Here is a 72,089-nt window from a genome sequence, read left to right as displayed (position 1 = left end):
ACGTCAAAGTTTGTTTTATCAAGGAAATTTTGGGCTGTTTTTTTTGTCTATATTTAATTGCGGAGCTGGATATTAAAAAAACAAAATAGATCTAATCATTAAGGATAGTTGAAGTCTTTTGATTAACGGCCAGATGTTTCTGATTAACGTGAGAATTTCTAATATTTATCTTTTTTCTAGCACTTCTGGTGAGGATTAATGTGGAGTCTCCGTTGGGGCCTCTAATTAGTAATAGTAAATCCATTTAGCCAATTCGGTAATAATTGTAAATTATGTAACGTGATTAGGTATACATGCACTAAGTAACTTGATAAGCCTTAAATTCAAAGATTAAATTGAAACCATCCACTAATATATAATATAAATAGTTCAAAAGCCATACAAATAGTTCAAATATAGGCATAGAAGAGTACTAGAGACTTATAATGTGACTGTTTTATTCGACGCTTTCGAAGGGACCTGAATGTCTTGAATATATCATCTTCATCTACTTCAAAGAAATATCCTCCTCAATAAAAGTGACTAGATGTATTAGTAGCCGCCGCCACCTTCTTTGCTGCAAGTTTCTAAAATAGAGATGCAATATCTAAGTTTCTCTTCATAATTGCACAAATATTAAAAAAACATATTACCAAATAATTAAACAGTTCATTATTTGTGATGTTCGCAAATAACTATGAAAGTAGACAATAATTTTTTTAAAAAGACAAAGGGCGAAGATTAAATTTTACCCAAGCAACATAGCGTAAGACGATAAGCCCTAACAGGCGTGACCGTATATACTGCAGAAGAGACATGCGAAATAGACGGCGATCCTCCAACTCAAAGCAGGGCGGAGGGCGGGCAGGGCGGCACAGACTCACTGGTCAGGTGGCGACGCGGCGTGTTCCTCCGTGGCTCCCTACTGCCCCGATCGGGTTTAGATTAGGAAACTGAAACCAGAGCGCATGTACTAACGTATGGAGTTCACTTGTCGCGTGGGCTGTGCCTCCCGTCATCACGTTATGGCGTCCAGGTATGTTTTTTCGCAAACTCTATTGCGCGCGGGGTCACGCTCCTGGCGAGCGAACGACCCTCGGGCACGCGGCCTGGCCTTGCACGTGCGGCCTAGCCCACGGGAGCGAGCGATCATCTGCGGCCTGGCCACGCCGTGGCTTTTTTCATTTTTGTGTTTGTGCGGCAATTTAATTTTTTTTCTTTTTTTAGTATTCTTTGCATTTTTTATGTTTTTTCTTTGTCAATTTTAGTTTCAAGTTTCATTTTTTTCATTGTGCACTTTTTTCAGTTTCACTATTTCATTTTTTTCATTGTGTCTTTGAGTTTCAGTTGAATGAGATTTTTTATCAATATTTTTTATTTTCAAGTTTCAGTTAATTTTTTAGTTTTTTTTGTTTCAGTTTTCAGCCGTGTTTTTAATGTTTTTAGTTTCAGTTTTCAGTTACCATTTTATGTTCGAATGTATTCCCAAATTCTACATATTAGTTGTATAATAATTTACCCTCTAAGTTGGCACCACATGTCCACATGCAATGCTTCTTCTAATAATTTGCCTCTCGGGGTGCCGCTTGTTTTATTATGGGTTGCTACTTTTGTTTTCTAATAAATGTCTCTTCAATTTTTCAGCTAGTCATGTTTCTCAGTTCATATAGTAGGTTTTATAATAACTTGCCCATCTAGTTGGCCGTTTATGCAATGCTTGTTCTAATAATTTAGCCCTAGGTTGTAGCTTGTCTTGTTTTATATCGCTACCCTCATTTTTTTTAATAAATGCCCCGGTTGGCAGCAAGTCATGTTTCCTGACTTTTCGTAATTTGTTGTATAATAACTTGCCCCTCCTAATTGGCAGCTTATGCGATCTTTGTTCTAATAACTTACCTTTCCAGGTTGCAGGTCCATTACTCTCTTTAGGGGTTAGTACCATATAATAAATTTATTATATTCTCATGGTAACAATCGATGTGCATACCATATAAAAACGTTAGTATATTTTTAGAGTAGCAAGTTTAGTATTATAAGGTAGCAACTTCTTTCATAAATCTCCTAACACATTTTTATACATAAATTGCTACTAAAATAATTTTTTTTGAAATATAAGCAAGTGAGGTCTAATTTTGTTCGTCTTGTCACGTAGAACATACCGGTACAAACGGAATTAAAAACGGATACCTCGTTCAAAAGTTATATCAATTTAAATAAAATGTTTTGCTTTTCTTTAATTGGGTCAGCTTGCATGTATCTATCGGACGTCCATATCTATCAACAATGGAAAGAGAGTGGGAGGTGGGGTCCGATCCAGCATTGATGTCGGGCGCACAGATGATAATCGCGTGGGCGGTTGGGGTCGCGCGATAACCTAGTCCATGTTTTTTTTTCTTTTATCTTTCTTACGACTACGGTTTATTTATATAATCTTATATAGTATATATACTTTTTGCCGCCGGTTTTGCGTGGTATGCTGGTGCATGTCCGGAGTACCCGTGGCTCGGCCACTGATTAGCTGGATTAGAAGCAAAGCATGACCCAAATAATACATGCTGCTACCTCACGCGCCAACCAGGCTGCGCAGGAACGGACCTCACAGCTGCTTCAGGATCAACATATATATAGCACATATAAGAACACAATGCTGGATATATGTACGGTGAAGCTACATATAGTATCAATGCTGGCCCATCCACTGGTTGGACGTCAGTGTCACCCACGGTGCATGTCGATGATGAAATGCTCCGGCTCCGATAAATTTACAGCAGAAGAAGATGATGGACGACGGGTCTCTGGCCCGAGACTAACGGGGACCCGGCCTTCGAGCATATCCACCACATTTTGCATGCTTGGCCTCATGTCCCGCTCGTGCTGGATGCAGCAGAGCGCCACCTTCACCACCGTCTTCACTGCCTCCTCATCGTCAACGGCCACCGCCATGGCTGCGTCCACCAACTCCATGTGCTCGCCTTGCGCCATCTTCTCCCGCACGTTCCGCGCCAGGTTCGGGTCTGGCGTCGCCGATGACGAGGAGTCTTCTACATCCGCCATGTTTATATAGTCTCGCTACACTATATATGCAGGCTGGGAGTGAAGAAAAAGAGTGTCGCAGAGATGATAATCCGGGCTGGCACGGTAGAAGAGCTTTACAGGCGCACCGCAGTGGGGCGTGCTCTTCTTCTTCGAATGGGTTGAGAAGAGAAGAAAGGCGCGTGAACTACAAGATATGAAGGTTCCAAAACGAGTGGGACCCGGCCGGCCAAAACATGGTGCACGTTGGGCCGACCATGTACAAGCAATTCTTTGTCCAATGTGTGTACAAACTTCACGGTAGATACAGATACTACCCAAGTATATCCACGACTCTATCGCCCAACCAATTTAATCATGTCCACTCAATCCCTTCGATTTTCATTGCCACGTACATATATCTTCTTTATTCAATAGATGTAATCTCCGATGTATAATATATAGAGTGAGACTACCTGCGATATTATAACAAACATATAGTGATAAATTAATCCTATCAAAATCCACTAATAAAACAGAAATATCGAATTTAGTATATTGGAAATCTATCGGTGATTATACAAACATCTGAAGGCAGGAAGAGGCAGGTGTGGCCTGAGGCTCTGAGTAAATTCGGAAAAGAATGACTTCATTTGATTATACAAATATATGGTTTCAAATTCCGAATAGGAAATCCTGTGTTCAATTGTGCACATAACTACATAAAATGGTAAAATACTTGGAGAATAACATCTGAAGTACGTGGAGAGACCCAATCCATTGGCGTCACCCACCGTGCATGTCGATGACGGCGTGCTCCGAAATCGAATCTGGCTCGGATAAATTTACAACAGAAGATGATGGACGATGGGCCTCCGGCGAGAAATTAACGGCGACCCGGCCTTCGAGCATATCCACCACATTTTGCATGCTTGGCCTCATGTCCCGCTCGTGCTGGATGCAGCAGAGTGCCACCTTCACCACCGTCTTCACCGCCTCCTCATCGTCCACAGCCACCGCCATGGCTGCGTCCACCAACTCCATGTGCTCGCCTTGCGCCATCCTCTCCCGCAAGTTCCGCGCGATGTTCGGGTCAGGCGCTGCCGACGACGAGGGATCGAAGTTCCGGTGTCCGCGGATGAGCTCGAGAAGTGTCATGCCGTAGCTGAAGACATCGGACCTGTCCGACACCGCATTGATGAGCATCTCCGGCGGCATGTAGCCGAAGGTGCCCCTCCCGCGCGTGTTGATGACGCTGGTCAGGTCCCGGGTGATGGAGAGGGAGATGCCGAAGTCGGAGACGTGCGCGCGGAGGTCGCCGTCGAGCAGGATGTTGCCCGGCTTGATGTCGAGGTGCAGGATCCGCCGGTGGCAGTCTTTATGGAGGTACGCGAGCGCCCGGGCCACGTCGACGGCGATGCAAAACCTCTTTGGCCACGTCAAGTGGCGCTTTTGCTCGTCTCTGCGGTTGAAGATCCACCTGTCCAAGGACCCGTTCTCGAAGAATGGGTAGACAAGGTAGAGTCCGCCCCCGCCATGCTGGAGGCAGTAGCCGAGGAGGCGCACCAGGCTGCGGTGGTGCACGTTGGCGATGATGGAGACCTCTCTTCTGAATTCTTCTTCGCCGGCCTCGGTGCGCCCACTGTGCATATGTATGCGCTTGACGGCCACGGCCGTGCCGTCGTCGAGGTTCCCTCGGAAGACCTGGGCGGAGCCGCCTTGCCCTATCTTGTTTCCGAAGTCTTGCGTCATGGCTTGGATTTCATCGCTTGAGAATTCCTTCGGCATGTCTCTTATGCGAAATGGGGTCTGTTGGACTTGGAGCTGAAGCACCGCCGCTTCTTGTTCCCGTGCCGGTTCACGTGGCTCTGTCTCCGTGTGGGCATTAAGAGCATCGAGCCATCGTCGGATCCAGTTCCAGATGCAGTACGAGGATATAGCGACGATGTTGGCCCCGAAAATGAAATCGGTGCGACGTTTGGTGTTGGCAAACGAGGAGAGTAGGGAGACAAACAGAACGAGGACAAGAAGTCCAGCGGAGATAACTTTCTCCTTCCGACCAGAGGAGTTGCAAATGTATAGGAAACCAACGGCGTTGTAGGCTACTAACTGAATGAGTAGCCATACTTTCATACTGTTGTATAGAGCCATTGGGTACGGAGGATTACATACTTTCATAATTAAGTATTGGCCCGTTGGGCCGTAATATCGATAATAATAATAGGCAAATATAATCGCAACCAATAGGATAGTTACAATTGCACCATGTAAGATGGTTCTCACAATAAGCTTTTTCAGCCTACACTTCCAGACGCAATACGAGAATATAGCTACCATATTGGCCCAGGAAGCGAGTTCAATGAGGTAGGTGCGGTCGTTGGTAGAAATAATTCCAAAAGGAGAGATGAGGAACACAGACATAACAAGTACAAGATATCCAGCAGACATAAACTTGTCTTGCCGACAGGAGGAGTTGTAGATGTATAGGCAGCCAAGGGCAAGGTAGGCTATGATCTGAATCACCAGCGATGCACCGGCGTAGAGGTGAACGCAATAAAGATAAATGTAGGCAAACATGATCACGGAGAAAAGGGTAGTTACCATCACAACATGTAAGATGGTTGTCCATGCATTGCAGCATCGTTGAGAAGGATCGACAAGAGGGCTGGAGTCTTCTACGTCCGGCATGTTTATTGTACCTACTAGACTCTGCAGGCTGGAACTGGAAAGATGGAAGCGAAGAAAAAGCGCTGCGGAGATGAAAATCCGGGACGATAGAAGAGTCTACAAAGGGTTGAGAAGAAAAAGCCGCGTGAACTACAAACGACAAGGCATTGGAGCCAGGCAATTTATATATGAAGATCCCAAAACGAATGGGGCCCGGCCGGCCAACCAAAACATGGTGTACTTGTACCGTGCATACGTTGAACTGACATGGACGAAGAACTTCCCAGTCGTACATACTTGGTCTGTCTCCACGGGCTGTCTAGCCGCTCCTTGAAATCGATGTTTAGAGGTAGTTGATAATAACAGCTGTCTTTAGAAATGGGTTTCCAAATATGACTGCTGTTTCCAGCTGTCTCTACGACTCAATTTTCTTTTAGAGGCGGCTGTTGTTCCTAATTAACCATTTCTAGCCACCTCCAAAAATCTCTTTTTTGCCCATATTGAAAATTCTAAATTCTAAATACACATATAAAGTGTTATATATAATGTATATATAGGGATATTATTTCCTATTATTAGGGTGTAGTTATTCTCATGGGTACATCTCCAGATTCATGGTGAATATTACCCGATGAAATGTACGTAGATAGAGTATGTGATCATGTTAGACCATCTAGAGTAGTATGTATGTCAAGTATGCACTATAAATATACACGTATATATGTATATTCAGATGAGGAGAAAACATCACATGAATTGGCCATGTTTGCTTCTCTTATAATCCGTCTTTTTCAGCTTGTTTTTTCAGCTAGAACAGTATTTTTCTCTCACAACAAATCAGCTAGAACAGTATTTCGGTTTATTTTTTGAGCGAAGGCCCAAACCAACTTAGCCACACAACACCCAAAAAATAAGTGGTTGATAGATTCTTCTCTAGACCATGTAAGATTGTTGTCATTATTCTCAATGCTGCCTACGTACGGCAACAGCAAACGAGCAATGCAAATCTCATCATCAAAGAATCACGCGCGGGAAAAACTTGCCGTCGGGCGTCGGCCGTCGCTTTTTCAAGCTTGAAACGTTGGACCGCGGCGCGCGCGCGCGCGCGCGTCTTCTTCGACCTTCGTCATCGCGGCGGACTTGGAGCCCGCGCTCCGCTCGTGCGGGCGGCGGGATGGAGCCGGCGCTTACGGGCGGGCTACGGCACCAGAAATCACGAAGACGGTTTCTTTTCCACGGTGCTAGTCGTAGGCTAGTAGCAGCAGCTAGCTTGTACGGCGGAGGCACGCGACGGGGCGCCGTACCGGCCGGCGCGCACGCATCGGAGACGAAGACGAGCGGCCGACTTGCTGGATCTTTATCCTCGATACGGTGGCGTTCCTGTCCGAGTCCAGACCATGAACGCACCAGGTGCTGTTGTCGCCACGTGTCGGCCGTCGCTCACCTCATTCACCGGAGACGGAGGGCTTCGGTTTCGCAGAAGCAGCGACCTTATGTTTCTTATTGGCTAGCCAAAAACGAGCAACCGATTCAAAATCATGACCAATTCTTAAACCAAGGAGCTTAGAAATATAGTCCCAAACCAACTTAGCCACACAGCACTTAAAAAATAAGTGGTTGATAGATTCTTTCTCTAGACCATGTAAGATTGTTGCCATTATTCTCAATGCTGCCTTCTTGCAGCCTCCTCCAGAACCAGAAGGATCGGGAACAGGGCTGCAGTGACCATGTAACTTCGAGGAACATGGTAATCTGACCTGACCATGTACCTTCGAGGAACTTCCCAGTCGTAGATACTTCAGTTTGACTCAGCAGTGACCATATTTCACATGAATCGTCCACTAAGCAGTTTGACTAAGAGACTGGGACGCTCTGGCCAGGACGGTACTGAAATCAGAAATCGTAACTCCAGCCCTTCTGCCGCCGGTGCTTGCTCTCTGTGTCCACGTGTCGCGCCGTGGTTGGCTGTCCGCACAGCACCGCGTACGGACGGGTCGTGCACAATTTTTTCCCGGCAGGGCAACACCCAGCGGATGAAGCGGGCACGCAGCCACGCAAGGCAGCCGCGGCCGCGACACCTGTTGGCGTCGGTGACCGCAACCGCAAGCGGCAGGCGCTGAAGGCGTTGCGCGGTCCGGGGCCTTTTCCGCGGCCAGGGGACGCGTGAGGCGTGACTGCGTGAGCGGACGCAGTCCCTCACTGCCCGCGGGGCAGTGCCGGTGCCGCACTGCCCGGTAGAGTTGCGTGCGGCGGTGGACACGACGAAGCTGAGCAGCATGAAGGGACACCAGCCACGGTGTTGGTGGAGCGATACCGGATGGAGTAAGAGGCTAGGTCTGAATGAATAAGTGGACCGATGCCTCGGGCGAAGACTCGATCTGGTGGGACCAGTCCCAAGAGGCGCAGAACGTTGGTATATAGTATTAAAATCAAAACTTTCTCTTTACAATGGTTGACCTCATCTTCTTTTATAGGTAGGCGTGCATCAGGGAAGGCTGTATATGGCCGGGACATTTACAAGAGTAGTGCTGCACTGTTCTATCGGAAAGCTTCGAGGCTGGATGCCGTATGGGAGATATTCAGATATACTTCAGTTTGACTAAGCAGTGACCATCTTAGGATTACGATAGATGCTTCCGTTTCTATAACATCTTGAATCAATATTTTAGCTTTAAATTTTTAATTTAGGTACCGTTTAGTTCCACTTCGTTTTGCAAAATTTTCAAGATTCCCCGTCACATCGAATCTTTGGACGCATGCATGAAGCATTAAATATAAATAAAAAATAAAACTAATTACACAGTTAAGACGAAATTCACTTAACGAATCTTTTAAGCCTAATTAAACTATGATTTGACACTAATTGCCAAATCACAACGAAAGTGTTACAATACCATTTCGCCAAAAAATTTGCAAACTAAACAAGCCCATAGTTGTTGAAATTTTTTAACCACATGTTTAGCTAAACCTAAATGTATATTGGGCGTCTGCGGATCCTCTCGGGACTTCGGGCTCACGGTACTCGAGGTGCAGTACGCTGCCCACGCCTCTTCTTCCCAAGGGCGATAGGACGCCGGTGCCGCCGCTGGAGGACCCACGCTTTCCACCACCAACGACAAAAAAGGACAGGGGAATGCGCACAGCATCCTGAACAAGCCGTACTATCCTATCCAATCTATGGAGTAGCTCGATTGGTCTACGTAGCATCAGGGAAAGCGAGCCAGAGCGCAGCCATGTTCATGCGGCGGTTGCAGCGTCCGGCCTCGTGCGCCTTGCGCTTCTTCTCGTCGGTCTTGCTCTCGTACCCACAACGGCCTTTGCACGTCCCGAACGGCGGGCTCTGCACGTCTTCGTCGGCGTTGAGGTCGCCGGCGTCGGCCTCGGCGAACATCACGCCCTGAGCAGCATGCGCTGCTCCTGCTTCGAGCTTGTGGCCGCGTGCATCAGACAATCACAATGATAAAATGATGTGTTCCGACTACCATGGCCGCCTGGGACGTCATCGCGGCTGGCTGCGAGGGCGCGGCGGCCGGCAGGGAGAAGGACGCGGCCGGCCAGAAGGAGGTGGCAGCTGGCTGCAAGTTGGCGGCAGCGGTAGGCACGTCGCGGCCTCCGAAAGGGATTGTGACCCCATGAAAAGTCGCGCGAGACAAAAAAAAAAAAACCGAGCAAAAATTGACGTGGGACTCAAATTTGATTTTTTGGAAATCATTTATTGAAAACTCTTGGAGATGGCATTCTTTTTTCCTCCCAATACCTTTTGGGGAGTTGCAAAACTACGTGATTTTAGGAGGAAAAATGGTGTTGTATTTGGAAGAACAGCAGTCTTTCAATTTTTCCCAAGGCTTAAGAGTCAACACTCAAGAGGTGGCAGCCAGCCAAATGATCAAATAAAGTTGAAACATATCTCTAAGGTAAAAAAGAAGTAACCGAAGGACAATAGTTCCCACCTGAATATGATTCTACAGATACCGGCAATAATGTCGGGAATGGAACATTATAAAACGGGGCAAACTTGAGAGGTACATAATAGAGGTGAGATAAAAACTTAGTCAAGTAGGGCCACTAGCTATACGGTTGTTCCCTACGTCAAGGGGTTTGGGTCCGGCGTCGCCCATGACGAGGGATCGAAGTTCCGGCGCCCGCTGATGGGCTCGAGAAGGGTCATGCCGTACCTGAACACATCGGACCTGTCCGATACCGCATTGACGAGCATCTCTGGCGCCATGTAGCCGAAGGTGCCCCTCCCGCGGGTGTTGATGACGCTGGTCAGGTCCCGGGTTATGGACATGGAGATGCCAAAGTCGGAGACGTACGCATAGAGGTCACCGTCGAGGAGGATGTTGCCCGGCTTGATATCGAGGTGCAGGATCTGCCGGCGGCACTCGTACGCGAGCGCCCTGGCAACATCGACGGCGATGCAGCACCTCTTGGGCCACGTCAGGAGGCGCCTCTGCTCCTCGCTGCCGTGGAAGGGCCACCTTTCCAGCGAGCCGTTCTCGTAGAATGGGTAGACCAGGTAGAGGCCGCCCCGGCGCTGGAAGCAGTAGCCGAGGAGGCGCACAAGGCTGCGCTGGTGCACGTTGCCGATGATGGAGACCTCTCTTTTGAATTCTTCCTCACCGGCCACGGTGCGTCCACCGTGGATGTTGATCCTCTTGACGGCGACGGGCGTGCTGTCGACGAGGTTCCCTCGGAAGACCTGGGCGGAGCTGCCTCGCCCTATCATGCTTCCGAAGTCTTGCATCATGGCTTGGATTTCATCGCTTGAGAATTCCTTGGGGGGCATTCTATGCAATACAGGATCTGTTGGTGTTCAAGCACTGCTTCGTCTTGCGGTGCCGGTTGGCGGGGCGGTGCCATGGCAGCATCAGGAGCTTGAAGAAGGCGTCGTCGGAGCCAGGGATAAAGCTTCAAGAGACAGTACGAGGATATAGCCACCATACTAGCCCAGAAAATGAGGGAGGGCCGAAGATCGATGTTGTCAAATGAGGATAGGAGGAAGACAAGGAGAACAAGTATAAGAAATCCAGCGGAGATAGCCTTCTCCTTCGGACCAGAGGCTTTGCAAACGTGTAGGCAACCAACGGCGTTGTAGGATACTAATTGAACGACTAGCCATACTGCAATGTATTGGTAATCTCGAATAATAGGATTGCCACGATTGCACCATGTTAGATGGTTCTCACAATCTTTTTCAGCCAACAGTAGTGCAGCATAATGAAGTGTGATGAAACTTCCAGACGCAATAGGAGGATATTGCCACGATATTGGTCCCGGAAACAAAGTCAGCGCAAAGGCTGTTATCTGGAATTCCAATAGAGCAGACAAGGAAGACACACTGAACAAATACAAGAAATCCAGCGGAGATGATCTTCTCCTGCCAATCGGAGGAGTTGCAGATGTATAGGCAGCCAAGGGGAAGGTAGGCTATTACCTGAATGACGAGTGATGCAGCGGCGTAGACATTATAACGATAAAGATAAATGTAGGTAAACATGATCACAGAGAATAGCGTAGTAACCAATACAACATCTAAGATTGTTCTCAATGCCTTGCTGCATCGTCGTTGAGAAGGATCATCGTCGACGAGAGGGCTGCCGTCTTCTACCTCCGGCATCTCTACCGTACCTACGCTCTGCAGTTTGGAAGTGAAGAGAAAGCGCTGCGAAGATGAAAGTCCGCGACGATATATAGTAGAGTTTACAAAGGGTTGAGAAGAAGAAAAGACGCGTAAACTACAACGGCAACGGCAGTGGAACCTGCCAAGCATATATATGGTTCCCCGGCCAAAACATGCTGTACCGTGTACGGTCATCGATCTGGCCTGACCATGAATTGAACGAGGAACTTCCCAGTCGTAGAAACTTCCGTTTGACAAAACAGGCATCATTATGCACCATATATCTCTTATACTTCCCAGTCGTAGAAACTACCCAGATGACAACAATGAAAATTACTCCCTGCATCCCTTTCTAAGTGTCATCTTTATCTCCAAATAAGTTTATTATAAAAATATATTTAATGGTTAATCCAATGATAATCATTATGCACCATATCTCTTATAGTTTCTCCAGGTTGCTAAACGAAATCATTTTAGACAGCGGCACGGTCTTCAAATCATAACTTTGACTTCTTATTTTTATAAAAATATTTATTGAAAAGTGATATATGTATATTTTTATGAAATTACTTTTCAAGGCAAATCTATTCATATGGTTTTCATAATTTCAAACTCAACAACTTAAAAGCTATTCATGATTTATATTCTCAATGTTTGACCCAAGACTTGTCGAAAACGACCGGAATTACTAGTATATGGAGGGAGTATATATTCGGTAAAGTTGAGTTTGTTTAATTTCCAGATATAAATGAGAACGGCATTTGAAAAGGAACTACGGCTTTAATCTAAAGCGAACACCCCCACTACTCCAAGTCTCCGGTGTCTCGAGAAACTTCATAGTGGGCCCAGCAAAAAGGTAGAAGCTTAGTAATACAAGTATATCCACGACTCTATGGCCTATAACCAATCAAGGGGGGAAATTAATTTTCGACTACATACTGTTATACAACATTAAATGTAGTTCACAAATATATAGTCAAACTTGATCCCATAATAAGCAGGGAATTTAGTGTTTCTACCCTTATTCCATAGTCCAATGATGATTTTACCCCTCTTTTTTTAACTTTGTAATTTTACCCTCCTTACTTTCAAACGAAGCTCAACCCCTGCTTTGTAACACCGTTTAAAATGGTTGGATTAAATGGTAGAAAAAAGAAAAAAGAAAAGGCACCAACACGAAAAGACCATGGTACCCCTCACTCCCTTTCTCCTTGGTCATGGTCGCTTGAATCGTTCCACCGAAGGGAGTCGTGACTCGCCGCTCGCACTCGCGTTAGGGTTTCGCTACCCGGCGGCGGCACAGCAAGCTGCGGCACCGCTCCTCCTCTCTCCAGCCCGCTTCCCCCTCGGCTTGTCTCCTCCCTCCGGCCCGCTTCCCCCCCCCCCCCCCCGCCCCCGGCCCAAGTCGTCCTCCCCCGGCGACGCGGCTACCTACTAGGGGTGCCGCGCGGCCTCCGGCGGGATTCGCCCAGCCCACTACCCCCCGGCTCGAGCCCACAGCAGCAGCATCTCGACCGACAACTTCAGTCAGCCACGATGGAAGAGCCGGACACCATGGAAGAGCCTACACTACTGGAATCTCTCTTTTTTCTGTGTGTGCGAAAACCCATAGAAAAATTCGAATACCGTCAGAAAATAACCCACAGAAATAGAATGACAGAAAAATCGACTTTTTCTGTGGGTTCACCATCAGAAATAATTTTTCTGTGTGTTAATTCACACAGAAAAAAGAAATAAATGCACAGAAAAACACATGTTTTTTTTCTGTTGGTCTAGTGAACTCACAGAAAAAATCATTTCGCCCAGATTAAAAATAATATTTCTGTGTAGCCAGCCTCATAGAAAAAAAGAGTTAAACACACAAAAAATTTTATTTTAAAACAGTAACAACAACATATTAAAATATATATTGTCCATACAGTAATGAAGTCTACAAGCACGGCTCATAACTAATGACTATCATCATATTTCATCATACATGAATAGTATCATTTAGCCATGCACCAACATGTTACATTCAGCAATCTCGATACATATAATCAGCATGAAAGTTGTTACATATCATTGTTGTTCATAACAATGGACTCAATGTTTCAATGTCATTATACAGTTACAAAACACAATGTTATTGAAACCATATAAACAAAGCACGGCTACTGATCAACATATCTACAATCTATTCTCAAACTAAGAAATTCCCAAAGCCTCCTGCAAAAGACCATTTTTCATTAATTAGAGTAATCTTGTGAATAGGAAAAAATATTCAGAGGTAAAGAGAAAAGTAATTTCTAATAGACATTGAACTGAATTAACCATAACTCAAGATAGTGTTTAGACACTAGTCCACAAATTTCAGTAAGTTTATGAACCCAACCACAAGCCAAGCTAAATCTACAGTTCAGTGTTTAGACCACCCTTTTTATTGGTGGGGAAAAGGCTATTGGGCTAACAAGCGTGTCAGCAAGGGAGAAAGCTGTGAGCAAGGTAACAGGAGACATCATGCATGCAAGGATTACACTATTATAAAGAAATAGATATGCTGGATTGGTTGTCAAGCATCAATTCAACTCTAACACAATGAACCCTCCATAGCAATCCAAGTACTTCATGTGTACACACTAATGGGAAAAAACAATGGATAAATTCTTCAGTTCGCTAGAAGCAACAATCTCCAGTAAGCTGGACACATATTGTAAAACAGATGAGGTCTATATTCATACTATATTATTATGTAATATTAAGTGCTGGAAGATTGTCCACAGTTGTAAGATCTTATAGCTTAGATGATACTAGCTAATATTTGGTTTCATCAACAAAACTAAAAGACCTAATACTTTTCTCCACTAACTCTAATTAGAAAATAAGAGGCACATCATTTTGGAGATGAAATAAGAAATATGCCTATTGTCAACATCAAGAATAAATAAAAATAATTATAAAAAACTAGTTCAAATGAGAATACCTGAAGACAGCCAGCCATCAGTATATTTGTCAGTCAAACTGTACTGATCATTGCAGACTTTGACCATGTGTTGGTCCATAATCTTTTCCAAACCCTGGAAGCACAAAAACAGCCCAATTTAGCAATCACAGACATCCCATTGATAAAAGTACAAAAGCAATAGAATGACATAAGAATAATACAAAAGCAACAGAAAGGTTCTTATCCGATAATAATGTTGCTCTGAAAATATTTCCTGAACTGATTTTTTTGGATCCGATTACTTATCATTACTAAACTATTTAAAAAAAACTATCCTCATAGAAGGGCCTTTCAGCAATGCATGCTGCCCAGTGAATTCTATGGAAGGGGACGTTCATATGTTTAGGAGATCAAGCTAGGAAGTTCAATACTGTAATCTACAAGATGGCAGACTTTTTTTTTTGACATATTTCCCGGCTTCCAGCTTATAAGATTATACTCGAAACCCATTTGGCACAGTGTAGCAACTCATAAGTATACAAACAAGTACATATATATTACACAAAAAACACGGACTCTTCTTACCATAGACACACATCTAATTAAATAGGATGTACATTTCATTCTCAAGAAATGAAAAGAGAGTTACAGTAGATCTGAGCACTGCATCCCGCTATATATTTACAAGGTTTGCTCTTGAATACATTCATAGAGTTCCTGTTGCAAGGTTGTCATGTAACTGTCCATATCAAGCAGAAATGCAATAACATGGACACCATAAAGAGAAAAACAGATACCAAGCTGAATCATCTCATGAAGGCAATTGGGAGCATCCCAGCAACTGGAATGGGCAGAGTTTGAATGTAGATTAGGACACGTGGGGAAATGCCAGGGGCAAAAAGAAGGCAGATGGTAACTGCTAATGCATGGTCTGAATTTTTAGACGCAAGCAACATATACACAACTGTATTTTCAATTCTACTACGAACCACATATCAATCTCACTAGATCTCTTTTTAATTTAATTCTAACACAACCAGACATGACATAGAAATATTAACTTTTTACTAAATATACAAATGTTACTACTGCTAGCCATCATATAAATTCACAGGTCAGAACTAAGGAAGAAAAAACAAACAGATATCATAGTACTAAAACACTAGGAACAATTAGGAAATTCTCAAGCAGCACGGAAGCAAAGCAGCAAAGCACGAATTAAATTACTCGCTAATTATACAGCTAACAGAAGCTCTAATAAAAAAGGCACGCCGACACCACGACCGCACCACCAGCACCGCCGCCGCCGCCATCCACGCCCGCACCACCAGCCCCGAGCCTGCGCAGCCGTCCCCTCCGTCGCCTAGGGTGCGCCGCCACTGGGCCCCCTCCATGGATCTCGCCGTTGGGGGAGGGAGAGAGAGGGAGGGGGCGGCACCGGCCGTCGGATCTCGCCGGTGGGGAGCGGGAGGGGAGGGGGCGCACCGGGGAAGAAGGTAGGGGAGCGGGGAGAGGGAGGGTGTAACAGAACTGACCAATTATACGAGATTAAGTAAGAAAATCTTCCGCCGAAGCAGATAATTTAGCAAACTTAAACCCGTATAACCCGATAGTCCGTGAAACCACGAAGGATTTCAAACCAATCGACATACAAACCAAGATCGTACAAGTTTAGCAAGTACCTGTCACACGTTACATAAAGTTCACAACGACAGTGGATACATCAGAGTTTAGAACATAAGTTATTACAATACCAAGTTCGAACTGGAAATAGCGGAAGTCAAATAGTTTTAAAGCCACACCCACACTTTTAGTTCCAGATACAGTGCCAGTAGGTAGTCATCTCCAACAAAAGCATCAGATGAGAGATACGGAGTGACCAATTGCCCTTTGGTCCTAGTTGTCACCCATCGCCGGGTACAGGCAGTTAATGCAATAGCCGTAGTACATTTGACCATCTGCAACAACAATGAGAACAACGCCCTGAGTACGAGAAGGTACTCAGCTAGACTTACCCGTCTTAAACCAAAATAAGAGCGACACCAAGGATTATGCAAGGCTTTCCTTTAGTGGGCTTAGCTGACTCTGTTTACGAAAGCATAAGCTATCATGAAGACATCATTTTGAAGTACTTTGCATCATCTTTATTATAACATATTCATCTAGGTAAGCACCTGTACTATGGCAATCACATGCTTAAACAATAACATCCAGTTACCAATTTAGTTTCAGCATAACTCACATCATCCAGATAACCATCATTATTCCATAATAATTATTACGATGCCGTAGCTCAAGTCAAGTGCTCACTATCCAGGAGCGATGACGATTCGAATCGATTCCTAACCAGCTGGTGATTTATTCCTCACACAAACCATGCTTCCCCTGCCAGGGTAGCCTAGATTACCAATGACACTTTTCAGGTAGCCACGGGATAATCTGGAGCCACAGTACCCAGGGACCGCCCGACTGCCAGGAATCAGGTCACACCTGCCCTTGGGCTCACTCTTCGCGCCCCTGTCATACCCCCATCAGCACCAATACGCGCACTCGTGTAGATCCCGGCCTGAATAGTGACACTAGCTTCGCGGTCGAAAGGTACTTTATTCGGCCAGCTAAATATGAGGCATGCGTTCAACATGACAAGAGGGACGAGCAACGATCGGTCCTTAATCGACACAGACGGAAAGTAACAGCACCCCAGAACCCTGTCTGGTTGCCTCCAACTATTCCGTCCGGTCTCCAATTTTCCATCACATATGGTTAATTCCAGGATATCATTCTTTCCATAGCCAATTTCTTCCAGTAACCACTTATGATGTAGGTGACCGGGTATCACCGATCGCTACCGGTCTAAGCAAGGCTAAGTAGTTATTCGATCCTGACCTAACAGGGAAAAAGGTAATAAGATAGGCAAGGATAGTAATAAATGCATCAACGGTTTCAATCAACTCCTACAACTTAATGCAACAATATATAAACTCATATATATAGAAAGAATTGCTTTTATAAAGTAGGAGACTTAGAATGCTCCGGGGCTTGCCTCGTTCGAACGAACTAGGTTGATGATCCACGCACTCGGGCAAGTCCTCTCCTTGCTCCTCTTCCTCTGACTCCTCCTGTGCCTGGACTTCTTGTGGATCGGTCCCGGTCTGCTCTTCCTGAACTGCTACTAGTAACTCCTCCTGCGATCCTGTATGATGCAGATGTATAAGTGCTAATGTATAGGTGCACCGGAGAGATGACATGAAATGATCATGATGCATGAAATGTGGACGAGCATGTTTAACTTCATTGGACATAGTCGTAGCGAAGTCCTTCTACAAGGTAGTCAACATCATCCAAGAACATGTACTACTATCTACTACGACAACCACTGGACTAACATGCCAAATCACCACAGCAAACTAAGATGCTTCAAAGATACACCAAAGTGAACGTTATTAACTAACTCGCATTAACGAAGATTGTTTTATTTCATTTTAAACTCGGGCTACAACAGCAACATACATTTCTGGTGTTTATAAAAATCTGAGAAAATTAAAGTAGCCTAGTACTACTCTAAGTAGACTACCATCGAATTTTCATGGCATTTAGATAAGTAAAATAGCCTACACAAAAATGACAAGATATGGCACAACTATGAGCATGAAAATACTTTGCACTATGAAAAGTGTCAAACAACAGTTTAATATTTTTCCTATGATCTTCATAGCATACAATCACTGTACAAAAATTATCACATGCATGTTCTATGCAACTTTGGCTCTCTAGTAAAAATAATAAAATCAGCCATTAAAGGCACTTGAACTACACCTCATAATTTTTCTACAAGACATGCATAGCATACATTTTCACAGAAAGTAAATCACTCAAGGAAACTAACAAAATTGGAATCATATTTTTCTGAGGTATATTTTATTTACTAAACCTTTTCTCAGAAATCAGCATTTATTCACTTTAAATCAAGCTACACATAAAAGTATCACCAACTTGACATGCAATATTTTTACCCGATAGATCTAGTCATAATAAACATAACAAAATTTGTTTCATACATTTTGGATAAAAAATGACCAAGATATGGTTTTTCCAAGCTTTAAACCAAGTCTGAAAAATCCTTTTCCTTTTAAAACGAAAATCAGTTGGGTCCTAATCTGCTAGATGCACCCGGATCTGCACCCAAGACCGCTTCAGAGAGACAGACAAGCGGGGCCCACAGGGTCAATGGACCCACCGGCCAGTCGCAGCCGAAGCAAGGGAGGTCGTTGACCGGCCACCGCTCGACGACGGCGAGGAGTCCGGCGAAGGGGGTGGCACCAACGTGCACAGCAAGTTGCCCCGCACCGATGGGAGTGGAAAATGGACCTCCTAGCTACAGAGGAGGAGATCGCCGGCGGCAATGGAGGTTACGGCGGCGCTGCGCGAGGTACGCCGACCAACTCAGGCCATGGCAGTCCGATCCGAGCTTGGCGTTAGCATCAAGAGTTCGCAGGGAAACTGAAGGAAGGGGGAGAAAGGAGTGGTAGAGCTCTGGTGGTGGTTGGCCATGGCGAGCACAGCTCTGACTCCGGCGGCAATGGCGATTTGCGGCGGAGAAGAAGAAGAAATGGCGCCTACCTTGACTCACCGTCTCAGTGGTGAGGTGGACGAGCTCCAGAGGATGACGATGGAGTCGCGGGCTAGCTGGAAGCGACGTTTTCATGGCGGCGAGCGAGCTGTGCGACGGCGGCTTGCTCGGTGGCAAAGGCGGAGGCGCGCGCTCGGCTCGGAGTGAACTGGCGAGGCGAGGGAACGCGGGCGAAACAAATAAGCGAGCCGTCGGGCGCGTGGTGTCTTCGTGGCGGCGATGGCCTGACCGGTGGGGGCAGCGACGGCGTACAGCCACCACTTGGCCGCTGCGGCCTGACGATGTTGGCCAGCTGGCCGGCCTGAACCGTCCATCAGAGAACGTCGAGACCAACTGACAGCGCGTTTTTAACACTCCAAAACTCCTAATCCGTTGATCGTTAGCGAAAGAAATCAAAACAAAAGTTGTACACCCTACATACCGCTACAAAACTCATTTAGAGATCAAGGTCTAACTCGCAAAGGACAGAGAGTAAAATCATGCCAAAGTCGTGTTCAAGAAACTGAAAAGTGGAGTTTTGTACTTAGAAAATTTCTAAGTGTTGGACCCAACCCAATTTCTGACTTGTGGGCTTTTTTTGAGCATGCTGTGCACATTTTCATAACTTGGTTTCTAAACAAAGTTTGTTCCTTATAAAATTTTCTACAACTTTATTTTAGGTTGCTCAGACATGCATAGAATCTAAGTTATACTTTTTAAACAGTCAAACTAAAGAGTTTAGGAGTCAACACAAGTCAAACCACTATTTGAAAACTTAATTAGGCAAAATGGTCAACATGAACATTGTTCCTAATGACTTTATAAGCCTAGCTAAGGTGTTTAAAAATATATTTAGCCATACCACACATTGGTCACACAAGAATCAAGCATAGAATGCACTGAAACGATGAAAAACAATTGAAATGTTACATTTGTTTCATGGTCATGTTTCACATGTTTCATGATCTTGTTGTATGGTACTAACTAGCTAGGTTCCACTAAAGTAAGTTGCACATGTTGCACTTGAGTGTTGCACACTAATCATTTCATAAACAAAAACAACACTCCTGAAATATACAGTATGTTGCAATGTTTCGATAACATGTTTCATGTAATATAAGCTCATGAATGGATGAATGATGCTCATGTTCATGGAATGCAAGTGCGAATTCATGCAAGCCTAATACCAGGGGTGTTACAGCCCTCCCCCCTTATAAGAATCTCATCCCTGAGATTTAGAGTTACGAACCATTCGTTATAAAAATCTTATAAGCGTTTTGTAGATACTCTCCTGTTTCCCACGTCGCATCACCATCATCGTGATGACTCCACTGTATCTTATATGTTCTTACCACTTTATTCCGAGTGACTCTGTCCTTAGTGTCCAAAACTCGAACCGGTTGCTCATGGTATTCAAGTCTGATTTGAGCTAAATGCTCTGAGGTTCTATTCTCTCTTCCGGAATACGCAAGCACTTTCTTCAACTGTGATACATGGAAGACTGGGAAGATCGAACCCATTGCTTCTAGTAACTGTAACTTATAAGCCACGGGACCCTTCTTCTCTACTGATCTTGTACGGTCCTACAAACCTAGGAGCAAGTTTTCTCTTTATTCCAAACCGTTGTACTTTCTTCATTGGAGTAACATTCAGATAAACGTAGTCACCTACTTCAAACGCAAGAGGTCTCCTCCTCTTATCGGCGTAGCTCTTTTGGCGTGATTGTGCCGCTTTCATGTTTTGTTGGATAATCTGGACCTTTTTCTTGGCCTCGTCAACGAAATCAATTCCGTAAAACCTTCTCTCTCCAGGCTCGACCCAATTCAATGGTGTCCTACATTTTCTGCCATACAAAGCTTCAAATGGAGCCATCTTGATACTTTCTTAGTAACTGTTGTTGTAAGCAAATTCTGCCAAAGGTAACCATGATTCCCATGAACCCTTAGACGATAACACACAAGCTCTAAGCATATCTTCTAGAACAGCATTAACTCGCTCTGTCTGCCCGTCTGTCTGTGGGTGGTAAGCTATACTATGAATCAAGCTAGTACCCAAACCTTTATGAAGATGCTCCCAAAAATGAGCGGTAAACTGTGACCCACTGGTCAGACACGATAGTCTTTGGTATACCATGTAATCGGAACAATCTCTGCCATATACTTCTCAGCATACTAAGGTGGTCGAAATGTTGTTTTGACTGGTAGAAAATGAGCTGATTTGGTAAGGCGATCTACAATTACCCAAATCGAATCATTCCCTTTGGTGTGGTAGGGAATCCGGTGATAAAATCCATACTTATATCATCCCATTTCCAATCTGGTATTGACAAAGGTTGCAACATTCCTGCGGGTCTCATGTGAAGAGCTTTCACTCTACAACACATGTCGCAACGAGCAACATAAGCTGCAATCTCCTTCTTCATCTTTCATCCACCAATAATGAGGTCTCAATTCTTGGTATATTTTGTTACTTCCAGGGATGGATAGATAACTTAGAGTGATGAGCTTCATCCATCAATTTGTTCTTGAGCTCTCGATCTTTAGGTACAACCAAACGGTCCTTAAACCATAACACTCCTTGTTCATCCACTCTAAATTGCCTAGTCGGTTCTCTCTTCATTTTCTCCTTGATATGGAATATTCCTTTATCTGTTTTCTGACCCTCAATGATCTTGCTCTCCAAGGTACAGCTAACCTGGATGTTATGCAACATAGCAGGATGTAACAAGTTGAACCCATCCTCAAACAATGGTTGCACAGCAAGAGAATGTGACTTCCTACTTAAGGCATCTGCTACTACATTTGCCTTTCCCGGATGATAGTGCACATTCAGATTATAATCCTTTATCAGCTCTAACCATCTTCTCTGTCGCATATTCAACTCAGACTGAGTAAATATGTACTTGAGACTCTTATGATCTGTAAAGATATTGCACACATTCCCAAGCAAGTAGTGTCTCCAAATCTTTAGAGCATGCACAACAGCTGCAAGCTCTAAATCGTGTGTAGGATAGTTAACCTCATGCTTCCTCAACTGACGTGAGGCATACGCAATAACTCTTCCATCTTGCATCAGGACACATCCTAAACCATTCTTTGATGCATCGCAAAACACATCAAATCGCTTCTCTATATCTGGTTGTGCCTAGAACAGGAGCAGGTGGTTAGCAATTTCCGCAAGGTGTAGAAAGCTGCCTCACACTCCTCTGTCCAAGCGAACCTTATGATCCTTTTGTAATAAACTTGTCATCGGCTTAGGCAATCTTTGAGAAGTCTGGGATAAAACGGCGATAGTAACCGGCTAATCCATGAAAACTTCGAACCTCATGAAGTGTGCTTGGTGCCTTCCAGTCCATAACCTCTTGTACTTTACTAGGATCCACTGAGATTCCATTCTCAGATAGCACATGACCGAGAAAAGGAACTGTCTTCAGCCAGAACTCACATTTACTAAACTTAGCATACAACTGGTGGATCTCTGAGTCTAGTCAAGACAATCCTTAGGTGCTCGGCATGATCCTTGTTCGTTCTCAGAGTATATCAGAATGTCATCAATGAACACAATCACGAACTGATCCAATTCCTGGCATAAAGACCGAATTCATCAGATACATAAAGTATGCAGGAGCATTTGTCAAACCAAAGGACATGATAAGATACTCGTACAAACCGTATCTGGTGGAGAACGCGGTTTTGGGTATATCTTGGGGTCGAATCTTGATCTGATGGTACCCTGATCTCAAATCTATCTTGGAGAACACTTTGGCTTTTGACAATTGATCAAACAAGATATCAATCCGAGGTAAAGGATACTTGTTTTTAATTGTCACCACATTCAGTGGCCGGTAGTCCACGCACATCCGTAAGGAGTTATCCTTCTTCTTCTTCACAAACAGTGCGGGACATCCCCATTCTGATGAACTTGGCTGAATTAATCCCTTAGTCAACAGATCCTGGAGTTGTTTCTTCAACTCGGCTAATTCATTTGGAGGCATCCGATAAGGCCTTCTTGAGATCGGTGGTGTTCCAGGGATTAACTCAATGACAAACTCAACATCTCTGTCTAGTGGAAGACCAGGTAACTCATCTGGAAACACGTCCGAAAACTCGCACACTACTGGAATCTTGGCGAGAAGAGTAGTTTGGACTGCACAAGTTGTACTGGCCAGATCTATTCTCCGAGGTAAGGTTACTTGAAAAGTACCTTCTCCAACAGGTTCCTTGAGAGAAATGTTTCTTCCCCCAACATCAATTACTACACCCATCTTAGTCATCCAGTTCATTCCTATAATCACATCCAGAACTAGCCCTGGCATAACTATCAAGTTAAGCTTATACTACCTGTTTGCTATGCATAGGGTTACTCCCCTGGATTATCTGATTAGTTAACAGATCAGCCCCGGCTAAACTGATCCGATAAGCACATTCCAATTCAACTATCTTTTGCTCATACTTTCTAGCAAATGCTTGACTTATGAATGAATGAGATGATCCAGAATCAAACAAAACGACTGCAGGATGATTGTTGATAGAAAACATACCGGCTGTCACGGGTTCTCCTTCCGGGATGTCATCAATGGTGGTGTGGTGCACACGAGCTTGGTACTGATTCTGCGGCTTCTTAGGATATGGGAAAAACTTCGCAAAGTGCCCAGATTGATTGCAGTTGTAACACGGTCCTCTTACTTGAGTAGCAGCTCCTGATGAACTGCCTTGTCCGGCCTTGGATTGTGGCACCGCCATCTTGAATGGCTTCTGATTCCTCTGAGGTTGTTGGGCATTCTGATTCCTCTGTTGGGGTGGCCTAAACCTTGCACCAGGGGCAGGCGAACGATACGCAGAATGGTTTGCCGTCGGGGCCCTTGGCTGGGACGGACCGGACTCAAAAGCTCTCTTGCGAGTCTTGGAAGTAGCATAATATGTTGTTGTTCTTCTCTTGCTTTAAGCAGTCACTAACAAAGTCATTGAAACCCGTTCTCGTGCTTAGTACCCACGTGCTTCATCATCTTGGGATTCAGACCTCTCTCGAAACTAGCGAATCTTTTTGGCATCGGTATTCACCATGTCAGAGGCATAGCGACTCAGATTGTTGAATGCATGTAGATACTGTGTCACAGTCCTGGTACCTTGGGTTAGTGCAAGAAATTCTCCAAATTTCATTTCTGTCAAACCAGGGGGAATGTATGTTCCACGAAAAGCTTCAGTGAATTCCCTCCAAGTAATGTGGGCATTAGGGGGAAAAGTGGTGCGGTGGTGCTTCCACCACATTCCCGCAGGGCCTTGTAGCTGATGAGCTGCATACTCGGTCTTCAATACTTCTGTCATCCTTAGAACACGAAACTTATCTTCTATGGTGTTTATCCACTCTTCTGCATCCAATGGCTCTGCAGCTTCTTTGAAAATTGGTGGTCTGGTGTCCATAAAGTCCTTGAAACTGCTATGCTGATTCGCTTCATGTCCACCTGGGTTTAACCCACGGCGGGTGTTGTCAGCAATATGGCGCAATGCAGCTTCCATGTTCTCCTGCATGCCCTCCATGTTGCGTTGACTTCCAAGGAACTGTGTGAAGAACTGTTCCGTGGTGTACGGTGGAGGAGGAGGTGGTGGTGGTTCACGGTTCTCATTCCCAGCAGCACTACCACCTGCCTCAGCAGCGTCATACACGGTACGGCGAGTGTTCGGCATCTGCATATTTCAGCAATAGTAATTATTAGGCGATGTTGTAGAGGTTGCAAGCGAATGAAAATTTATGCCGTACTGAATTCATTGGAGAGAATAAATTCATACAATAAAACATGGGCACAATAAGTCATTCCAAATAACACAACATCACTAATTAGATTACTTAAGTGCACATATCGCGTCCATTACAACCAAATTGCCAGCATACATACACTGGACTTTTATGCGTTCAGATATCGCATTACTAGCCAAGTTCCAATCACATGCCATGTCTCATAAGTTCGAAGCAAGATACATTAGGTTACATGCCAACAAAAGAAAAGTCATCGCGACAGGACCTAAACAATGGCGCAAGGCAACTAGCCTACTCCTCGGGGCCGTCGTCGGGGTCAGAGACGTCATCATCGCCCCCAGGTGAAACTACAGGCTCGTCCTCGCCATCGATGTCCATGTCAGCGGCGTCTGGAGGAGCATATGGGCCAACCCCATTGTAGAGCGCGTGAAACTCCTCATGCAGGTTGATGTTGTACTCCTCAAGCTCATCGACCCTCTGTCGCAGAAGGTTCCTTGCATTCCAGGCTTCATTCCTTTCCTGAACCAGCTGTCCAATCATGTGGTCTGCATTGTTGTTGGCCTGAGTCAACGTATGCACCCGCTGCATAGCTCTGTCACCTCTCTCTACCGCCTGGTCCCGTTGTAAGCTCATATCAGCCAACTGCTCCTGCAAACTATCTATAGCACATGCCTGCTGCTTCTTTTGCTTTCTTGCCTTGAGCTTATCATCGCCACGCAAACCAGTCAAAGTCCAGTAGGTACACTCAAGACCCTGGTACGCTCTGATAGCGGCAAACATTGCACTCATAGCATGGTTGTCGCTAGCCTGTCCCTCAGCCGGACCTCTGACCAAAGCACTTCCCTGGGGCTGAACCCAAATAGCATCACGAGGATCATCCCTAGGAAAAGTGCCAGCTAGAGCTGCTGCAAGCTCTCTGTGAAATCTGCTCATGATGTCCCTGATGACACGGAAAGCTGCTCCCTCTACACCCTCAACAGGAGTGCGACCCTCAAACTCCAAGTGCCAACCGTCCCACTCTGGAGCATCACCAAGAGCAGGAACGGTGATCTCTACCACTGTGAGTCCATCCTCTACAAACTGGCTCTCATTCCAAGAGTACACCGGCTCTTGACCCTCTGGGTACCCCACATCATGGAGCACTCTCCAAAGCAAGGTCGGCATGCCAAACTCGCTCAAGAAGGTGTCTGTGGTGCGGTGCTCCCTCAGGGCCAACTGACGTCGAGGTGCCCTTCCTCCGGTGGACTTACGGGCAGTCTGCTTCGTGCGAGCCATCTGTAGCAAATTGTTGTTTTATTACCCACGTGAGAACAAGGTTAAGTTGTCATTTTTATCAAAACTGAGGTAATCAACTTATAAGGGGAGGAACAATGCCATGAATGATATGTAATAACATGATGCATGCACGTTCCGTACGTTCTCACAAACTTAGGAAAATAACAATCGGCTAGCGGCATAGACGGTGGCATACGACGATCTCTCATAACGTAGCTAATACGTACTACACGATAGCGCTGTTATGTACCTGCAAAAGATCCACTTCAGCCCAAACCCTGACATTATGAAAATTATGCATGAAAGCAGTAAAGTAATCTACTCGTTCTACACGTATTCCCATGATACGCATACAACGGTAGCAACTACCCGAACCATCGTCCTATCGACAGGCATCGTCACCACAGGATAGGAATTTCCCCACACATTGGATACCTTCATACAAACATGCGTATGGCATGTAAATAATCCGGCATCATATAAGCACTTCCCTAGATCGGCAGTGTATCTGATCAGTGCTCTCACAACTCTCACTTACCGAGGCGTAGAGGCAATGGATCCATACATTACCACTCAAGTGAATGGCACTCATACAATAGCACGCCGTATGAGCGACGAAATAGAAATATGATGCAAAGACCCCCAAGTCAGTACTTAAATAAGCCACCTAGAGTCCTTAACTGGGCATACAGGATATGACCACTGGCACACTCTTAAGTTTTAAATTAAAGGTTGAAACACCTATATACTATAAGTTCGTAATTAGTTTTGTAACACAAAACCCTTTTATTTTAAATACACGCATGAACAGTAATCATGCTAAACCTTGCTCTGATGCCAGCTGTAACAGAACCGACCAATTATACGAGATTAAGTAAGAAAATCTTCCGCCGAAGCAGATAATTTAGCAAACTTAAAGCCCGTATAACCCGATAGTCAGTGAAACCACGAAGGATTTCAAACCAATCGACATACAAACCAAGATCGTACAAGTTTAGCAAGTACCTGTCATACGTTACATAAAGTTCACAACGACAGTTGATACATCAGAGTTTAGAACATAAAGTTATTACATACCAAGTTCGAAGCTGAAATAGCGGAAGCAAATAGTTTTAAAGCCACACACACACTTTTAGTTCAGATACAGTGCCAGTAGGTAGTCATCTCCAACAAAAGCATCAGATGAGAGAATACGGAGTGACCACTTGCCCTTGGTCCTAGTTGTCACCGATCGCTGGATACAGGCAGTTAATGCAATAGCCGTAGTACATTTGACCATCTGCAACAACAATGGGAACAACGCCCTGAGTACGAGAAGGTACTCAGCTAGACTTACCCGTCTTAAACCAAAATAAACGACACCAAGGATTATGCAAGGCTTTCTTTAGTGGGCTAGCTGACTCTTTTTGCGAAAAGCATAAGCTATCATGAACAACCATTTTTAACTACTTTGCAATCATCTTTATTATAACCTATCCATCTAGGTAAGCACCTGTACTATAGGCAATCACATGATTAAACAATAACATCCAGTTACCAATTTAGCTTTAGCATAGTCCATACCATCCAGATAACCATCATTGTTCCATAATAATTACTACGATGCCGTAGCTCGAAGTCAAGTGCTCACTATCCAGGAGCAATGGCGATTCGAATCGATTCCTAACCAGCTGGTGATTTATTCCTCACATAAACCATGCTTCCGCTGCCAGGGTAGCCTAGATTACCAATGACACTTTTCAGGTAGCCGTGGGATAATCTGGAGCCGCAGTACCCAGGGACCGCCCGACTGCCAGGAATCAGGTCTGCCCTTGGGCTCACTCTTCGAGCCCCTGTCATACCCCCATCAGCACCAATACGCGCACTCGTGTAGATCCTGGCCTGAATAGTGACACTAGCTTCGCGGTCGAAAGGTACTTTATTCGGCCAGCTAAATGTGAGGCACGCGTTCAACATGACAAGAGGGACGAGCAACGATCGGTCCTTAATCGACACAGACGGAAAATAATAGCACCCCAGAACCCTGTCTGGTTGCCTCCAACTATTCCGTCTGGTCTCCAATTTTCCATCACATATGGTTAATTCCAGGATATCATTCTTTCCATAGCCAATTTCTTCCAGTAACCACCTATGATGTAGGTGACCGGGTATCACCGATCGCTACCGGTCTAAGCAAGGCTAAGCAGTTATTCGATCCTGACCTAACAGGGAAAAAGGTAATAAGATAGGCAAGGATAGTAATAAATGCATCAACGGTTTCAATCAACTCCTACAACTTAATGCAACAATATATAAACTCATATATATATAGAAAGAATTGCTTTTATAAAGTAGGAGACTTAGAATGCTCCGGGGCTTGCCTCGTTCGAACGAACTAGGTTGATGATCCACGCACTCGGGCAAGTCCTCTCCTTGCTCCTCTTCCTCTAGCACCTCCTGTGCCTGGACTTCTTGTGGATCGGTCCCGGTCTGCTCTTCCTGAACTGCTACTAGTAACTCCTCCTGCGATCCTGTATGATGCAGATGTATAAGTGCTAATGTATAGGTGCACCGGAGAGATGACATGAAATGATCATGATGCATGAAATGTGGACGAGCATGTTTAACTTCATTGGACATAGTCGTAGCGAAGTCCTTCTACAAGGTAGTCAACATCATCCAAGAACATGTACTACTATCTACTACGACAACCACTGAACTAACATGCCAAATCACCACAGCAAACTAAGATGCTTCAAAGATACACCAAAGTGAACGTTATTAACTAACTCACATTAACGAAGATTGTTTTATTTCATTTTAAACTCGGGCTACAACAGCAACATACATTTCTGGTGTTTATAAAAATCTGAGAAAATGAAAGTAGCCATTACTACTCTAAGTAGACTACCATCAAATTTTCATGGCATTTAGATAAGTAAAATAGCCTACACAAAAATGACAAGCTATGGCACAACTATGAGCATGAAAATACTTTGCACTATGAAAAGTGTCAAACAACAGGTTTAATATTTTTCCTATGATCTTCATAGCATACAATCACTGTACAAAAATTATCACATGCATGTTCTATGCAACTTTGGCTCTCTAGTAAAAATAATAAAATCAGCCATTAAAGGCACTTGAACTACACCTTATAATTTTTCTACAAGACATGCATGGCATACATTTTTCACAGAAAGTAAATCACTCAAGGAAACTAACAAAATTGGAATCATATTTTTCTGAGGTATATTTTATTTACTAAACCTTTTCTCATAAATCAGCATTTATTCACTTTAAATCAAGCTACACAGAATAGTATCACCAACTTGACATGCAATATTTTTACCCGATAGATCTAGTCATAATAAACATAACAAAATTTGTTTCATACATTTTGGATCAAAAATGACCAAGATATGGTTTTTCCAAGCTTTAAACCAAGTCTGAAAAATCCTTTTCCTTTTCAAACGAAAATCAATTGGGTCCTAATCTGCTAGATGCACCTGGATCTGCACCCAAGACCGCTTCAGAGAGACAGACAAGCGGGGCCCGCAGGGTCAATGGACCCATCGGCCAGTCGCAGCCGAAGCAGGGGAGGTCGTTGACCGGCCACCGCTCGACGACGGCGAGGAGTCCGGCGAAGGGGGTGGCACCAACGTGCACAGCACGTTGCCCCGCACCGATGGGAGTGGAAAACGAACCTCCTAGCTACAGAGGAGGAGATCGCCGGCGACAATGGAGGTTACGGCGGCGCTGCGCGAGGTACGCCGGCCAACTCAGGCCATGGCGGTCCGATCCGAGCTTGGCATGAGCATCAAGAGTTCGTAGGGAAACTGAAGGAAGGGGGAGAAAGGAGTGGTAGAGCTCCGGTGGTGGTCGGGCACGGCGAGCACAGCTCCGACTCCGGCGGCAATGGCGATTTGCGGCGGAGAAGAAGAAGAAATGGCGCCTACCTTGACTCACCGTCTCAGTGGCGAGGTGGACGAGCTCCAGAGGATGACAATGGAGTCGTGGGCTAGCTAGAAGCGACGTTTTCACGGCAGCAAGCGAGCTGTGCGACGGCGGCTTGCTCAGTGGCAAAGGCGGAGGCGCGCGCTCGGCTCGGAGCAAACTGGCGAGGCGAGGGAACGCGGGCGAAACAAATAAGCGAGCCGTCGGGCGCGTGGTGTCTTCATGGCGGCAATGGCCTGACCGGTGGGGGCAGCGACGGCGTACGGCCACCACTTGGCCGCTACGGCCTGATGATGTCGGCCAGCTGGCCGGCCTGAACCGTCCATCAGAGAACGTCGAGACCAACTGACAGCGCGTTTTAAACACTCCAAAACTCCTAATCCGTTGATCGTTAGCGAAAGAAATCAAAACAAAAGTTGTACACCTACATACCAGCTACAAAACTCATTTAGAGATCAAGGTCTAACTCGCAAAGGACAGAGAGTAAAATCATGCCAAAGTTGTGTTCAAGAAACTGAAAAGTGGAGTTTTGTACTTAGAAAATTTCTAAGTGTTGGACCCAACCCAATTTCTGACTTGTGGGCCCTTTTTGAGCATGCTGTGCACATTTGCATAACTTGGTTTCTAAACAAAGTTTGTTCCTTATAAAATTTGCTACAACTTTGTTTTAGGTTGCTCAGACATGCATAGACTCTAAGTTATACTTTTTAAACAGTCAAACTAAAGAGTTTAGGAGTCAACACAAGTCAAACCACTATTTGAAAACTTAATTAGGCAAAATGGTCAACATGAACATTGTTCCTAATGACTTTATAAGCCTAGCTAAGGTGTTTAAAAATATATTTAGCCATACCACACATTGGTCACACAAGAATCAAGCATAGAATGCACTGAAACGATGAAAAACAATTGAAATGTTACATTTGTTTCATGGTCATGTTTCACATGTTTCATGATCTTGTTGTATGGTACTAACTAGCTAGGTTCCACTAATGTAAGTTGCACATGTTGCACTTGAGTGTTGCACACTAATCATTTCATAAACAAAAACAACACTCCTGAAATATACAGTATGTTGCAATGTTTCGATAACATGTTTCATGTAATATAAGCTCATGAATGGATAAATGATGCTCATGTTCATGGAATGCAAGTGCGATCATGCAAGCCTAACACCAGGGGTGTTACAGAGGGGGCAGCACCGGCCCCGCCGGATCTCACCGGTGGGGAGCGGGAGTGGAGGGGCCACGCCGAGGAAGAAGGTAGGGGAGGGGGAGAGGGAGGGGCGGCACCGGCCGCCGGATCTCGCAGGCGGGGAGCGGGAGGGGAGGGGCCGCTCCGAGGAAGAAGGTAGGGGAGGGGAAGAGAGGGAGCGGGCGACACCGGCCGTCAAATCTCACCGGTGGGGAGCGGGAGGGGAGGGGCCACGCCAGGGAAGAAGGTAGGGGAGGCGGGAGAGAGGGAGGGGGCGGCACCGGCCGCCAGATCTCGCCGATGGGGAGTGGGAGGGGAGGGGCCGTGCCGGGGAAGAAGGTAGGGGAGGGGGTGGCACCGACCACCGGATCTCGCTAGTGGGGAGTAGGAGGGGAGGGGCCGCGCCGGGGAAGAATGTAGGGGAGGGGGAGAGGGAGGGGGCGGCACCTGCCGCCGAATCTCGCCGGTGGGGAGCGGGAGGGGAGGGGCCGCGTCGGGGAACGCCGGCCGCGCCAGATCTCGGGAAGAAGGTAGGGGAGGGGGGAGAGGGATGGGGCGGGATCCAGTGGAGGATGGGGCGGGTGCGGGTGCGGGATGAGGGGAGGGGAATGTGGGGGGCTGGGGAGGGGAGGGGAGGGTGCGGCAGGGAAGAAGAAGGGGAGGGAGGGGAGCGTGCGTGTGTGAGGATCCGAGCGGGCGAGTCTGCGGTGGGTTAGGGTTTGGACTTCTTGGTTTTTTTCCGTGCGTGTGTATGTTTTTCTGTGCGTTTAAAAATAACCAACAGAATAATAATATTTTTTCTGTGCGTGCATATATTTTTTTTCTGTGCGTTTTTAAAGAACCGGCATAATAAGTTTCATTTTTCTATGAGTGCTGATTTTTTCCGTGTGTGTATTGTCACGCACAGAAAAATCATACAATTATTCTGTGGGTTTTTGTATTTTTCTATCGGGATATTTTGAAACCCAAATTTTTCTGTGCGTACCGAAAAAAACGCACAGAAAAATTGTCACCCACAGAACAATTCGAGTTTCTTGTAGTGCTAGGTATGTTCAATTTCTGAGATGTGTGCTTCAATGCAGTAGAAAAATAGCCGCGGTTAGTAGATGTATTAACTTGTTTCTTTCCGGCTGTGATTTATAGGCTAAATGATAGTAAATTGGAACTTGTTAGAGTGCGCTCGTTTTCCAGCTTGCTAGACAGTGGTGGCCAAAAACATGGTGGCTAGGTAGAACTTTGCCAACCAACGTTGTTGACACAAATAGCTTTGGGCTACTGCAGCTGGTTGATTTTATTGCTGAGCATTGCTTGTGGGGTTCTAAACAGTACATTACCTTGTGGCGTGATTTGGAGAATGATTCTATGAAAATTAAATCCGATGAAAATCTGTAGTTTCTAATCAATGTAGAGAACGGACTAGTATGTATCAATGCTCAGATAAATGATTTTGAGGGACCACTACAATTTTCTCCAACAAAGAGAAGGTTTCACCCTACTATGAGGGTTGGTGTGCTCCTAATTGAGGAAGGCACCAGTGAGAGAGCCACAAATGCTATAGCCACAAATGAAACAGCTACAAAACAAAGCAGCCACAGCCCCATCCAAAAAAGACAATATCCACCAAAAAAGAGAGTTGCCACCAAAGAAAGTGCTTCTAAAGCTGTTGATGCAGAGGTACTAAGTGATAGCAGCTATGCCATTGATTTGGCTGCATCATCTGACTCTGATGATGCTTGGTTTGACTCTGACACTGAGTTTGATCCTGATGATGAAATTATTGATGAGGAAGATGAGTATGATCCTCCCATGTTTTCTTATGATGCAGATGATCCATGTATTGATGTAAATATGGTGTTCTCAGATGTGCATTAGTGCAAGTTAGCAGTCACACATCATGCTATCTTGCATGATCATGCTTTTCATACCATGCAAAAAGACAAGACAAGATTTATGTCCATATGTGTCGACAGAATATCGTCGGTAGTCCTCTGAGGGGTATCCCACAAAGGTAGATTGATCGGCAGAGAAGCGTGAGATCAAGAACAAGAAGGCAACAGAGACACATGAGTTAGATAGGTTCAGGCCGTCAGTATAACGTAATACCCTACTCTTGTGGATACCGGGGGCCATACCCCCACAGCTAGTCCTTGAGCCTGACAGTAGGTGACGTAGTCACGTGGTGCTAGGGTCAAAAAGTAGAAGACCAGCCGAGCATGCAGCCAGTCCCCAGGCGTAGCCTCGAGATGAGAAAAGCGCACATTCACCGCAAGGTGAAGTGTGCCCACTTAGTCCCCGAGCCTGCTGGAAGATGAAGAATGAATCTTGTAGCAGGGTCAAAGAAAAAAAAGTCTAAAAGCTTTGCCAACGTCATCCGACATACGCATATCAAGACCCTAGATGTGCTGCCCAAGATCAGCACCCTGATCCAAATAGCATGGAGCAGCTTGATAGCACACCGATGAGACGTAGCAAGATCCAACCACCAAGGGCGATGTCTGAGTGCCGAGGAGTCCTCGGCGTAGCTGGCGATGTCCGAGCACCAAGTCCCCGGCGTAGCTAGCGATGTCCGAGCACCGAGGAGTTCCCAGCGTAGCTGGCGATGTCCGAGCACCGAGGAGTCCTCGCCGTCGCTGGCGAGGTCCAAGCACCGAGGAGTCCCCGGCGTAGATGGCAATTTCCGAACACCGAGGTGTTCCCGACGTAGCTGGCGATGTCCGAGCACTGAGGAGTCCTCGGCGTCGCTGGTGAGGTCCGAGCACCGAGGAGTCCCCAGCGTAGATGGCAATTTCCAAACACCGAGGAGTTCCCGACGTAGCTGGCGATGTCCGAGCACTGTGGAGTCCCCGGTGTAGCTAGCGATGTCCAAGCACCGAGGAGTTCTTGACGTCGCTGGCGAGGTCCGAGCACCAAGGAGTCACCGGCATAGCTAGCGATGTTCGAGTACCGAGGAGTCCCTAGCATAGCTGGAGATGTCCGAACACCAAGGAGTCCCCGGCGTAGCTGGCGATGTCCGAGCACTAAGGAGTCCCCGGCATCGCTGGCGATGTCCGAGCACCGAGGAGTCCCCGACATCGCTGGCAATGTCCAAAAGGTGAAGTGTGCCCACTTAGTCCTCGAGCACGAAGAAAACGAGCGCCGAGGAGTAGCCATCATAGCTGGCGATGTCCGAGCACCGAGGAGTCCCCGGCGTATCGGCGAACAGTCTGATCAACTGGTCGGCGACGAAGTCCATGAACCTAGCGGTCCGACCAGTTGATCGGTGGAGAAGTCCGAGCACCAGGTGGTCTGATCACCTGGACAATGATCCTGCAATACAAATATGGAGAACGGGTAGTACATAATGTAAAAATATATGAGCTCCGGAGAAAAATCAGCAATGGCGATGAAATTGCGTATGCAGCTCGGCGATCAGTTGGTGTGAAAATGTATTTATATTTAATATATAAACCGCCCGACCATTTAGTGTGTAGCTGAGTCTCTAGCCCTAGCTAGCCCATAGTCCATAACGTCGAGCACGGAGCCCGTGCATGTGTAGGAGGAACAGACGTCACCAAGGAGCCACTGCCGACCACCCATAACGCAGAGGACAAACGCTCGTGCACGTGTAGGGAGAAGCCGGAGACAGGGCCGTCTCTGGAGGCATCCGGGCATCAACATGGCTGTTTGGGGGTTCGGAAAATCATTTGGAGAACAAACATGGAGGAAACAGCTCGGAGAAACATCATGACGATATACGGAGATTGGAGAATATTTAGAAAAATATTAAAGCGTGACTTAGCTTTAGACAGAACGTCTGGTCGGTGGCGTGGCAGGAGGCGATGAGTTGTTGGTGAAGACGACCTCAGAGGCGGTTCTGAGATCAGATCTGGCACGCCAACTGTCGATTAAAATCTGGTTGGCAAGAGGATGGACATCTCCAACCTGGTCGGTGACTTTGCCCTGTAGGGCATCTTGGTAAACGGCGGTGACGTTGGTGAACCCAAAGGGTAGAACCGTAACCCTTGGAGTCTCCCGAGCAGCCTCTGATAGATCCAGATCGGAGGGTGGTCGGCGCTGAACCAGAGTGTCCAGAGCCAATTCGGTGATGGAGAGGCAATCAGCGAGCTTCTGACCAATCTGATCGATTGATGCGATCAGATTATCGTTGTTGATCTACCTCCTCTGGTAGCGAGGAAGCAGGTGGCGAGTTGTTGATGAAGGCGACCTCAGAGGTGGTTCTGAGATCGGATCTGCAGTCACAGGTGCGGGGGTGATCGACTCAGAATCGATCTGCACCATCTCGAGGAGCTCTCCGACTCCGTCAGCGTTGATGATCCATGAGATCGATCCAACCATGAAGATCTGGCCAGGCTACGAGAGGGGTGAAGAGACTACGGAAAAAGCCATCTTGTTCGATAAGGAAACAACACGCAAACCCCTACCTAGCGCGCCAACTGTCAACAAAATATCGTCAGCAGTCCTTCGAGGGGTATCCCACGAAGGTAGATTGATCGATAGAGAAGCATGAGATCAAGAACAAGAAGGCAATAGAGACACACGAGTTATACAGGTTTAGGCCGTCAGTATGACGTAATACCCTACTCGTGTGGTCTGTTGGTTTGTATTAGCTATCGTATGATATTGCGTGATCAGATGCGTTAAGCTAGGCCTAGGATCTATATGGGGATATCGACTAGGGGACCCCTACCTCTCCTTATATACTCTAGAGGGGTAGGGTTACAAGGATAGTATCCTATTTGGTACTATACAATGTCTTGCGGTGCACGCTGAGCAGCGCCGTGCACGCCTTGATCTTGTGGGCTGGGCCACCTCTGATGGTGCGGCCCATGTCTTGTCTTGTGGATACCGGGGGCCATACCCCCACAATATGCAAGAGAGTTGAACAAGGTTGCAAGTGGACTTTTTTGCATCTACAAGCAAGAAATACGCTGGGTGCAAGGTAAATGACGACTACTTAGGTCCATTTTGTTGCAAATGTGCCTATTCTGATGACTTGTTTTTTACAATTTTTATGCAGGTTAAGACAAGCGGACCAAAGCATACCTGTGGTTCATTCAACAAGTGTGGTCAGACAATGGCCTCTAATAAATGGATAGCTGATAGAGTGGTCGATTTGTTGATGGAGGACCCTAAAATGGGACCAGCTGCGTTGAGGGATAAATTGAAGAAGAAATATTCGGTGGATGTTCCATATGATAGAGTTGCTAGAGGGAAGTTGAGAGCACTAGACATGATTTATGGCAAATGGGATGAAAGTTATGATTTGTTGCCTACTTATCAAGCTGAACTTCTGAGTTCAGTACCTAGTAGTGTTGTGGAGCTAGGGACTGAAGAGCATAATGGTGATGTGTGTTTTTTGAGGTTCTTTGTTGCTCTTAAACCATGCATGTGGCAGAACCATCTGAAATAACATGATTTTGGAGGCGCTCGTCTTCCACTAGACATTAAGCACCCCAAAAGTTAGCTTCATCAGACAGTCCCGACGAGCACACCCCACGGGTGAACTCAAATCAATCCACGTTTTACCTCTAGAATCCAATAATGAGTACGAGCTTACAATACTTAGTCCATTTCATACAACATAGAGTTATTGGAAATTGTTTATTACAATACCAGAGTTCAGAGTACGGTAATTAAACAACAGAATGAAAATAAACATCTAGCGGAAACAATATAAGGATCCATCTGTGCCCACCAGAAGAATCCTTCACACAAGAGCTACTCCTCAAGCTGCACCTGCAACAGGGTAAAATAAACCCTGAGTACAAAATGTACTCGCAAGACTCACCCGACTAGTGAGAATAGTTTCCTGACTCCAAGGAGTATGATAGGCAATATGGGTTTGTTGTTTTGTTTTGGTTTCCAAAAAACATTACTAATAGTATGTCCTTAAGATCATGTTTTATTAGCAGTCATGATTACTTCATTAGCTAACCATTCTAGGTAAGCACCTGTTCTACTTTCAAGCAAGGGTTGAGCAATCAGAACCATTTGACCATCTTTTATCTTCCAGTTCTTACTACGGTGCTAGACCGTAGACAAGTCGTACTGTCTCATGGAAACGACGATTTATGAATCAATGTATCCCTACTGGGTACCCCAAAACACACGCCCTATTTGTACCCTAGGCACAAACAAGACCAACCCATTCCACTCCTGTCATGGGGTCTAGGTCGCCGTCCAAACATAGACTCCAAGCCCCCACACTTGAGACCTAGTCCCAATATGGTGCTTAGACCTCCACCGTTCCCCGCCTCCAATCAGCCGGTCCGGAAAGAGCCGGAATCCATGACAAGTGCGTAACAAGACTTCCCGCTCCCATAAGCAAGTATGTGCTCAGGATAATTAGTCAGTGACCTGACTACCATCCACAGCAACGGACGGTCCTCAATCGACATGGATAGTGAAAATAGTGTAACCAAGCTAAGCCCCATGGCCGTGGGACACAACTCGTTACACCCAACAATACCCATACCATATCTCTGTCCGGTCTCCATTTTTCTTTCACCATTTTTATCATGAGAGTAATTATAATAGTCACCTATTGTGAGTAACGACAGGTTACTCATGCTACCAAAACCTAAGCATAGCAGCTACTCGAACCTGTACTAGTAGGACTCATAGGACCGATATATCTATGCATGTGGTTTCCATAAAATTTCTATAACATAAATGCACATCACATATATATTCAGTGATTATAGAAAATAAGGATTATGTATCGGGGCTTGCCTTGGGCAGGCGCGGTGTCAACTGCGTCATTCAGTGGCGGCTCTAAGACCTCCTGCTGCACGAGAATCTCCTCCTCATACTCCTCGAACTCGTGATCGCCGGTGGTCACAATCTCCGCCAACTCTTTCTCTATATGCATGCGATGATGATGCAATAACTTACCATTTAGGCAACATCAACTCTTAAAATAGGAATAACACACCTACTAAGCTAGCTCTAATGACTAAGATACTAAGCTAACTATCATCTTCATCAAGCAAAGTGTTAGGTTCAACTAACAAACCCTTAGCTTGGTAAATTAAGAATATATCTTTATTTCTACTAGTGATTTAATGTATATTGAAACAAAGAGCATTTAACAACCCTGATGCTTAGTCTATTTTAAGGCTACAAAAATTACAGTGAGCACATAATAATACAATGAAGCTACTATAAAAATTTTAGGAATAAAGCTATCACCAAATTACCACAAAAATTTCTACAATGATTCACTTAATAATATTGAGCGCTCTCAAATGATTTAATAGCTCCTAGTATCAACATATATATGTATAAACTAATTATACCAGCAGATAGATCACAATTTTAGGAACCTAACAAAATTTGTTTCATAATTTTTGGACACCTACACGATTTTATATTAATTGCCAAAGATCAGCTCAGAAATTAAATTAGAAAACCATTTCTAATTTCGTAGGAAAATGAAAAGTGAATCTCCCGTGCGGCCCACAAGCGTGGCCCGTGCAACAAAGCGCGCGCGCAGCGGCCCGCTGAAGCGGCATACACGATGCTAGCCCACGCACGCGAGGCGGCCCACGGCAAGGAAGCTCGCGCACGCTAGCACTTTTGCAGAAACGCCCCCGCGCTATCCTCTATTAACACAATGACTATGCGCACTATTTCTACATACAATGTTTATGCAAGAAGGCCCTCGTATTAACCCAACTTCGCATCGAAGAGGTCCCCAATGCCTCCGCGCTCGCCAGTGCAGCATTGACCGGCACTAGGCTGCTACACCAGTCAACTGGGGACCCCCTCGACCCATCTAGAGGATCGATGCTCACCTACGGGCCAACGCGCAACAATGGCAGCGATTCGGAGACCGGAGACAAAGTAGGGCGACTTCTCCACATCGGTGGGCAACCTACGGTGGCAACGACAACATTCTAGTGAGCCATGGTGCTAAGGGAGCAGTAGAGGTAGCGGGTGAGCATTAGCGACTCACCAAGAACCTGGCCGAAGCGATGGTTCGGCCGGAGACGCCCCGAGCAAGGCTGGCCACGTACGGGCAGCGAGCTCGGTGATGGGCCGCGGCGGACACGACCGCATCAGCAGCGTTGGGACAGCGGTAGGGGTATGGCTCAGGTGCGCATGGTGAGGAGGGGTTCGAGGCGAGTCTAGCGGTGCAGCCAATTTGACCCGTGGTGGTCAGATAGGAGCTGCCCTCGGTGATGGCCGGACTCGGCCTTATCAGCACGGTGGCGGGGAAAAGGTCCAAAATTGAAGCTCGACTGGGTGCCATTCAAGGCGGGGTGGGGACGAGTAGCTAGGTAGCTTGATGACAGATCCAGCGATGTGACAAATCGACTCGAGGTGATCTCTCCCTGACGAATTTAATGGCACGGCTCGACCATGGTAGCAGAGAGGGAATGAGAGAGGAGGTAGGTGGGCTCAGCTTGGCCTTGTCTTGATGGGACGCGGTCGATGTGATTGGGTAGACACACGCATAGACGCTACGGTCGATGTGATCGGCACGACCCACGCGATCACAGTGCCATAAATGGCACGATGACAGCGAGCACAGTCATGTGTGCGCAGCAGTGGCGGGCATCGGACTGGGCCAGCAGCGGCACAGAAGTGCAGGGGAGGGGTGTGGACGTGATGGTGAGGCGACGACACCGGCAACAGCTGCGCCACGGTGCGAAGCAAGGAGGGCAGCAACACCCTAGGGACGCGGGGCCACAGCGGCAACAATGCAGCAACGGGTGGGGCAGGGTGGTCACCGGGCGCGGTGGCCAGTGGCTAGCAGCAGGCGCTATGGCCAAGGGTGGCCAAGCCGTGACCAGACCGAGCGTAGCCTTGGCCGGCCGGTGTGCGGCCATGCGCGGTGACCACGTGCCTAGGCCTGACGGCCCGAGCCTGAGTGCGTGCATGGATTTTAAAGCACCCATAAAAACTAAATGAATGATCTTGGAACCAAGCCGCCTTCACCATGCTCAAGAGAGCATATTAGGCTACCCCTAAGAACTAAAACATAGTACTAATCTTTAACTAGATTTCTCAGAATAAATTCACAAACCCAGTGTTGTCAAACTATTTTTAAACTTAAGAATTTTCTAAGTCTTTAAGCTAGTTTCGATTTCAAGTTCCATATCTAAGCTATTAGAAACACTAGCTAGCAATGTTATTTTTCTACAGCAAGGGTTGCATTGCCATCTTCAAAGTTTATACTTCAAACTTTATTTAGGTGTCGCACACATGTTCTTTAATATTTTTGCTCAATAAAAATGAGTTTTCAAATTGAATCAACTTTTTTTTTATTGGTCATTTTAGGTTACAAGAAATTTATCTACACATTCTATCATATGCATTATCACATAAACATGATGCTCACGATAGGGTTTAGTAATTTGTTTAGGGCGTAACACCGAGAGTGTTACAATGCATAGATGGCTTCTGGCAAGGGTGTACACCATATATTGCAATAGATGCAACACACTTGACAGGGAGGGCGAGAGGTCAGTGGATGGTCATAACCGGTTGTTCCCAATGGCATATAGAGTGATTGAGACCGAGTCTTAGGAAAGTTGGACTTGGTTTTTTGATAATGTGAATAAGGCTATCGGTACTCCTCTAGGTATACACATTCCCTAGTTATAACTCTATTTTCTAAATTTCAAGTTTGTAATATTTTCTGACATAGTAACATGTTGATATAGGCTTGGTCCTTAGCACAGATGCTGGAAAGGGAATATAATTGGCTATGGAAGATGTGTATCAGGGAGTTGAGCACAGAGAATGTATGAGGCACTTGTGGAAGAACATGAAGAAAAGTTATAGTGGTGATCTTTATGGCAAGAATATGTGATGTTCTGCCAAGCGCTTCACAATTTCGAAGTTTAACTACTTCATTGGGAAAATAGAGAAGAAGGATCCTAAAGCCATTGAATGGTTGGATGAAAACTATCCATATGTGTGGAGTAGAAGCAAATTTAGTAAAGATGGCAAGGTAGATTACATCAATAACAACCTCTCTAAATCTTTTAATAGTTGGGTGTCAAAAACTAAGAACTTCTAGATTGTAGAAATGCTTGACCATGTTAAACAAATGATCATTGAGAAGTTTGTTTTGAGGTCCAAGAGTGGTAGTAATATGTCAGGCATTATAATCCCAGCTATTATCAATGATTTGAATGCTAAAACAAAGATTATCAAAGACCATGAGGTTCTAATATGTGGGCCTATAAAAGCTGAAGTAACTATGAATAGATTCAGGCATGAGTCAACTTGGAGGAAAAGACTTGTAGCTGTTGGGCTTGGCAAGTGACTGGAAAACCATGTAGCCATGCTTTGGCTTTCATTGCAAAGAACAAAAGGGAGGTACAGATGGATAAATTTGTCCATGAATACTTCTCTATACAAAAAGGCATATGCAAGTAAATTTAATCCAATGACATCCAAAGATCAATGGTTACATGTTGACTTAGGCTACAAAATCAACAAACCCAAATTAAGAAGGAAACCTAGGAGGCCAAGAAAATCTAGGATCAAGCCATTTGATGATGTTGGCACTAGCAAGAAAAAAAGGTGTGTTTTGAATGCAATGAACTAGGCCATACAACCAAGACTTGCTAAGGAGGTCCTATAGCTAGTCAAAAGAGGAGGCAGTCAACACCACAAGATGGATCAGGACAAGGAAGCAATGACCCAATGTGAGTCATACATGCATTGCTGTCTAATTTCATTTATTTAGCCCAATTATTGACTCTAGAGATATGGTAATATGGACAAGACAAAATGTAGTCCGCATCTTCACAGACATGTCTATTTCACCTCACCGAGCCTCTCTCTGAGATAGTGCCCAGATCATTTCCTTTTGTCGAAGTGGAATCATAGAACACAATACTTATTTACTTGTACTAACACTTCTTCGAACAAATATTTTAGTGCAAGTGCAAGTGCAAGTGCTAGTGCAAATGGTAATGCAACTGGAAGGGGAAGGGGAAGAAGGGGAAGGGGAAGGGGTTCAGGAGAGGACAACAATGAGACAATGTATGTGATTCATGGCTGCTATTCGTTACTATTTTTCTAGCAAATTTCAATGGCTGTTGTTCGGACTCAGCAAATTTCTAGCAAATTCATGGCTGCTGTTCGTTACTACTAGTTCCTACTTTTGTTTGACATGTCATTTAGACCTATATGTTGGTGTTTGACATATTATTTGGACCACTATGTTGGCATCTAATATGGTACTACGATGGCATGTTACATGATCTGGTTTGTTGCAGTTGATGCAATATGTGTGAAATTAATTTGTTGTGTGATATTAAATTCTGTTTATGTGGATTATCAGTTGAAATGCTGTCGAAATTTCCTAAAAAATATGTATATAAAATGTCAACTTGCTGATCTAAAACAGGGGTAAAAATACAAATATCATAATAAAACAGGGGTAAAAATGTATGGACAAAGTTGTCATTTTGTCCAAAAGTTAACACCGTTAGAGGGACTTCACAGACCAGGGGTAGTGTCTCCCTTCGTTTTGAAATCGCAGAGATAAAATCACAAAGTTAAAAAAACGAGGATAAAATCACCATTTCACTTAAAAATAAGGGTAGAAACGCTTAACCCCTAATAAGTACTGTCGTACTCAACTTGCCCCAGTATGTCCATCGTCTGGGTACCAAAAAAGTCATTTGCGCTAAAGTCTCTGCTAGTACTAGTAGGGATGAAAATGTATCAGTTACAGACACATATCACTGATATTTTATTTTTCCATATTTCTATCTAGATTCGGATTCGAATACGGATAGTGTCAACTACACCGAATATGATACGATTGGATATCGACATCATAAATATGAGATTTCAACATTCAGATACGGATACGGTATCAGATCTCGAATATCTGAACTCGGATACGGATAGATCTAAACTTCTCAAAACGGATTCGATCTCAAATATGGTCGGAAAATATCCATACCGTTTTCACCCATAGATACTAGTGTTCCTGTTGGGAGAGGTGACTTGCCCCTTAAGTCTCTGTTGGCCCACCACAATGGTGGAGTGGTGCTAAAAAAACTGGGCCCCACGTCTTAGATGTTGGCATCTCTCTGTAGAGGCCGCAGCGTGCAACCAGTATCTGGCATCACTGTATGGGGCCCAGTGAGTATATAAGGAAAACAAGGAAGAAGCGTCCTCTCTCATCTCGTCTTCCTCGCACAGCTCGTCTTCCTCCCTATTCCCCATTCCAAAAACACCGTCGCAGAACTTGTCGATCCTGTGCCAAGACTGAGACGCGAGGCGGAGAGAGAGCAGCGGAGGTGCGACGTCGACGGCCCTTGGTCCCCGCCCGACGCTGACGACCACCGGTCCCCGGACGTGCGCCCCCTGCTTCGTCTGAGCAGGATGCCACCGGTCCTTGCCCCACCGCTCCGACGTACGGCCTCCGCTATAGAGATGGATCGAGCTGCAGCCGAAGTTGAAGATGACGACGACGAGTAGCTGCTGGGAAGGACCAACAAAATCGCTTTTTATTGATTTGGGCACCGGCGGAACTACTTGCTCCACTCCTTGTTTTCTCGGCATCGCTTGCAATCGGAACTGCCTGCTGCAGTGGGGAGGAGCGGTGCTAAAATCATATCTCTCTTCTTTTGGCATCACTTAGCCATACATTGTGGAGGCTGCCGGTGAGATGAAACTATCTTAAACTAGCCAGGATTCATATTCTAAATTAACTCTAATTGGTCCCAAATTAAATTCACATTAATTTGTAAGAGATGCCAGGAGTTCAAACTTTTGACGATCTAGATTAGAATTCAACTAGTCTATCCACCCGTGCTCTTGCAGACAATGAAATTTTAGGAGATATATATAAGACTAGTTATTGTTTAATACTCCATCCATTCTAAATTACAACACGTTTGATTTTTTTATCTCAAATTTGACCACTCGTTTTATTCAAAAAATTTATACAAACATAGTTAAATTTAAGTTATTTTTGAAGAACTTTTATTAATAAAGCAAGCCACGACAAAAGAAATGATATTTTGCACAAATTTTTGAATAAGATAAATGGTCAAACTTAATTTAAAAAAAGTCAAACGTCTTATAATTTAAGGTGAAAGGAGTACATATCTATACTATACTATAAAGGAGCGAAGGAATTAGAAATATCCTTTTACCCAAATATTTTATACCCACCTTAATTCTTATCGGTTAGATCGATTTTAAACTCTGATTCAACGCGTCTAAATCTTTCATCCTGATCTGACGAGCGATGCCGGTCGGAAACTATTCCGAAACTATTTACATTGCGAGCATGTTTCTCTTGAGGCGCGCTCCCTGTCATTTTTTTTTGCACCGAGCGATTCCTGACCCGGCCGTGCGTACCCACGACGGTTTCCACGCTTCCTTTCGCGTGTTCCCTCTCCGTATCCTACCCGCCGCTCCTTCCTTGCTTGCGCCGCCCCCTCCCAATCCACGTCGGCCATCCGTCTCCACTCCTCTGGCAATCCCGATCCGCGCTGCACCTCCCTCACGATCCGTTTGCGACCCTTTCGTGCTCCACCGAGGCCGACGCCATTCCTGATTCCTCCCACTTCTGCCGCACCGCCGCTGGCCGAGATCCTGCCTGTGGTTCTCGCTCTCGACGACAAAGACGACAAGACGGACACTGCCACAGGTGTGTTCCTCAGATTGATTTGATTTTCTTGGGTAAATTCGTAGTAGGAGTACAATCTTCTTGGGCGTTCTCTATCTGGCGTTGATTTGGAAATCCCCTAGATGGCAAATCGGAAGCGAAGGACTCCAAGGAGGAAGAGAAGGTTGTCGTTGTGGGCGACAAGGAGGTGTACGGATCTGGCGAGAAGGCTGCCGTGTATGGATCGCCTCCGGGAGGAGATCTCTTGAGCGGTAAGGATGCTTCCTTTGTATATGAGTTACATTTCTGATTTCATAGTAGATGGTATTGGCGATTGATTTGGGAGTTGCATATTCCGCAGTTTTGCCTGGACATCTGCTTTGAGCCGAGCACCACGCCTTGTGGGCACAGGTAATTTCTAGCTGTGTTTTTGGAGAAGTAGTTGCTTGTATTCTGAAAATCTATATGCAAAAGAGAAGAAATTGAAAATCCATGGCTCATTTTGTTAGTACTGTGTGCAACCGCAATGTCAGTTGCTTCCGGTGACGTGCATAATTCATTTTCTATGCTGACAACTATCGAAAGTGCAGTTTAATGAATGATGCTGGATTTTGGTAACATTTTGTTGGTCAGTGTGGGAGAAGGCTGCTAATTTTCCCCAGGCAAATGGACCACGAAAACTTGTTTGCCATGTACTTGTGCACTTCTAGCGAAAGTGAAGTTTAACGAATAATCCTTGATTTTGGTAAAATTTTGTTGGTTAGTGTCAGAGAAACCTGCTAATTATCCCCAGGCAAATAGACCACAAAAGCTTTTCTGCAATGTACTCGCGCTGTTCTAGCGCATTTCCAATTCCTTTTTCTTTCATGATTTTGTTTATATATGCAAGACTGGAGTACTATGATTTTCATCATTACTTTGGCTGTGCTTCAAGTAAAAAAGGTTACTTGAATTCAGAAAGTTTGCATCCGGCAGGGAAAATAGCAAGAATCACTGTATAGTCCAGTTTAGTTGCTTTAACCATACAATGCAGTTGCTTTCTCAACATATTTAGTTCATTTTGGTTGCTGCCTGCTATTCTGCTAAGGAATGCCAATAGACGATTGCTCCAACTATTTGAAGTGTACATTCTTGCTGACCAGCATACATTCTTGCTTCAAAAACAAAGATTAGTCTGTCAGTTCCATGGCAAATATGGTGTTTAGTTCACAAATATTGTTAGGCTAGAGTGGAAATAAATTATTATTGTACTAAAGAGGGTTTTTTTTAATCCTGAGGTTTATCATTTCAAATTAACCTTTTCTCAATCTCAACCAAGTGGTGGTTATCTGTACATTGTCCACCAACCTAATGTTTTGCTCATTATGGTGTTACCTGTAACTTTTTTGAATTGAACATTCTTTGATGTAATTATGTTATTGAATATTTTAAATCAGTTTCATCATTGCTCTGAAAAACTTTTTTGAAACTCATATTACTGCTACTCTTTTAAACAGCTTCTGCATAAATGCTTAAGACATACTGCAGCCAAGTGCGGAAAACGGTGTCCAAAATGCAGGCAATTAATCAGGTAAGTCTTTCTTCAAAGCTGTGCAATCTCGACAACACATGGGTTTGATCCATATAAACTCTAAAGGCTTTGACTAAATGATTGCCACTCTGCAGCAGCTGAAGATCGTGCACCATCAACATTGTAATCTGGAACACCATTCAGCTCTTATTTCCCAGTGAAGTTGAGGCAAGAAAGAATTCGACCTCATCACCTTCACCATGCGACAAGGATGTGAACCATAGCCCACTGAGAGCTAATAGGTTCTCACAAGGTGGCACCTATGAGAACTAGAACTAGGAACAACACCAGCAGCAGCTTCATCTGCGAAGGGAGAACAGGAAGCAGCTACAGGACCTTCATCAAACCCGGCAGTGCAACAAGCGCCCATCCAACAAACAATTGGATTTATAATTTTGATTATTATTCTTCTACTATGAAAGATTTTTTTAGACACGTGCGTGCCGCACGTGCATCTCAACTAGTTAAAGAATTACTTATATTAAATTATATGTTTTTCTCTTTATTTTTTTAACATAATAGACATAATAAATACTCGTAATAATATCCCGTTAGCACAAATTTATTAATAATTTTTTCAAAGGGCTGATCGATGTATTTTTTTATTCATACATATTTTCTAATGCATGACACCTTTGTATTGTTTCAATATGTAGTTAGTTTAAAACCGTATCATTAACTATGGTGGCTCTTGTTGAATTATATACCTTACCAAGTCATGAATTTTAACTTTTCAAATTTTATTCTAATTGACGACTATAGTTTCTTTGATCCTCATCTTAAGTGAAAACTCTTGTGCTTATTGTACCTTTTATTAACTCTCCTTTTTTCACTTATTAAAATAAAAAATTTAGGTCGTATAGTATGTTCTTAAATACTAAAATACCATAATCAATCATTTAAAACTTGCACCGTGCCGCATAACATAAGTGATAAAGCTTACAATGAGATCTCGGATGGGGGTAGCAGTGTTAACCTCAATAGAATTTTAATGCTTAAGCCTTATAATTATTGACTTTTTAGTGCAAAGTAATAATCTCAAAGGGGCAGAAAAATATAGTGACCAGTAGTCTCCCACACCTCTTAAGATAATTGAATTTTCCTATCAAGGAATTATATGTGCACTTATAGTTATACTCTCAATATACACACATGTCAAACATTTTACTTAAAATGTATACATACATGATATATATAAAGTAACAAGATATATAAATTATATGTCATAGTTATTAATGATTTTAAACAATGTTTAGTATCATTAGTATATGAGTTTTTAAGAAAATATTTTTATGCGACGAAACATAACATGTATATTTATCGCTCATGTATACTAGAACAACATACTCCGTATACGCTTACCAGAAGGCTCCTCCGTTACGGGTCGAGCGGGAGAGCACTTGGCAGCTATTGGGTCCATGGTTTGGCGTGGGCTGTGTGGCCGCCATCAGCAGAGCTATACCTATACGCATACGCCGGGACCATTCGTCGGCGCGCGTGTGCTAGCAAGGTTATCGACGCGCGCGCACCCCGAAGGGATAGCAACGCACGGATACCCGACGTGCGGGAGGCGGGCACACGCTTATTAATCTGGGGTGTTCTCCTTTCTCATGTCTAGTTAATTTTTGCATTTCTCCGGTCTAGATTCTGGGCCAATGGGCCAATTTGGATTCTACGAGCTTTTTTTTTCTCTTTCGGGATAGCGGGTTTGTGGGAGATGATAAGGGCGGGGAGATGGTTTGACATCCGTATGGAAGTGGAAGCACTATTTTCAAAATTCATATACCTTGTTCCATAATACTTTATACAGGATTAATAATTCAACCGATACATAAAGATTAAAATTGGTTATCAGGAAAAAAAATAGGAAAAGGAGTAAATCTTATCAGAAAAGGAGTATATCACTACGGATACCGTCGTTTCGCCGAGTGCCAGGGGCACTCGGCAATGGTCAAAAAACACTCGGTAACTGCTTTGTCGAGTGTAACATTCGGCAAACAACACACGGCATCTTTTTGTCAGCAAACAGCTATTTGCCGAGTGCTTTTTGTCGGGCACTCGGCAAAGATTTACACTCGGCAAAATAAAAATGCGAAAAAACCCAAAAATAATAGCAAAAAATTTCTTTTCGGGGGAGGCCGCCACCAGCCAGCGCCCGCCCGTCTTCATCGAAGTCGGTGCATTTTTTGCGCTAGGCCGGTGGGATTCGAACTCACGACCTCTCCCTCGCGTGTCTGCTGCTCTACCACCACTACACTGTCACTTGTGTCTAGATTCCGTTATCTATCCTCATATATTATACTAAACCGAGAGTAAATTGTATGTTTGAGGTCCTAAACGAATTCAAATAAAAAAGTGGTCAACTACAAAGTTTCATAACTTTTCGAGATCTATAATTTTCATTTAGAAAGTTTTTCCATCCGAGGTCGTTTGAAAAATTCGAATTTCAAATTTGAGAGATTCAAACGTAGTTTTGCATGATAAGATGATTTCAAATCAAAAAGTTGTCAACTACATAGTTTCATAACTTTTGGAGATCTACAATTTTTATTTAGGAAGTTTTTCCATCCAAGGTCTTTTGAAAAATTCAAATTTTAAAATTTTCAAATTCAAACGTCGTTTTTGCATGACAAGATAATTTCAAATCAAAATGTTGCCAACTAAAAAATTTCATAACTTCTCAAGATCTACAAAGTTTATTTTGGTCATTTGTTCATCCGACATAGTGGTAGTAACATTGTTCATAAATCTTATATATCTCTCTTCTACTTTCATGAAACTAATATGAGAGATGTAGATTTTTTGAACAATGTTATTGTCGCTTTGTCAAATGAAGAAATGACCAAAATAAAACTTTGTAGATCTTGAAAAGTTATACAACTTTATAGTTGAAAAGTTTTTCATTTGAATTCATTTAGGGCCTCAAAAATTGCTTTGAAAAACTGATTTGCCAAGGGCCAAAAAAAATGTACACGGCAAAATGCCTCTTTGCCGAGTGCCAAAACAAAGGCACTCGGCAAAATACATCTTTGCCGAGTGCCAGAAAAAGGCACTCGGCAAAGACGCATTTTGCCGTGTGCCGAAAAATAGCACTCGGCAAAATACATCTTTGCTAAGGGCCAGAAAATAGGCACTCGGCAAAGACGCATTTTGCCGTGTGCCAAAAAATATTATATAAACTTGTAACTATGACAATACAAATATTATATAAACTTTGCACTATGAGGTTCAAAACTTTGAACTTAGAAAATTATAAACTTTGAACTATGACATTAGAAACTTTGTACTTCTAGGTACAAAAGTTTGAGCTATGAAATTATAAACTTTGTGCTGCTAGGTTCAGAACTTTATACTCAGAAATTATATACTTTCAAATATGATATTACAAACTTTACACCTTAGGTTCAAACTTTGAACTATAACATTACAAAAACACACTCAGAATTTATAAAAAACTTTGAACTATCAAATTACAAACTTTGTACTGTTAGATTCTAAACTTTACACTTAGAATTTATAAAAACTTTGAAGTATCGCATTACAAAACTTTGTAATGCTAGGCCAAAAACTTCACATGCTAAATTAGGAACTTTATACTAGCTCATTGAAAACTTTATAGCACAGGATATAAAACATACATGTTTGTTCAGGTTCAAAAAAAATTATATGTGGAAAGCCTTGCACTCTAAAATTTAGGAACTTTGGAATAGATCATTTGAAACATTGTACTTCAAGACACAAAACATTCTATTGCTACATACGTATCTTTCAACTTACATGTAGGAAACTTTCGGTCCTGACTACCTCAATCAGAAAGTTATATATTCAAGAACATTTGTACCGGAGATACAAAAACTTTGTACTAGAATAGCATAAACTTCATACTCACAAATGTATAACTTTATGTATTAAAAACTTGACATCCGTGTTCGAGAAAAAAAAAACCCAACCATTTCATGGTGTATGGGGGCAATTTCCAATGTGCCTACAACCATTTTTTCGCTGGAAAGTTCTAAAATGCCTAGCCTAAGCCGAGGAAAAGCGAACAACTCATGCTTAGCGCAATTAAATGGCATAAACAAAGTGACCTGTATATCGCACCGACCCTGCCTACCCAACAGAAAATCCATACTAAGATCCACCTAACCACAAAAGACAGACCATAGAATCCATAATTCCACAAGACATATGCACATTGTGATAGTTAGAATTAGTTCATTCGATTTAGGACCGTTAAAAGAAACAGTTGAAAACAGAACAGCTCGTAGCTACATCCAGTGCACAAGCTCACTGATCAGGAAAAGACTGAAACAGTACTCCGAAAAGTCTCAAGCCATCGCAGATGCTTAGCAAGTTGCAAGTAACACCAACTACATTCAATCATGAGCCTACTCTGTCACGTAAAACAGAAAACAAATAACTTGGAAGTAGAAACTCTATAAAAAACCAAACCAACCAACTCCAGAACACTAGTCTTTGCTATGGATGATAAAAATAATGTGCCATGATCTGATAAGTTGCTACACAGAATCATAACCAACTCCAACACTACATTCTACTTTAGTGAGACGCATGCTAGAACTAACACCAAAGTCAAAAAAGGTCACAAAAAAGAATGACCTAATTGAGGTGTGAGCTTCAGCGATGTCAAAAAAACAACATAATTTTTACTTTTACAAGAAAATATCAAAAACCATAAAAAATTCTTGTAAAGATAGTCTGAAGGATTGTCACATGATATTACCATATCAACAAATATATTATATTCTACTAATTTATCTATAAATGTCATAACATTATATTCATATTAGATTCAAAAATTTGTAATTCAAAACTTATAGTCACATATTAAAAAACTATATAATGACTATAAAATTCACCCTACAGATTTTCAATAAACAGTTATTCTTATCGAGCAAAACCTAAGGTCAATCTGAAAAACAGATGTTGCAGACAAGTTGATTTGCTTCTGAATTTTAGCAGCATGGCATCTCACGACGAACCCCACTACTCTACTAGCATGCAACTAGAGCTGGAATGCTAAAGAAGTACCAGACTATACCTCAATAAAAACATGGAGGAAATAACCAAATTCACTCTTGTCCAGAAGCGTTTCTTTTCTTCAAATGCTCCCACAGACCATGACCTGAAAAAATGGAGGTAAGTCAACAATTGTATAATCTTCAAAATGTCATATGGAAACAATTGTCGGATGGCTCCTGAGCTAACGTACAGAATTATATATGAGACTTGGAATTCAAAATCAAAATCATCTTGAAGGAATCATGAAACACCATCGGCTACAAAAAAAAAAGGTTCCTCTAGAAGCATCTCAATTAATCAATGCACAAGACCTTGCTCTTGGGAGTGTAAAAAATATATTATTGGAGATTGGGGAAGAGGAAATAAATTGCATCAGAAACTTGGTGCCAACAACACAAGCATTGCAAAAAAAAAATGCCTTATGTTGGTGCCAGCATGAAAAGTAGAAGCAAACACTGTCAATTTAGGGTGGAGACAACCAACAAATCTTGTCATGGACATTCATGTTACCTATATAGTAGATAAATGCAATTGTTCTTTGATAAGCCATCATAAGTTCTTCCTCTTAGGACGTATACAAGACACCAGTTTGTCATGTAGTAATATGAATGATATTATTACTATGACCTGTGAATGTGATATCAGTTCATCAGAAATGTTATTATTACCATTTGAGAAAAGAAATGTTATTATTGTATGCATCTCAAAATATACTTTAAGTTAGTGTGACCTGTTTTTGGTGAAGCAGTCTATTAAAATATGACATACAGTTTTTAATCCTTATTGGCACGCAACAGCAGCAGCACCTCTAGCAATATTTCACTACCAGACCAGAGGTTTTTCCTGACGGCCAAAAACCGTCAGGAAAAACTGAAAAACCGTCAGGAGTACAATTCCTGACGGGCATCCATCAGGAACAGGCCGACCGGAACAGCTCGACAGGAATGAGTATTTTCTCTGACTTGAACACCGACAGGAAACCCAAATGCACCAGAAATACAATTTAAAATACAACCATTCATCTTATCGTTCTATACACCAGAAATACTATTTAATATACAACCATTCATCTAATCATATAAGCGAGAAGTACAATTTAATATACAAACATTCATCATCTAAACATTCCAGCTGATGGATGCGCTCACGAATCGACTTGCTTCTGCCTTAACCCATTATCCATCAAAAATTATTTTATTCATCACATTCACATGTCATCGAAATACAAATGTTATATGTTCACATATTACACAGGTCCAGCACCTAGCTATATTGAGTTACGAGGAGCACAAAACTAACTAGACAAAAGATGTTAACTGTACCCTTTGCCTTTTCAATCCAGATTAATATTGCCCACATTGTCTTAGTTGCCGACTTGCCATCTCTGTTATGAGAACAAAAAGCTTCATTTTCAGCATTGACATGACTCAGTAACCTACAAGGAAGATTCACGTACCTTAGTAGATTGTAAATATTATCATGGGGTGGGGTGCAAGTCAGCTACTGATCATGGGGTGGGGTGCAAGTCAGTTACTAGATAGCGCAAAACTTAAGAGATAAAAAACAAGAGAAGGCAACATTCTAATCCAAGAATACCAGATACTTAAATGTTTTAGTCATGGAATTTATTAGGATTAGGACATACAGGCAAGTACCATAGCGCATCGTCTCTAGAAGATTTACATTCTCAATATTTTAGCATTTTTTTAGCATTTCAAAGCTGAAAAAACAAAAGCAGCATTTGTCAGTTACAATTGCCCATGCCAAAAGAAAGATTAAATTGTATCAACTGGAAACATTAAAGCAGCCTGGTCAGCTAGTATATCATGAATAATTCCTTTCAGTTCAGACAAATGTCATTGGCTGTCATGTATACCATTCAGTTGTGCGAGATTGTGTAAAGGGCGTACCCAGTGCAGAGAGCTCCCGCTCTGTGTGGGGTCTGGGGAAGGGTGTCAGTGGCAAGCCTTACCCTCGCCTGTGCAATGCGAGGAGACCGCGACTCGAACCCGGGACCTTCCGGTCACAGGCGGTAAGACTCTACCGCTTGCACCAGGCCCGCCCTTCTTGTGCGAGATTGTGTAATGGGAAAAAAACCAGAACATCCCTATGCTGAATGGCAATTTTGAACACAAGCAAAAGATAAGAAATTGCATTGCTAAATTACTTCCCTGCAAATGCAAGAGGCACAATTTGTATATGATCCTGCTCCTGCCTGCAGATCTAAGGAGAAAGGTTTCTTATCGAACAGAGGCATTTAGCCTAGCTATGATCCTGCTCATGCCTGCAGATGTAAATAAAGCATAGCTTTCATTAGTAATGTGGTCTGCTAACAGCTCCAGCCATAAATGAGTAAAACCCACCACATAAGAGCAGCATGTAGAAACTTAAACTTGTGCAACCCACATCAAGCACAGGCAGCACCATGTGATTCAATGCAACATCACAGGTCACTCTAAGTCACCCAGCACTTGTGCAACACGAACAAGTCCCATCATTTAGAACGAGGGAAAAATGCTAGTGCTATGTGTAATATGTATATTAGAATTTCAGAGTTCATAAAAAAGCGAAATAAGTGAATTCAGTAGAAACTACTGCTTTGACCTCGTACATGAGTTACACAAAACTGCATCAAGGTGATTTTTCTCTTGTATATTACTGTCGTTACACAAATCAGCAGATAGAATATTTAGGCTATTCGTAATTTGTATTGCACAAATAATGCTCATGAGCCCCATCTATTCTAGCATCAAATTGGTTCTGTTTTTCAAGTGAATGACAAGCTGCTGTTTTGCTAACAGGGATGGAATTCATTCGACTAACAAGCCGCTGTTTTGCTAACAGCCTTCAACATATCAATATCAATTTAGAATAAACAGCTGCTGCGGCACATACTCTGGTGCAAAAATCACATACTTGTTTGGTTATCATAACATGACCAAAATAGAAAAGGAATCAGTACATAATAGGAGCCGTTTATTTGTGTTGAACTGATCTGTCTTTAATATTGAAGTCTTGCTTCACACGCCTATTCTATTTGCAGTGAGAGAATCATATAACATATCCATTTTATATCTCCTGATGTGTATTGTCTAGAAATTCCCACAAGTATTCATTTTACATTGTATTGAATTAGGGAAGAAGAAAATTGCATTGCTCCTAAGATTGCATCTGTCTCCTAGTATGCTCAGAAATTATAATTTGATCTTATTGTAGTTCATGAAAGTACTGCAGATGCTCTGGTTTTTGGAAGATAGCATCAGGCAGAGACAACTGGGTGTGCCACTATTGCAGGATTTATTATGTTCAGCTATATACTTTTGATGATAACTGGCATTCTGATCAAGCAAATAATAAATAGATAAGTAGAAATTGATAGTACATCTACCAAGATATTATGAGGTCGACAGTTTGCTAGTTCTAAATCTAAACCAAAACATAGATCTCATCAGTTTTATGCAATTGTGAACATAGATCCCATCAGGAAAGGAAGGAGACAGCAGATCTGAGAGGGAGGATGGGAGAGAGAGAGAGAGAGAGAGCACACCTGAGCGGCGCGGGTGGCGGGAGCCCCTGGGGCCGGCGGCGTGGGCCGGATGCATTAGGTCGGGGAGGCCCTTGGGGCGGCGGCGTTGGCGTCGAGCAGCACCTCGGGGCGGCGGCGGCCCGGGTGACGGGGAGCCTGTCGGGGCGGCGGTGCCTTGGCGACGGGGAGGCCCTGGGGGTGGTGGCGCGGTCGTCGGGGAGACGCTTTGCCTTCGTTTTCCAGTCAGGCGCAACTACGCATCGCTTTGCCTTCCCCCGCCGGCCGCTCCAAATTTGTATCGCGACTGGGGATGAAAACGGATCGGACCTCTAAACGGATTCGATTTCGAATACAGTCGGAAAATATCCGTACCGTTTTCATCCCTGATCGCGATTCGCGAGTTCGCTAGTGCCGCCGGCTGCGGATCAGTTCGCGACTTTGCCACTTTGGCACTTCGGCACGGCACGGCAGTTCTGTTTTTCCAATTTGCACTGTTGTTTGTTTAATCCTTCGATTATCAATTAAGTTGGTTTGGTTAATTTTGAAGCACAGCCGCACAGGGAATTATTATAAAATATAACTATGGAAGACGACTTTGATTCAGATGAGTTTGAACACGCTGTTGCTGCAGTTGAAGACGAGATGGAAAATTATATGGCAGGATTACAAGTTGAAGAGGAGATTGAAACTGATGGGGAAGGTATTATAACTCAGTTCAATCCGGATCACGTTATCACTGATCCGGGGCTTCGTATACCGACTGATCAATTTGCTATCAATATTTCAAAACAAGAAAGACAGGCAAATGCAAGTGCCTAGGGCGCCTAGGCGTGACTGAAGCTTCATCGTCACATGGTTAGTTGACTTTGCTTGTATTTTCTATAATTCTATTTATCCTAAATGTTTTTACTTATATATTTGTTGCTTGACTATCACCACGTCTAGTAAACCGTTTTGAGAGATATTACTTTACTATCTATGTTATCAACTTCGCCCTACCTTAAATTTTTTTCGTCATCCGCCACTGTCAGTGATACTTGTAGATGTGCCGTTGCATCGCTGGTCATTCAGCTAATAGCCTACCTTGCCCTTGGCTGCCTTTACCATCTGCAACTCCTCTGGTTGGCAGAAAAAGATTATCTCCGCTGGATATCTTGCATTTGTTCAGTTCGTCTTCCTTGTCTCCTCCATTGGAATTCCAGTTCACAGTCTTCGCGTTGACTTCGTTTCCGGGACCAATATCATGGCTATATCCTCGTATTGTGTTTGGCTGGGCCAGGTGGCCGTCGCCGGCCCAGGAGGGGGAAGGGAAGAGGAGGGAGGTGGCCGGGTCCGTGGGCCAGAAGGGAGGGGGGGCGGGAGATTGAGCCCGTGGGGCTTTTTCCCTTTATGAAAGCCTTTTCTATTTCCTAGAATTTTAAAGAGAAACTTTGAAGGAGTTTGAATGGATTCAAATTTGAATTTGAAAAGGTTTGAAAGGTGGAGGGTTTACAAAATGTCAAGGAGGGTTTCCAAGGAATTATTCAAAGGAATTGGGAGGGGAGTGTCAAGGAAGGATATTTGGTGCCAAATAAATTCTAGGGCAAACAATTATTCAACCAATCAAACATTCCAAACATGAATGCATGTGGTATGTTTTTTATGCAAGAGTTTTTGAAAAAAATGTTTTAGTTATTGTTTTGTAGAAACTAAACTACTTCATGTTTTTAGTTTGTAGTAAATTTTTAAAAAGTTCAAATTTTTAGTGATTTTTATTAGGATGCAAAACACAGGGTGTTACATGGAGCCTCCAAGTGGGGTCGGGCGACTTCCTTGGGCGTCGGCCGACATTCCATCTCACCACCTTTCCCAATGGCGGTTGATGGCCCACCGACCTTGTCCAAGGCGGTTTGCTGCACCTTGGCCGTCACCTGACGCCCCCCCGGAGCCCTTTGCTGTTGATCTTGAGGTGGTGCACTCATATACGGTTCTACAAAGTGTGGGTACGAAGTTTGGTCGAGTTTCGACTTTCCCTTCATCGGTTATGGGCTCTTGTTGGCTTGGCCCACCTTGTTCGGGGGTTACCCGAGCCCCCAATTGTGCCTATGTGGTGAACAAGGCTTCCCATGGGCTCCTAGTTGAATGTAGAGGCCCTGGACCAAGTTTGGTAGCCATTGGACACAAGTCCACGTGGCCCGACGCCCAAGGGGGTCGCCCGACGCCCTCCAGTGTCTTGCGATCTTCCGGAAGGCATAACTTTGTCGTTCGGACTCTGAATTGGGTGAACCAAAACTCGATTTCGTGTATCTCGAAGAGCTCTTCGGCATGGTATAGTCAAAATGGGTATTTGATGAAGTGTTTTTACCATGTATGTAGCCACCTTGTTCCTACACTCACATAATCATCATAACTTGTGGAAATGGTTAGAAGTAAGCCCTATGACTATGGTTTATGCCATTTATATCACCAATATAGGCATGGTTGATGGTATAAAATGAGTGTTAATGACCATCAACACTGAGCGGGGTATCGCGGTTGTGGGCGACGGCTATTCTCCCTTACATTTTTTTTCTTGTTTGTGCTGGCTTCGGTTGGTTCGGTGGAACCAAAAAACCAAACCAAGAAAACCGACACCGAACTTTTTGGTTTCTGGTTCTATAGAAAACCGATCGGTTGATGATTTTTGGAAACCAAAGTTTGCAACAACCGAACAAACCGAACCGATTTGTCGGTTAAAACAGAATACCCACCCTGATTGCTTTTCAACAAATTTGTTGATATGGCTCCGAATTGAATAATACCATGCCAGGAGCCCAAAAAGGAGTCTTTGGTAAGGATTATTTCAGAGATCAAGAGGAGAGGTTCCATGGTGTGTTGACTACCAATCTGAATGATGCACTAATTATATTCATTTTGTCTTGTAGGCACTAGCGGCACATAGCTAGAGCACAGCTAGCTCGATTTTGCTATGTAAGTCTATAGAGATCAGTGCCTTGTTATGTAATCAAACAGTAGCTTGTGTTAGTACATCAGCTCACACACTTGATATGTTAGCGTGAATTGTTATTGTAACAAGTAAACTTGTTTGTGGACATGATATGTATGGATTTGATGATTATATCTCTATGGTGTGTTCATGAAGCTATTAAGGTCCATCTGAATTAATAAATATACTGTGAAAACTTGATGCAGTACCATTCCATCACTGTCGGTTATGCATTTAACCACTATCGATCATTTGGTCATCACCGCAGCATCATACCACTCATCGTTGCTGATAAAAAGCTCATCACCATCGGACTGTACCACTAGTCGATGGTGAAGCAATCGTAAACACCGCTGGTGTAACGTATGATGCAGCGGGGATCAATAGATCATCACCACCGAATTGTTTACTAAACCGACACCGACTATAGGATCATCAATGCCAGATCATACTACACTGCAACAATGATCATGGCACTTACATAGACGGCTCATACCTCAAGGCGACGGTGCTCATGATCGGTACATAGACGGATCTTAGTCCAAAGTGGCTGTGTAGTATATTATCGCAGCCGGTTGTGAACCGTCGGTGATGACCTTGACCACCACCCTCGACAATTCACCGCCGAGGCCCAAAACCGATGGTGATGGGGGTTACCAATAGGTTTGTCGATGCGGGACCCACAGGATACCCCGCAAGAGAGAGAGAGAAGATCTAGTTCAACTAGGATTCTTCCCATGTAATCTTAGTAATAGAACTATTAAGTAATCCTACTAGGAAATCTCATTGTAAACCGACTAGGACTCTGGCCTCCTGACTATATAAAGGAGGGCAGGGCTCCTGAAAAAGAAGGACGGTACAACAGAACACTTCACAATCAATCCAACGCAAAGGCCAACGCCGACTGGACGTAGGGTCGTTACTCGATCTACGATCGAGGGCCTGAACCAGGATAAATCGACTGTCTCTTGCGTTTACCATCGAGTTCAGCATACGCCGAAGCCTGAACATACTGCCCCGGGTACCCCCGTGGCAGGCTATCGGTGGTGAAACATCGACAGCTGGCGCGCCAGGTAGGGGATTTCGGCGACTTTGTATCCGAGACCTCGATGGACCTCAATAACATGATCTTCCCGACGGGATCGATTTTCATCTTCGGCTCGTGGATCTGCGAGGCGGACAACTACGGCAAGCTTCAAAGCCATCTCCTCAAAGATCCGGATCATCATGAAGAATCCTCTATTTTGACAACTACGACGGATCAGCTCACCAGAAGATTCGCGTAGCCCATAATACCCGATTCGAATAAGATTCCACGGCTACACGCATCCGACTCGAATTCAAGCTCCGTATCCGAGATGAAGTCCTATTCGAGTGCTTTCAAGAAGTCAAGTTCCTTTTTGGCAAGATTCCAGAGCACAACCCAAAACAACTCGGATTACCCTCAGAATTCTTTCAAAAGGCCGAGTTCTTTTTCATTTGGGCTCGACAACACGACAAAATCCTATCAGGGACAGTTTGAAAGGTCTTTCAAATCAACACTTGGGATACCACTGACAGGAGCTCAGGAGGGTCTCGTACTAACGATAACATCGCAAGACTGTATCATCCACTGGCCAGGATCCGTTCCTGAGGATAGCGGAACCCAACTAGTCGGCACGACAACAACAGCTATTCTACCTTACCAAGAGGGAGACTCAATCTACGACGTCGAGGCGCATACTGAAGTCATCAGCAACTCCGACAGTATGAAAACTAACAACAATAACGGAATGGCTCACGCACGGGAAGTGCTCATGGTTCGACGTCCTCGGTCACCATTAAACCCCCCCAGAAGCATCCGATGTCAGGTCATCAGATGAATCAGAATCCAACATATCACCCTTTGCTTAGGGCTACGATGGAGAAACCGAGAGTCAGAGACAGGCTAGAGAAAGGAAAAACAAGTTGAAACAAGGGCGCCAGCACCGCGCTCGACAGCGTAGAGAAGCCTGGACCAGATACGAGTCAGAATTGGCTGAATACGACAAAAGAAAATCACAACAAGAGGCCGAAGAGAGACGCACAGTGAGTACGCCTTACGATAAAATTCGAGAAGCATTAGAAGAACTCAGGGCAACTTCACATCACGGAGAGAAGTACGAACAGCTCCAGGACTTGCTCCGGTCAATGATCCCAAGAACGCATGAAGAGAGAACCCGATCAAGACTACCCGCCAGATCAACAACCCGCAGGCAAGAAGATCAAAATCAAAGGAAGTCCGCTTTTGAAAGACTTGGACCAGGCGGAAGCCATAATGGAGAAAGTAGGAGGGAACATAGTCGGGGCCATCAATTTGAACAACCAAGGAAGACCAGGAGTAGAGGGCCCACCCAGACAGCCTCGCAGAATTATTCCCATCAAAACAACACTTGGCCAGAAGAAGGAGCCGAATCCGAATTCAAGGAAGCCGGAACGCATGACAGATTCCCCTGTTTTGCAAACAGGTTGGTATCAGTACGATTACCTCACAAATTCAAACCGTCTAATCACTCCAAGTATGATGGCAAAACCGAACCAAGACAATGGCTCAGAATATATTCACAATCAATTGAATTAGCCGGAGGAGACGATGATATCAAAACCTTGTTCTTTCCCATGGCACTGGAAACAATGCCCCTCCAATGGTTCGATAAATTGAACCCAGGATCGATCAGAACTTGGGAAGACTTGCAAAGAGCTTTCTGCGAAAATTTCGCAGGTATCATCACACACCCGATCACTCATGCCGAACTGAAAGGACTCAAGCAAAAGGGGGGCAAAAGTCTCAGAAATTACTATCGGCAATTCGGTGAACTGCGGGCTCAAATGCATGACATCACCGAACGAGAAGTAATTGAAGCTTTCTCTCACGGAATCATGGCTAGGTGGCAATTTCAAGACTTCTGCAAAGAAAATCCGAGAAACAATGAAGAATTCAGACGAACAGTAGAAAAAATGATTACTGCAGAAGAAAAAACACGAGAAAGGTTCCCGGATAGAAGCAACCAAGACAACCCAGATAGGCAAAATCATCGAAATAGCAGACATCAAGAAAGAAAGCGTAGACCAGACAATACCGTGGCAATGGCCGACAAATCAAAGAAGTTTTCCAAACCCAGAAGATATGATGACATTGAAAACATACGTTGCCCGTTACACCCTAACGGGAGACACACCATCGGAAACTGCTACACTTTCAATGATCGATACACGAGAAAAGATAGTAAGGAGAACACCAAAGAGGACAATCACAAGAAAGATGAAGACAACCACGAGGACAAGGGATTTCAAAAACCCAGGGGAACGGTAGCAGTGATCTTCTCAGGGGCCCCAGATTGCACAAGCAAACGTCAAGAAAAACTAGCACTACGGACTATCATGATGGCAGAACCGGCTACACCAAGATATCTCAATTGGTCACAATATCCAATCCAATTTTCAAGAGAAGACCAATAGACTAGCTTAGGGAACGCAGGCCATTACCCACTAGTCTTAGACCCAACTATTGCCGGTATGACTGTCACCAAAGTACTAATTGATGGAGGAGCTGGACTCAACATCATCTTTTCAGAAACATTAAGGAAGATGGGACTACAACTCGTTGGGATGATTACACCAACAAGCACCCCCTTTTACGGAATAGTACCCGGCAAAGCAGCCATGCCACTCGGACAAGTTACTTTACCCGTCACTTTTGGAACTCCTGCGAACTATCGAACAGAGTTTATCAAATTTGAGGTCGCAGACTTCAATTTGTCATATCATGCGATCCTCGGACGTCCAGCACTGGCAAAATTCATGGCAATACCACATTATCCGTACTTATTGCTTAAGATGCCATGACCCAACGGTATCCTTTCTCTTCGAAGCGATTTGAAGCGTGCTTTTGACTGCGACGTTCAGGCAATCCAAATTGCGGCAAAAGCACAGGCCGACAATGGGAGAAAACAAATAGCCACAATTGCTGCGGAGATAAGCCAAGAAGAATTAGAAATACCGGCTAAAAAGCCCAGCATCATCACACCACCAAAAGAAGCCGACGTCAAGCAAATCGATTTGGGCACTGGCGATACCTCCAAGACAGCAACCATCAGTGCTCACCTCTCGGCAAAATAGGAACTCGCGCTCACCAACTTTCTTCGGGACAACAAAGATATCTTCGCTTGGAAGCCGGCCAACATGCCAGGTGTCCCAAGAGAGTTGGCTGAGCACAGAATTGATGTTAATGAAAACTCCAAGCCTGTAAAGCAACGGCTACGACGATTCTCACCCGACAAAAAGGCAGCGATTCAAAAAGAAATCACAAAACTGATGGCAGCCGGATTCATCAGAGAAATCCTTCATCCGGACTGGCTAGCAAACCCGGTCCTTGTGCAAAAGAAGAACACAGACGAGTGGCGTATGTGCGTCGACTACACGGATCTCAACAAACATTGCCCAAAAGATCCATTCGGGCTACCACGCATTGACCAGATAGTCGACTCAACAGCGGGGTCTGCACTGTTATCCTTTCTCGATTGTTATTCAGGGTATCACCAGATCGCATTAAAAGAACAAGACCAGAGCAAGACTTCTTTTATTACTCCGTTCGGTGCCTACTGTTACAAGACCATGTCATTTGGACTAAAGAACGCTGGTGCCATATACCAAAGAGCTATACAAACTTGCCTTGGAGATCAAATCGGTGAAAATGTGGAGGCATACGTGGATGATGTAGTGGTGAAAACAAAGAACCCAGACACCATGATTGAAGATTTAAAGCAAACATTTGAAAACTTGAAGAGATGGAGATGGAAATTGAACCCAAATAAATGTGTATTCGGAGTTCCTTCAGGGCAACTACTCGGATTTTTGGTCAGTCAGCGCGGGATTGAAGCCAGCACCAAGCAAATTCGAGCTATAACAGAAATGGGGCAACCTAGGAGTATCAAAGATGTTCAGAAACTAACAGGATGCATGGCGGCCCTCAATCGTTTCATATCAAGACTCGGAGAAAAGGGGTTACCCTTCTTTAAACTACTAAAGAAGACAGACAAGTTTGAATGGACAAAGGAGGCTGACGAAGCTTTCAAGAAACTTAAGGCATATCTCACATCCTCACCAATTCTAACACCCCCAAGGAAAGATGAAGACATGATGCTATACATTGCGGCGACTACTACTGTAGTCAGCACGACAATAGTCATAGAAAGAGAAGAAGAAGGACGTGTGTATAAAGTACAATGACCCGTGTACTACATTAGCGAAGTATTGTCTGAATCAAAAATCCGGTACCCGCATGTACAAAAACTACTCTACGCCCTACTTATCACCTCACGCAAGCTTCGCCACTATTTCGAAAGCCACAAAATTACCGTGGTGACAGACTTCCCGCTAGGAGACATTTTACACAACAGAGATGCGACAGGACGCATATCAAAGTGGGCAGTTGAACTTGGAGCTCTTAACATCGACTTCACCCCACGGAAAGCAATCAAATCTCAAGCCCTTGCCAATTTTGTGGCCGAGTGGACAGAGATTCAGCAGCCTTTATCAGATACAATCCTTGACCACTGGAAGATGTACTTTGATGGGTCGCTCAAACTAGGCGGAGCCGGTGCAGGCGTTCTCCTCATTTCTCCAGAAGGAAAACAACTCAAGTACGTCCTTCAGATATTATGGCAAGCTACAAATAACGAAGCAGAATATGAAGCCCTCATCCACGGGCTACGAGTGGCAATTACCCTCGGAATAAAGAGATTACTCGTATATGGTGATTCAGCAGTAGTCATCAACCAAGTAAACAAAGATTGGGATTGCACAAAAGAAAACATGGGTGCTTACTGTGCTGAAATACGGAAACTTGAAAAATATTTCCAAGGATTAGAAATTTTACACGTACTGCGCGATTCCAACATTGCAGCAGATGTCCTTGCCAAGCTTGGATCAGACAGAGCAAAGGTTCCACCCGGCGTATTTATAGAAGAGCTATCAGTTCCCTCTATCAAACAACCCGGTGAGACATCCAACGAAATTCAGGCTAAAGGCGTTCAGATCTTGGTAATCAACACCTCATGGACCCAAGTTTTCATCGACTATATCAAAGAAAATAAATTACCAGCTGATAAAGCGGAAGCCACCCAAGTTGTTCGCAGAAGCAAAAACTACGTTTTAGTAGGAGATAGACTCTACAGAAGAGCAGCATCATCAGGAGTACTCCTGAAATGTGTTTCATTTGAAGAAGGCAAAGAGATCCTAGACGAGATACACTCAGGTTGCTACGGAAATCATGCCGCTTCAAGGACACTGGTTGGAAAAGCATTTCGCACCGGATTCTACTGGCCAACCGCTCTAAAAGACGCAGAAGAACTTGTCAGAAAATACAAAGGTTGCCAAATGTTTGCAAGACAAGCCCATGTGCCAGCTCACAATCTTATCTGCATCCCACCCGCTTGGCCTTTTTCCTGCTGGGGGCTGGATCAAGTGGGACCCCTAAAGAAAGCAAAGGGCGGCTTCGAGTACATCTTTGTGGCAATCGACAAGTTCACCAAGTGGATTGAATACAAACCACTCGCGAAGTACAGCGCAGCCAAAGCAGTCGAATTCATCCAAGAAATTACGCACCGCTTTGGCATGCCCAATCGAATCATTACAGATCTAGGCTCCCCCTTCACAGCTACAGAATTCAGAAGCTGGGCACAAGACTGTGGTTTTAGTATAGACTATGCATCTGTTGCACATCCAGAAGCCAACGGACAAGTAGAAAGGGCCAATGGACTCATACTAGCCGGATTAAAACCAAGGTTATACGAAGAACTAGTTGACTATGGGTCCAAATGGATTGAAGAATTACCAAAAGTAGTATGGGGGCTACGAACTCAAATAAGCAGACCAACAGGCCATTCACCCTTCTTCCTAGTTTACGGATCAGAAGCCGTACTGCCTGCCGACTTGATCTGGACATCACCAAAGATAGAACAATACGATGAAGGAGAAGCAGAACAAATAAGAAGATTAGAACTCGACAGCTCAGAGGAAGTCAGAGTAAATGCTACCCTCCAATCAGCCAGATACCTACAAGGTTTAAGGCGGCACTACAACAAAAGTACCCATCCTCGATCACTACAAGTTGGAGACTTAGTACTAAGAAGGATACAAAAGACTGACGGACGACATAAGCTTCTCAGTCCATGGGAAGGTCCGTTCATTGTCACAAAAGTCACCGGACCAGGCACATACAAGTTAATAACCGAAGATGGAAAAGAAGTCAGCAATACATGGCACATCAGCCAGCTAAGAAGATTCTACGTGTAAAAACAACTCAAGATAAAACAGATATGCAAGCCACAAGGGACCAACATTCACAATCGACGAAAGACGATATTCTTCGACAACATATGTATTAGTTCATATTCATGATCAATAAAGATGATATTCATCCACAGCATGTCTTATCATGACTTCCAACGAGTTGTTTACCCAAGAAGAATAGCAAAATGGCTGAAAACATGCCTGAGCTTCTCGGCCGAGAGCAAAATAGCTGAAAACACGCTTGAGCCCGCCGATGAGGGTAGCTAAAAGCTAACACCCGAAACAAAAAGCAAAATGGCTGAAAACACGCCTGAGCTTCCCGGCCGAGAGCAAAATAGCTGAAAACACGCTTGAGCCCGCCGATGAGGGTAGCTAAAAGCTAACACCCGAAACAAAAAGCAAAATGGCTGAAAACACGCCTGAGCTTCCCGACCGAGAGCAAAATAGCTGAAAACACGCTTGAGCCCGCCGATGAGGGTAGCTAAAAGCTAACACCCGAAACAAAAAGCAAAATGGCTGAAAACACGCCTGAGCTTCCCGGCCGAGAGCAAAATAGCTGAAAACACGCTTGAGCCCGCCGATGAGGGTAGCTAAAAGCTAACACCCGAAACAAAAAGCAAAATGGCTGAAAACACGCCTGAGCTTCCCGGCCGAGAGCAAAATAGCTGAAAACACGCTTGAGCCCGCCGATGAGGCCAAAACTAGTCAACCGAAACTGAACTCCAAAAGACCCTCCAGCTCTTCGTTCCGAAAAGCAAGAGGCTCGGGGGCTACATCCAGATAGGAATACTTTTTCCTCAGAAAAGTACAAGCGTCACTCAAAAGGCAACATTCTATGCCGAGTCATTTTTTCATAGCGCGGTGTCAACACAAAGATTTACATCTAACAAGTCACAGCGCGGACAAAGCACTCGACAAATCGAGGGGTCTCGTCAGGATAACACACAGAGTTGTTTTGTGGAGCAGAAACGAAAACGGGATAAAATACTCAGCAAGACAAGTAACTTCGACCACACCCAGGCAAAGAATACATCAACGAAAACAAAGAATCTTCATTTAAAGAGGAGTGTAATATTACAAGAAGCTTTACAAGAAGCTGGTCAATCGGATCAGGCATTATCATCAGGAAGGGAAATGTCAATATCTAGACTTTCTACAACCCTACTAGCTAAACCTTCGACCTCAGGCTCCATCCTCTCAACGGCAATCAAGGTATTCTTGGCTTTCAGCTTCCTCTGCTATCTTGGACAGAGGCGCCTCTGGAGCAAGGACCCGGACCTGGGCTAGCACATTCTTGGTACATACTTGGGCACACTTCTTCGCAAATTCTTGGAAACGAGTCGGAATCCGGGGAATGAACTGCGCCCAAGATTGCCCGTCGTCCGCTGGAGTCCGGAGAACATCGGCTACTGAACGAAAAGATTTCCACAGAACGTTCCAATTTTCAGTGGCCGTCGCCAGTTTCTCGGTCAAGCTTTCAATAGTTCTTTGGGCCTGCACAAGATCTCTATCAGCTCCGCGCCTAATCAGCTTAGCAAGGGCAAGTTCTTCCTCAGCATGAGTAATTACCTCCTCAGCCTTATTATGACTAGAGCGGACTAGAGCCTTCATTTCATCGATGCTCTCCGAGAGCTTCAGCTTCTCAGCTCGGAGAACTAGACAAGACACCCAAGAACAAGTCAGCAAAAAAAAAGAAATCAAAATACAAGAAAAAACAGGCAGAACCCGCGGCACCTTTGCATTCATTCTTCGCAGACTCCGCCGCGGTCTCCGTCTCCACTACCTGGGCACGAAGGGTCTTCTCCTCCTTTTGGTGCATTTGACGTTCTGTCTCCAACTCAGCCCGGAGAAGGTTGAGATCGGCTTTTAGAACGTCCACCTCAGAAGACAACTTTCTCTCATTTTCAGATGAGAAAAAGAAGCTAGAATGATCATGAGAGAAAGACTGAGCCGAAAGAGACAAAGAAAAACAAGGCGTAAGGACAGAGGAAAAACAAGCATGCAAAAAAGGAACGGCAGAAAAACCTACCTGGAGCTTTTCACCAAAAGAAGTCGCTAGGGTCGACAAGCTCCCCCAGGCTGCGGTCAGCTCCGACAATCGATGGGTGGCATCGAACTATTGCACCACGTCATCGGAAAAAGAAGGACCGCCGGAGGCAAGAGAAGGGGAAGGAGAAGCCGGATGGAGCGAAGAAGGAACGACCAAAGCAACCTTCAGGGAAGCCGGAGTCAAACCCTCAGAAGGACTCGGCGCGACGGCCACAGACACCTCCGAAGCGGCTAGAACCGCAACTTCACCAGGTAGCTCTGAAGCTCCCGCAGCAACTTCATCAACAGAATGCTGTGAGTCCTGAGGCTCAGAACTCGTTGGCACGGCGGGAGGCAGAGAAGAAGTCGATGAAGGAATGAGAGAAGACGAAACACTGAAAAGTGATAAAAGGGAGCACCGATAAGAACCAGAGGAGGAAAATAAAAGCCAAAAAGATAAAGTTAGAATCTACTCACCCAATCACTCTCTTCTTCGCGAAGCCAAGAGAAGGCCTCGCAGGAGGAACCATGACGGTAAAAACGTCCCCGCCACCCGGCGACGAGAGCGGAATAGCCGGCAACGGAGCCGCGGAAGGAGCCAGGGCTGGAGACGCGGAAGAACTCCGTACTGAAGGAGCGGAACAACTCGGTACCGGGGCTTCTAAAGAACTCGACACCGGAGTTTTAGAAGAAGTCGACACGGGAGCCTCGGAAGAGCTCACACCCGGCCTCCGATTACTTCAAAAAGATCAATACTAAAGGTCAAGACAAAGAAGAGAAATTCAATGCAACAGGAATATGAAAAGCAACTCACCGCCGCATGATGAGGGGTACTTCATCTTCTTCATCCTCAGCCAAGGAAACCAGAGCACCTGCTGAAAAAAGGATAAAAAGTAATCGGATCATGAGAGAGACAAGAAAATAAAAGAGCAAAGAGCATTAAATGAGCTCACCTAAGAGCATGCTAGCAACAACTGGAGTACCTGAAAGATTACTTGGTTTGCGAGGCTTCTTGAGGACAGGCAGGCCAGATGAAGACCCATCCGTTCGCCCCCTCTTCGGGACACTGCGAGGACCGCGAGGGACTAGACGAGGAACATATTCTTCATATACATCAACAAATCTGGAAGAAACCCCAGGAAGGGCGGTAGAGGTTTGGGACTTACTAATTGCAGAAGTCCCAGCAAGTCTATCTCCAGTCTCTGCCATGGCAGGGAAAGCGTCAGGAGAGACCGGGTCGACAAAGTTCCGCCCAAACTCCTGCGAAAAAGGATAAAACACCGAGACAAAGAAAAGCTAAGCAAGAACAAACGCAGCTAGAGTGCATAAAGTACTCAAACAAAAAGATAGACAACTCACAGCTGGGGGCGGGTTGTTGGCTGAGAACTCGGTGACAGCAGGGGGAATGACGCTCACCCCTTTCAGCATCTTCTGAAGACGCTCGAGTACCTCCTCACCGGTCAGCTCAAGAGCTGGGACCATGCGTGAAGGATCCTCGGCCCCAGAATACTCAAAGCCAAGATGCTCCCGCTCTTTCAAGGGCTGAACCCGACGATGAAGAAAGCTCGAAACAATACCAAAGCCGGTCAAACCCTGCTGCTTCAGCATGCTAATCCTATCAAGGAGTGGCTGGATCACTTGAATCTCAGCAGGCGATTCAAGTTTCTTGTCCCATCGGTCATTCACCACAGGACCAGATCCGGGATGAATGGCAAGGGAAGGGATTAAATTGGCAGCGTAAAACCACTCGGCACGCCAATCTTTTACAGAATCGACCAGGTCATAGTCAAAAAACTTAATTTTGAGACCCTGACGAAATTGAATCCCACAACCACCAAGAACGCTGGTTTCTTCACGGCGGGGTTGAGGTTTCAGACGAAAGAAAAAGCGAAAAAGAGACAGAGAAGGAGGGATTCCAAGGAAAGCTTCGCAAAGATGAACGAAAACAGAAAGATGGAGAATGGCATTGGGGGTTAGGTGGTTCAGACTAATCCTGAAATAACCAAGAAACTGATGAAGGAAAGCGGAAGCAGGAAGGCAAAGTCCGGCGTGGACAAAAGAAACGAAAAGGACAATCTCACCAGGACCCGGAGCTGGAACCCGATGCTCGCCCGAAACCCTCCATTCAGTGATGACTTTGCTTTGGATCAAGCCATCGCTAATGAGCTCGCGCAGCTGGTCTTCGTTTGTTGTTGGGGCCGGCCAAACCTTCTGAGCAGCCCTCATAGCCACGAACTCCTGATTTTGGATCAAAGAAAGGGATGATTCCTCGTCTACGAAGGTCGCCTGAGACTTGCTTGTGGTTTTCTTCTTTCCCATGAACTGGCGGAAGCAAGAGAGGCGCTAAAGAAGATGTAGGATGATGATGCTCGGGTTACGGCGACGGTGACGGCGGCGGATTTCTGAAAGCTAGGGTTTAAAGGCAAGAGTTGGGCAGCAAAGGGTCTTTAAATAGGTTTCTCAGCGATACAAACGGCCCACAAGGCCCGATAAAACACAATGTGGGAACGCGACGGTCCATTTACCGACGCAGCTAAAACAATGGAGGGCACAAATCCACACAACAGTACAAACCAACGGGCAGATTTCAGACTTATCCGTCCAGCACCACGGCAGGGTTATCAGATCGCTACAAGAACAACTCATCAAAACAAGAAGAAAGAAGGAAGAAAGAAAAGGCTACCTCACAAGGAACAAAAGAACCCGGTTATTTGAGAAAGAACCCGGTAATCTCATGGACAATGGGGATCGCAACAGAAAAGTAAAAGACAACTCAGAAGACAAGATTCGTTACATTACAAGCAGAAGATTACAAATCTTAAAGACAAGATTCGTTACATTACAAGCGACTTCAAAAATAGAAGATTACAAATCTTACAAGACCCAACGAACTCGGCACTACGAAAAGCAAGGTAGCAAAGAGGAACGCGGACACGGCTAGGCTCTGGAACGACTACGTGTCCCAAATTGCTACTCGGAAGGACAAACCGCCATCAGCTACACTGTTTTCTTCAAAGGAAGGACGCAGTGCACTCAAGGCGGAAATCGGCAGCACGGCAGGACAACATGGAGCAGAGAAGGCCGGTAGGCATCTGTCTACCCAAGACCGATGTGATACTGCATATGGTGTTGATCTGCGCCGGACAGTCTCAAGACAGGCGACGAGGATCAACCTAGAACGGCCAGATGAAGGAACGAAGCCCACATCACAAGACTTCCTCCAGCTACCACCACATACATCCTGGCACAATGCTGTCGCGGGATTAGCCTACCTCTAATCCCTATCACAAGACTTCCTCCAGCTACGACAAGACACACAGGAACTACAAAATATGCCCAGGGGCTGCTCTACTTCACAAACTACCATGCTCATATCCACGAAGGTTTCAACGGAATATCCAATAGATGAAAACAAGCACTCCGGGACAGTATTTATAGACCAAAGGAGCGGCGCACATGGACCAGGAGTACCGACGAAATAAGCCTGACAAAGAACACAGTGAAAGGACAGGACTCAATAATGGACGACTCAGGTGAGAGGAAAACAGTGCTCGAAGACGGGCATATTCGGAAGGATATACCATCACAGTACAACCCATGAACAAAAAGCATTTACACTCAACCACCACCATACAACTACATCTGACAGCAGCAGACTATCAAAGAATACGCCAAGACCTCGCATCCGAGTTCTTCCTGAACAAAACAACACGGGTATACGCTCGGGGGCTCGGCCAGCATCACAGATTAATCAACACTAAGCTAGGGAATTCGGCCCTCATTTCAACTACTCCCGGGGGCTCAGAACCAAAGACAAAAGACAAAAAGTACAAGAAACTCAAGACTACAACGACGACAACGCATCAAGACTCTTCAACCGACTTCTTTTTCAAAAGAAAAGAACTCGGAGGAAGCACGAGGCTGCGGGATACATAGCCCCAGAATTTTTTGAAGACAGGAATCTAGACCCTCCAACTTTTGCAAGCAAAAGCAAGAGGCTCGGGGGCTACACTCAGTGAGTGCAATTTTTATGAAAAATTGCACCCACCAAAAAAGAACCCGGACATAGGCTCGGAAGCTGCACACCGTGAAACTACTCGGATGATGGTCTAATCCAAGACTAAAGGACCGCTTCGGAAAGATACCACAGAAACTACTCGGATGATGGTCTAATCCAAGACTAAAGGACCGCTTCGGAAAGATACCACAGAAACTACTCGGATGATGGTTTAATCCAGGACTAAAGGACCGCTTCGGAAAGATACCACAAAAACTACTCGGATGAGGATAAAATTCAAGTCTCAGGGACTACTTCAGAGCACAGATTTTCAAACAAACATAAAGGATCAAGACCCTCCAACTTTTTGTTCCAAATAACAAGAGGCTCGGGGGCTACACTCAGTGAGTGCCTTTTTCTCCGAAAAAGCGCACGTCACCAAAAGACTTCCTCAACGCAGACTACTTCAAGACATTATGACAAAAAGAACCCGGAACGAGCTATATTCGAGTTCTTCTTGACAAAACTTCAGCGAACAATCAGAGCAACTTCAAGACTAGATCCTCCAGCTCCTTGTTCCAAATAGCAAGAGGCTCGGGGGCTACAACCAGATGGATGTACTTTTTTCTTCACAAAACACTCACCACTCGAAGGTCCCAAGAAGCGCTACAAGATTTCACTCCAGAAAGCACTCGGATAACATTTTGCTCCTACCTAACAAGACTTGAAGGAGCAAAGCGAGACTTTCAGAGCTCAACCATGAAGTGCTCGAGGGCTTGTCGATGCGGGACCCATAGGATACCCCGCAAGAGAGAGAGAAGATCTAGTTCAACTAGGATTCTTCCCATGTAATCTTAGTAATAGAACTATTAAGTAATCCTACTATGAAATCTCATTGTAAACCGACTAGGACTCTGGCCTCCTGACTATATAAAGGAGGGCAGGGCTCCTGAAAAAGAAGGACGGTACAACAGAACACTTCACAATCAATCCAACGCAAAGGCCAACGCCGACTGGACGTAGGGTCGTTACTCGATCTACGATCGAGGGCCTGAACCAGGATAAATCGACTGTCTCTTGCGT

At 44.6% G+C, this 72,089-nt stretch overlaps 2 protein-coding genes and 2 long non-coding RNA genes across 7 annotated transcripts; 1 reads left to right on the top strand and 3 right to left on the bottom strand.

Annotated features, from left to right (window-relative positions):
- Nucleotides 1-3,777: 3,777 nt before the first annotated feature.
- On the bottom strand, nucleotides 3,778-5,142 carry LOC136504082 (probable receptor-like protein kinase At5g20050). Its single transcript, XM_066498955.1, has one exon. It carries the CDS (start codon nucleotides 5,140-5,142, stop codon nucleotides 3,778-3,780), a length of 1,365 nt encoding a protein of 454 aa, XP_066355052.1.
- A 4,600-nt stretch (nucleotides 5,143-9,742) lies between these two features.
- Nucleotides 9,743-10,408, bottom strand: LOC136504081 (probable receptor-like protein kinase At5g20050). The gene has a single exon (XM_066498954.1). It carries the CDS (start codon nucleotides 10,406-10,408, stop codon nucleotides 9,743-9,745), a length of 666 nt encoding a protein of 221 aa, XP_066355051.1.
- Nucleotides 10,409-36,693: 26,285 nt separating this feature from the next.
- LOC136505240 (uncharacterized) lies at nucleotides 36,694-55,016 on the bottom strand. Of its 4 annotated transcripts, none has more exons than XR_010771152.1 (5): nucleotides 54,727-55,016; nucleotides 52,502-53,463; nucleotides 51,690-51,806; nucleotides 51,199-51,282; nucleotides 36,694-36,708 (listed from the first exon to the last, which is right to left on the bottom strand). It is a non-coding gene; the product is annotated as an uncharacterized lncRNA (long non-coding RNA). The 4 variants fall into 4 exon arrangements; XR_010771151.1 differs by lacking the exon at nucleotides 36,694-36,708 and adding an exon at nucleotides 45,120-45,720; XR_010771150.1 differs by lacking the exons at nucleotides 36,694-36,708; nucleotides 51,690-51,806 and adding an exon at nucleotides 45,121-45,720.
- LOC136505241 (uncharacterized) lies at nucleotides 44,153-46,675 on the top strand. Its single transcript, XR_010771154.1, has 5 exons — nucleotides 44,153-44,608; nucleotides 44,710-44,838; nucleotides 44,928-44,977; nucleotides 46,063-46,136; nucleotides 46,232-46,675. It is a non-coding gene; the product is annotated as an uncharacterized lncRNA (long non-coding RNA).
- Nucleotides 55,017-72,089: the final 17,073 nt, after the last annotated feature.

Source organism: Miscanthus floridulus, chromosome 14 (assembly GCF_019320115.1).
Source record: "Miscanthus floridulus cultivar M001 chromosome 14, ASM1932011v1, whole genome shotgun sequence".
NCBI classification, from domain to species: domain Eukaryota; kingdom Viridiplantae; phylum Streptophyta; class Magnoliopsida; order Poales; family Poaceae; genus Miscanthus; species Miscanthus floridulus.
The sequence above is the reverse complement of the archived record's forward strand: the minus strand, read 5'-3'. Positions and strand labels throughout refer to the sequence as shown.

Excerpts from the sequence above, each read along its gene's own strand:
- LOC136504082 (XM_066498955.1), bottom strand. The coding sequence starts at position 5,142 with ATGGCTCTATACAACAGTATGAAAGTATGGCTACTCATTCAGTTAGTA.
- LOC136504081 (XM_066498954.1), bottom strand. The coding sequence starts at position 10,408 with ATGATGCAAGACTTCGGAAGCATGATAGGGCGAGGCAGCTCCGCCCAG.